We start from the raw sequence: 67,434 nt of genomic DNA, 5'->3' as shown, positions 1-67,434 counted from the left end.
CCAGCTGAACTTCATTCTTGACTTCCTGGATTTCTGCGTAGCAGAACTTGAACTTGCAGCAGCAGTAGCAGCTGCTCCAGCTTTAGGCCTCTTTTGAAACACACCATCAAAGTACTCTGAGGGTTGGAATGTTGGTCCAGTGATCGAAGGCTCAAGTGTTTCATGAGATTGGGCCACATTTTTCTGAGAGGATAAAACCTTAAAGATTAGATTTGGAAAAACAAGCTTAAAGGTTGGCTTTTTACCTCTTCGGAATGAAACAATTTGGTTCAAAATGTGAGAGGCCAAGTCAATTGAAGCTCCAGATGTGATGCGGTATAGGAATGAGGCCACATCTTGAGACACCACGGTCTTGTTGAAGTTTGGAACCCAATTGCTAAGAGCAAACCGTATAAGAGATGCATGAGCAAATGTGAGATGTGTAATTCGAAGACTCTCCCCTGATTTCAATTCAGATCGTGCACCCGTGAGTTCAGAGAGCATCAATTCACGATCCATAGACATGACTGCATTGGAGACATTCTTTGGAAGTTGCAAGGCTTGAGCAATGTCTTTTTCAAAAAATGAAAACCAATGTCCCCTAACATATACTCTCCGAAAAAGTCTAGAATTCTCATCAAGAAAATCATCAGTGAGATTAGCATAGAAATCCTTAACAATCTTTGCAATGTACCCATTGAAACCAGTGAGAGTGTTTTCCCATTGATGAAATTGAATAAACTTAACAATTCCATAGACGGAATGAGCATGTAAATCATAATTCCTCTCACTTTCAAACTTACGGGTAGCATACAAATTTTAGTCACGCTCGTTATCACGATAATAAAATCGAGGACAGTGAGAAAGAGTTGAAGGAACATTACCAGGAGAAGATTCTTTCATTGGCTGCTTGCCTTTGGCAACAGCAGAAGCCTTTGCTGCTGAAGAAGAACGAGCAGGAGTTGGAGCAGATTTTGTCAATTGAGGCTCTGGCTCGAGTTCAGTGTCCTCACTGTCTGAGGAAACTCCCATGTCCTCTGGAATTTCCTTCTCGGAGTCCAGAGACGCGGATTTGTCAGAGGAGACTTCTGTTGGTTCTTCTTCTTCTTCTGAAGATGAAACCGAAGGAGGATTGGCCTTAAGCTTCTTCTCGACATGAGTCACTGCCTTATCACGACTTCGAGATGCACAAAGTTCTTTCTCGACAGATGCTTGCTGGGCTCGGGTTCGAGTAGAAGGACCGGTTGGAGAGGTAGCAGGAACTGATGCAGCAGGAGGAGGGACTGCTAAAGGAGGAGGAGATTCCTTCGAAGATGAAGACGAAGAAGACCAGGTTCGATAAGGGCGCACAGATTTGCGAGCCACTTGCTTGGGGATGCGTTTTGGCTTCTCGGGTTGAGATTCACACTGGGGAAGCGATGAATCTCCTGATTTTGCAGCAGCAGGAGGCATGGATGAAGCAGTAGGGGGTGCATTGGAAAGGGTTGCATCGGTTTCCACCAACTTTTTGGTATGCCCTAGGTTCTTCGATCTCACCATTTTCGATCTGAAAGGGAAGATGAACAGTAACAACAAAAGAAACAAGAAACTAGGTTCGGGTAGGTGGTGAGATAAATGACAAAGATTGGGTTAAATAGATATGGAAGCTAGAAGAGAAAAGGAAACCAATTTTGAAAATTTGAAAAATAACCGCCAGCCCATGAACAAAAAGGAAACCGCCCACTCTCTTGCAACTCCTTTCCCTTTTTTTTTAAAAAAAAAATAAAATAAAAGGAAACTAGAATTACCAACAATATTTCCAAAAATAAGACAATCTTTCAAGATTAAAAATACATTACCAAATAAAAGATCAATCTTTAAATGGAAACATATCAAAATAAATCCAGGAAGAATAAATATTGATACTTACCAATTAAGCACAATTTTTTTTTTTAAAGAAACGAAAATAAAATAAAATATATACAATAAATATAAGAAATTCTAACCAAGCAATTTAATCAAATATCATTTAAAATGACAAAAAAATACTTGTTATGCTTTCAAAAGAGAATAAATAATTAGTATCTCAGGTACAAATCATACTTAATTGATATTGAGGAAAAAGATATGCATGTTACTAAAAATTGTGAACCAGGATTTTCAATTTAATTTAGTAGAGGAGACTTACAAATTTGAACACACTTGTCAGACATAAGTGTGTGCAGTGAAAATAGGATCATTGTCCTTGGCAAGATTTTTCATTTTCGCCTTTTTCAATTTGATCCCGCAACTGGATGCTATCACACCATACTGAAGGTAGCCCTTTTCTATGGTAGTGCATCCTCATCATAGTTGCTAATTACAATGTTCCAGCTTACTCAAAAGATGGCTTTCTCACCTCAGTATGGGTAGCTCTATTCCAGCAAGGGGCCTGACAAGCAACTGAACCAAAAATCGGTCAACTCTGTATAAGTACATTATTTAATCCCAGGCACAAAAAGAAAGTAACATGAACCTTTTAACACAACCTCACAAAGTTTGATAAGAATGAGATCCTAACTAATTATAATCCAAAAGCATAAACATGATTTGTCACATTAAAAATGAAAGAAGATTAAATGCTAGAAAAGAAAAACTTAACAATATTGTACAAAAATATGAACAAGAGAGATTTAGACAATGCAAACTCCCAAAGACTTTCTGAGGGAGTCAAAGCGACTTGAGTCTAGGGCCTTGGTGAAAATATCAGCTAATTGTTTTTCAGTATCAACATATTCTAATTGCAAAGATTTATTTTCAATAAGTTCCCTGATAAAGTGATGTCTTATATCAATGTGCTTTGTTCTAGAATGTTGAACAGGATTTTTGGAAATATTTATGGCACTAGTGTTATCACAAAAGATAGTTAAAACACCCAATTCAAATCCATAATCAATCAACATTTGTTTAACCATAACAGTTGAGTACAACAACTGCCAGCAACAATGTACTCAGCTTCGGCTGTGGACAACGAAATGAAATTTTGTTTCTTGCTATGCCAAGATACTAGATTATACCAAGAAAGAAACAACCTCCACTTGTGCTCTTTCGATCATCAGCATTGCCTGCCCAATCTGCATCACTAAAACAAGCAAGGTTAGAATTAGTATCTTTAGAATACCAAATTCCATAATCAAGTGTACTATTAACATATCGAATAATCTTTTTTACAGCTGATACATGAGATTTCATAGGATTACTTTGATATCTAGCACAAACACCCACACTGTAACAAATATCTGGACGACTAGCAGTTAAATACAATAGACTTCCAATCATACTACGATAAAGTGTAGTGTCTACCTTTACTCCATTCTCATCTTTTGTCAATTTCAATGTGGTGCTCATTGGAGTACTTACCTGCTTAACCGATTCAAGACCAAACTTCTTGACAAGGTTCTTAACATACTTACTTTGAGATACAAATGTACCTCCTTCCATTTGTCTAACTTGAAGACCCAAAAAGAAAGTAAGCTCACCAACCATGCCCATTTCAAATTCATTTTTCATTTGATCAACAAAAACCTGCACTTCATGGTTAGATGTAGAACCAAAAACTATATCATCAACATAAATTTGAGCAATGATAAAATCAAATTTTATATGCTTGATGAAAATCAGATTTTATATTCTTGACAAGGTTCTTAGCATACTTACTTTGAGATACAAATGTACCTCCTTCCATTTGTCTAACTTGAAGACCCAAAAAGAAAGTAAGCTCACCAACCATGCTCATTTCAAATTCATTTTTCATTTGATCAACAAAAACCTGCACTTCATGGTTAGATGTAGAACCAAAAACTATATCATCAACATAAATTTGAGCAATGATAAAATCAGATTTTATATGCTTGATGAAAAGAGTTTTATCCACACTACCTCTTTGATAATCATGAGAAAGTAAAATTTGAGTCAACCTTTCATACCAAGCTCGTGGAGCTTGTTTCAGACCATACAAAGTTTTTTCAAGCTTGTACACATGGTTTGGAAATTGAGGATCTTCAAATCTTTTTGGTTGCTCAACATAAACTTCCTCACTCAAAATACCATTTAGGAAGGCAGATTTTACATCCATTTGAAACAATTTAATATCCAGAATACAAGCAATGCACAAAAGTAAACGAATTGATTCTAATCTTGCAACAGGAGCAAAAGTTTCATCAAAATCAATACCTTCTACCTGTGTGTATCCTTATGCCACCAATCTGGCCTTGTTTCTCACAATTGTACCGAACTCATCACTTTTATTTTTAAAAATCCACTTTGTTCCAATTATATTGATACCTTTTGGTCTTCGCACCAAAATCCAAACCTTGTTGCGAACAAATTGGTTGAGTTCCTCTTGCATTGCATTGAGCCATTCTTCAAAAGTCATGGCTTCCTTCACATTTTTCGGTTCATATTGAGAAACAAAACAAAGAAAGCTAATCAAATTAACATACCTTCTTCGAGTTACCTTGCTTTCTTCAGGATTTCCAAGAATGAGATCTTTTGGATGATTCAATTTGACTCTGGTGCTTGGTTCCTTCTGGATAGAATCAGTGATGATGTTTGGATGAGTCAAGATAGACGGTTCTTGTAAAACCCTAACTACCATAGGCGTATTACGTGATTTTTAAACATACTGTGCAGCTCGTTGCTCATCAACGAGGTTTATGAAAATCGTAATTAATTAAAATTTTTGATTTTTAATTAAACTTATAAAATATTTTATACAAAAATACTCGGGATCCCGATTACAAAACACTTTACAAAAGTTTACTGTCTAATACAAATTATTTGTCGCCCAGCGACTAACTACAAAAGCGTTGCTGTCCCGAGGATCGTACGCTCCAGGCCTAACCGCCCCGACATGTACAATCTTCACCGGCTCGCTCTCACGGTTCCTCAGCCTTGGCGTTGCCCTTACCTACACATAAACATAGCACTGTGAGTCGACAGACTCAGTAAGAAAAGCATAAACATAATCATACATAAATCCCGAGTTATGATCAGACGCCCATACCCCTGACCATAACCCTAACTGTCGTGTCCCACACGATACTGAGTCCTGAACGTTCATAAGACGGTACTATTGACAAGTAACAGCCTATACTCAGTACACTGGTCATACTCCAGCCGCTAGTCATACTCTAGCCTGTACCGATGTATTACAGTATCAGCCTATACTCGATTAATCGGTCATACTCCGGTACTAGTCATAGTCTAGCACATGCGATGTGATACGTCAAATAGTACAGAACCTCTAACCCTAGTATCAGCCTATACTCGGTACACTGGTCATACTCCAGCTGCTCGTCATACTCTAGCCTGTACCGATGTGATACAGTGTCAGCCTATACTCGGTACACTGGTCATACTCCAGCTGCTAGTCATACTCTAGCCTGTACCGATGTGACACAGTCGGATGGTTCGAAGCCAACATACATATCTAATGTAATCTAACAGGCTTCCTACATGCACGCTAAACATGTAATACATATGCATACTGTTATACTAATCTTACCTGGATTCCGAATTCAGGTGTGCCAGTCAACCTGACTGGAACGAACTGCACGACGGTTTACAGGCTCCTAAACCATAACAATCACAACACTAATAAGTGATACGCTAAATCACTTTCCGGAGACTTAAACTAGAAACTAAAAGTTTCCCTATCGATAAAAAGCATGGCAATACCCCAAATAACATAAAAACGAGAAAATCTAGGGTTCTTGAAAATCTCCCAACCGGCAGACCGGTTGCACAACCGGAATTCCGGTTCTGGGAATTTCAGAACCCCATCCGGAATTTCGGATGCACAACCGTAATTCCAGTTCAACCAAAAATTCATAACTTGCTCAAAACAAAACCAATTCAAACAAAACCTTCCAGACCTGCTATTTAGACCCTAAGGAACATTTCTAAAGCATCAAAACCGAGCTTCAAGCAAACAATCCGAAATCACCATTAAAGCATCAAGCTTTGAGTTCCAAACTCAAACTTGATTAAACAACACTATCATGCATCAAACCTTGATTAAAATTACATATTCAAGCATATAGAAACTGCAGAAATCAACAGCAAGCATCAACAAAAACAACAGCAACAGATTCCTCATTCTTTCTTTGAAAACCACATTTTTGAGTAAAAACTTCCAAGCTTGAAACAAAGCAACTAGCATGCATTAAACTAGCTCTAATCTACTCAAAATAACAAGATTAAACCTCTGAAACAACAACAAAATCACAGCAACAACATTAACCTAAACTAAGCATGCGAACCATCAAATTCTTCCAAAAATTCCAAGAAACAAAGAAAGAGAGCTAGAACAAGGTTAACCTCTACTAGAATTACTTTGAACTTGCTGAAAATCACAAGAATAAAGCAAAGAAACCCAGCCCTAGCAGCTCTTAAGCTTGGCCGAAAGAAAGAGAGAGAGAGAGCTTTTGAAATTTCTAATTTTCTAAGTTTTCCAATTTGAATAAAATGAGAGAAATTGCATGTAATAAACATTTACTTCAGCCAAAAAATAACATAATAAACTAATTATTTTCACAACACTAAGTCCACTAGAGGAGAAAACATAAATGGGACAAAATGACCATTTTGCCCCTTCACACTAAAATAACATAAAGAACACTAAAGGGGGTATTTTGGAAAATTTTAAATTCCCGACCAATCCCGACATTCCCAATGTCTCATAAACTGTCCCCGAATACTAACATGCTAAGTTGTGATTTTACTGAGCCAAACACCGAGTTCCATGTTACCGGGCACCGGAAATGCAAAATTATGAAAATCACTAAATGACATAAAATGCATTTTAGAATTCAATAATAACAGCATAAATAATTATTTATATAGCTATAAATAATTTTCCATAATTAAACACAATTAACTGCTAATTTCCAAATTAAACTAAGCGGTCTTTACAGTTCTGGTTCTCCAGTCTCAATTGCAGCAGCAGATTCGTCATTTGCAGCATCAGAGTTGGGTTCTGCTACATCAAGATCTACTTTTGCTGCTTCTGGAGGAGTATCCATAAGACTATCTATCTTGGCTTCTGTGGAAAACTCTGAAAATTTTTTAAAATCATGAACAACCACATTAGCTGATTCCAAAACAGTTTGAGTTCTCATGTTATAAACACGATAAGCTCTACTGTTTAAGGAATATCCAATAAAAACACCAACATCACTTTTAGCATCAAATTTACCAATATGCTCACGATCTCTATAAACATAACACACATCCAAAAACATGAAAATGACTTACATTGGGGCGTTTACCTTTCCAGACTTCATAAGATGTTTTTGAGGTACCTGGACGAATAAACACTCTGTTTATTATATAGCAAGTTGTGTTGATAGCTTCAGCCCATAAACGCTTTGTCAACTTCTTGCTATTTAACATCACCCTTGCCATTTCCTGCAATGTTCGATTCTTCCTCTCAACAAATCCATTTTGTTGAGGAGTTTTGGGAGCTGAAAATTCATGAGTTATACCTGTAGACTTACAAAAATCATCATACACAGAATTTTCAAACTCCTTACCATGATCACTCCGAATTCGAACAATTTTCCCTATATTTCATCCTTTCTCAACTCTTAATCTCAAATTTTAAAGGCATCAAAAGTGTCAGACTTTTCTCTTAAAAAATCTACCCAAGTGAATCGAGAGAAATCATTAACACAAACAAAGATATATCGTTTACCATTCAAACTTTCAACTTGAATTGGACCCATAAGATCCATGTGAAGCAATTCCAATACTTTTGAGGTATTGATATCAGACACAGGTTTGTGAGTGATTTTTAATTGCTTCCCAAGTTGACATGGTTCACACTTACCAACACTTTCTTTACCAAGCTTGGGTAGACCTCGAACAATACCTGCATTTGACAATTTTTTCAGGTTTTTATAATTAATATGCCCAAGCTTGGCATGCCACAAATTCGTAGTGTTGTTGATAGCTGAATGACAAGTAAACACAGGGGTTAGAGTATAACAGTTATCATTGGATCGAAATCCCTGCAAAATACATTCATTATCATCATTAAGCACATAACAATGATCACTATCAAATGAGACAGTGTGCCTTTGGTCTCAAATTTGACTAATGCTAAGTAAATTAGCCCTTAGTCCTTCAACTAACATCACATTTTTCAGTCTAGGTAACCCTTCAAAATTTAGAGTTCCCATACTAACGACTTTTCCAGCTAAGCCATTACCAAAAGTGACTTCTCCACATTGCATAGGCCGAATGTTAGTCAAAAAATCCTTGTCACCTGTCATATGTCTAGAACAACCACTGTCAAAATACCACATTTGAGATGCAACACTTTTATTAGAAAAACCAGCTAGACAATTTTTCTTAACCCATATTTGTTTCAAACCTTTATGTTTCTTTTGAGATTTTTCCAAATTACCAAAATAATTTGTTTTAAACAAATTTTTCAACGTGAAACATTTAGGTCTGATATGTCCTTTTCTACCACAAAAATGACCAGTAGGAACAAATCTTTTTACCTGAGATCTTACTCTTTTTGTAAATCCTGGAGATTTTGCGACAACATAAACAGCTTCTGCTACAACAGGCTGTGAAACTGTTGCAGTAGACTTCACATTTGTGGCCTCAGGAAGATTCGTTGGAACACTAGATTTCACGAACTTTGTGATTCTAGAACTTCCCATCCCATTTGATCCAATGCCAGCAAAACCTCTTTGACCTGCATTCTGAGCTTTTTCAAAAATAGAAGATCCAGGGTTAAGCTTTTGAACATTTTTCTTAAAATTTTCAAGTTCCTTCTTTAAGAGAGTGATTTTTTCATCTTTAACACAAAAATCTGTCTCATACTCTTTTATTTTGAGTTCACACATTTCAATTTGATGAGACGATTTTTTATTCAATTTATTCAACTCTCTATTTTCAGAAGTAACCTGAATCCATTTTTCATACATGACTTTGTATGATTCAGCAAGAGACTCTTCACAGATCTCAGACTCATCTGAATCTGATTCCTCTTGTTTAGTGGTATTATTCAAACATACCAATCTAGCTTTCACCTGTGAATCACACAACACATTAGTCATAACAGAAGTTAGAGCAACATTCTCAGAATTATCTTCATCACTCTCGGTTTCATCATCACTCCAAGTGACATTGAAACTTTTCTTATTCTTTTTCAAAGTGTTTGCACACTCAGATTGAATATGCCCAAAACCTTCACATTCCCTGCACTGAATTCCCTTTTTGTTAGAAACAGATGGTTTAATAAGAGTATTACCCTTTGAAAATGTCGAGATATTCTTTTTATTTCCCATATTTTTCATATATTTCTGAAAATTCTTTGTTAATAAAGCAATCTCATCATCACATTCACTATCAGAATTTTCATTATCAGCAACTTTCAGAGCGATACTTTTACCTTTATCAGCAATGGATTTGGTTTTGTCCTTTTGTTTAATTTGTCGATTTAGTTCAAAAGTACGCAAGGAACCCATTAATTCTTCTACCTTCATTGTGCTAAAATCCTTAGTTTCCTCCATTGCGAAAAGCTTAGTATCGAACCTCTATGGAAGAACTCTAACAATTTTTCTCACAAGAACAGAATCATCAAGTTTTTCACCAAGAGCAAAATATTCGTTAGCAATATCAGATAATTTTTCATAGAATTTAGTTAAGGTTTCATTATCTGACATCCTAAGCTCATCAAATTTAGTTTGAAGCATAATGAATCTAGAGCGCTTAACATAAGAAGTTCCCTCAAACTGAGTTTGTAGGATCTCCCAAGCTTCCTTGGCAAAAACACAAGATGATATCAGTTTAATATAACCTTCATCTACACCATTAAATATAGCATGCAAAGCTTTGCTATTGTAGGTAAAAAGTTTATCATCTTCAATAGACCATTCCAGTTCAGATTTTATATTAGTATTACCTGAAGTATCTGTCTCAACTGGGAGAGACCAACTTGATAGAACCATCCTCCAAGCTCTCTCATCTTGAGATTTGATGAAAGCCCTCATTCTAACTTTCCAATAAGGATAATTAGAATCATTAAGCAACGGTGGTCTAGAACTTCCTTCTGCAAAAAATGACATTTTAACACAAAAACGTTATAGGACCACACTAAGAGTTTAGTGTCCCGCTCTGATACCAAATGAAAAACCGTGTTTTTGCAAATGTTAATTATATATAAGAAAATATAAAACTGTATGTGTCTTTAGAAACAGAAAGTAATTCTGTTACTGCAGAAACCCGTTTTGCAGTGACAAAACAGAACAGACAGAATATAAAATATTTGCAGAAAAATAAATAACTTGACACAAGAGATTTGTACGTGGTATCAGTGTTCTCCCGAACACTACTAGTCCACGGGGCCACGCCCAGAGAATGAAATCAATTAATAAAGTATCAAAATTACAAAGACAATTGACTTAAACAAGTTTAGACTCCCTCTAAAGTATTGCCGCAATCCTTTGTAATCCACTTTATGAATCTGACTTCTTGAAACACCTTCAAGCCCGAACTCCCTTCGTCTTTGAAGTGTGAGTGCTTACTTCCTCCCGAAGTAAGGCTTCAACAAGTCTTCTCCAGAAGACCAAGTGCTTACTTCCTCCCGAAGTAAGGCTTTATCAAGTCTTCTCCCGAAGACCAATCTCTTGTTCAGTCAAGTAGTTCTTCACAACAGAGTAAGAACAGAAATAGACAACTAGAACCTAGATGAACAACTAGGCTCTCACAAAAGAAAGAAAACTCTCTTCTCTCAAAAGATAAATGCAAAAAATGAATAATGGAAGAGATGATTCGAATGGCTGCTCTCTAGGCTCTATTTATAGAACATAAAAACCTTAGAGACAGTCACAAGATCGAATCTACAGCTGTACAAAAACTTTCCTAAGAAAACACGATCTGCAGTATCAGATTCGGATGCTGATGCAGCAGATCAGACCAGAAACGGGAAACTTGCTTTAATCGGGTCTGATCCTCTATCAATGCTTGATTCCTGCCAAAAACAGATTAGATATTCTGATTGTATCAAGAGACAATCGAAATCAATAAGGAAAAGGCAATAATCAAAGTTTCCTTAAAAAGACAACTTTCCAAAAGAGAATTGCTTCTCTTTTAAGAAGTTTCCAAACAAAGGAAAGTTCAGCTGAAAAGAGCAACTTTCCTAACAAGGAAAAGAGCAACTATAAACCGAATAAACAAGGTAAGAAATCGGTTATGAATGCACAAGAATCTTACCATAAAAGAAAAAAATATTTTGTCAACTAACTTGCCAAAAAAAAGACTTTACAAAGATGAATGGGAATACCGGCGACGATGATTACCTAAAGGGGGTGTTTTGTATGAGGTTGCTCAAAATAATTTGATTATAGGGAATATTATGAAGGAGAATATGATTATAGGGAAATGTGTAAACTGTGTTTGGCTGTGTAGGGTATATGTAATCATATTCCTGTTAATTAAATTACACTGTTTGTTTGCGTACAGGAATCTTATATATTATTTTAAAAAATTAAAATAAAAATATTTTTTATTATATCTATTTAATGTTAATTACATATAAAAATAAAATAATTATTTATTAAAGAAATATATTTATTAATTAGTAAACATTAAATTTTATTAAATTTTTTATTAATTAAAATGAACATTTCTATATATTTTATTATTATGTATTTTTGTTTTCATTTATGTATACCATCCGCATAAAATTTATGTATAATATATATATATATATGTTATTGCTAATAATATAAAATAACTCAGTTAAAAAAAACTGATCTCACGGACTAAATATATATATCGTAATATTTTATTTATAATAAATAATAATATTATTGGTATTTAAATTTAATTATTAATTCAAAAATATTATTCAAATTAATATAATTAAATGTAATAATTCAATCATACACTTTTTTAAGGTATGAACATTACCCTCCTCAAGGATAGTTATATTACTAGGGGAATAACATTCTAAGGCTAAACCCTCCAAACAAACAAGGTAATGTTTCACATTACCATTCCCTTACTAGCATTAACCTATTCCGAACTGCCCCAAAATGGGAATGAAATATTAATTAGTTTACTTACAGAAAATCTCTCAAGAACACGTTTAGGCATGGTAGTTTAGGACTCAGTTATTACCTAATTATTAATGTAAATAATAATATTAAAACTAAAACTAATACAATTCAGTTATATTTTTTAAATGTATAAAATTTAATCTAGTTGTAAATTTATTTTTAAAAATAATATATTTAACGAACTTTATTAAACAATAAGATAAGTAAATAATATATTTTCCAATGACAAAAGCTCACTATGGTTGGGAAGTAGTTTCTAATCATTGTGTATGTATTCTATTGATGAGGGTGGATGAGAATATAGGGAGGAAACCTTTTCGGTACTTTAATTTCTGGGCAGATCATCCAGAGTTTAAAAAAGTTGTGATAGAAGATTAGACTCGGCTAGTTCAAGCAGTTGGGATGAAAAGTCTTTTCTTGAAGCTCATGCAATTGAAACACAAGCTAAAAAAGTTCAATAAGGAGGTCATAGGAGATATTAGAAAGAAGATAGGTACATGGAAGCCAGAATGGACACCCAAGCTAGCCCGCATGATCAGTTGTTGCAAAAGAAGGAGAAAGAAGCGGCTGTCAAATTTAGTGAGCATGAGAAAATGTACCATAGCTTTTTGAGACAAAGAAGCAAGGTAGATTGGCTTTGTAAGGGGGATGAGAACAATGCTTTTTTTCATGCCTTTTTGAAAAAAAAGGAGAATGAAAAATAGCATAGTTGCTTATACAAATGAACAAGGGGAAGTCATTGACAAGTTTCCTGAAGTGGTCAACCACTTTGTTATCAATTTCGAAGCTACATGGGGACTAGTGAAAGGCTAACAATGACTCTCAGGCAAGACTGTTTGAATCAGGGGAATTGTCTCAACATAGAGCAATAAAAAAGAATGATAAAGCTGTTCACAAGCAAGGAGATAAAGAAGGCCTTCTTCAGCATTCTTGATTCAAAATCACCAGGCCCGGATGGATTTGGAGCAGGTTTTTTCAAGAAAATGTGGCCAGAATTGGGAGAAGAATTTACTAAAGCAGTGGAAAGCTTCTTCCAAACAGGAAGTATGCCAAGGGATCTTCATACCACAATGCTTACGCTTATCCCGAAGGTTGAATCCCCCTCAAAAGCTATAAACTACAGGTCGATTGCTTGTTGTTCAACAGTCTATAAGTGCATTTCGAAGCTTCTTTGTTCAAGATTAGCCCAAGTCCTTCCAACCTTAGTGAATGAAAATCAAGGAGCTTTCATTCAAGGGAGATCAATAGCTCACAACATTATGATTCTTCAAGACCTATTGAAGAATTACAACAGGAAAAACATCTCGCAAAGGTGCATCATCAAAGTTGACATTAGTAAAGCCTATGATACGGTGAATTGGGATTTTTTAGAGGCTTTTCTCAATGCTTTTAGGATGCCGGCCAGATTCATAAGCTGGATAATGACTTGTTTGAGAGCCACTTCTTATACTATTCTTATGAATGGAAGAGTGCAAGACAACTTCCAAGGCAAAAAGGGCCTAAGGCAAGGGTACCCCCTCTCTCCCCTCCTCTTTGTTTTGATAATGGAGTATCTAACAAGGAGACTATCCATGGCCGCCAGTAAGCCCGATTTCAGGTATCACCCCTTATGCAAAAGTCTCAAAATTATAAATCTCTGCTTTGCTCATGATTTGATATTGTTTAGTAAGGGTAATATACAGTCGATTCAGGTTCTCAAGGATATTTTGAATGAATTTCATGCCACATTGGGCCTAGCTACAACACTAATAAATCCCAAATTTATTTGGGAGGGGTTGAAAGTAAGGCCAAACATGAAATTCTGAGAGAGATAAACCTTCATGAAGGCAAATTTTCGTTAAAATATTTGGGAGTCCCGTTGAGACCAACAAAATAGAAAGTGGAAGATTGTAATGTGATCCTTAAGAAAATCAAGCAAAGGCTCCACAGTTGGGAAAGCAGACATCTGTCCTTTGCAGGAAGATCACAACTTATTCATTCTGTCTTACTTGGACTCTGTAATTACTGGATGAGCATCTTCATACTCCTTCAAAGTATAACAAAGGAGATTGAAAAACTTTGCAGAGGTTTTCTTTGGGGTTGGAATGGAAATAGGAGTAAGCTTCATGTCGCTAGTTGGGAAAAGGTTTGTCTTCCGAAGAACTTTGGTGGTTTGGGGTTCAAGGATGGTGCCCGTTGGAATCAAGCGGTTCTTGCAAAATATATTTGGGCCATTTCAAACAAAAGTGATTCTCTTTGGGTGAAATGGATCAACAATATATATCTAAAGAACTCATCTATATGGACCTATGATTTAAAGCTTGACTCGAGTTGGTATTGGTGGAAGCTTGCCATGTGAGAGACAAATTTGACAAGTTGGACATTCAAACTACAAGGGCTTCGGGTAAGTTCAAACCTCATCTCTTGTACAATAGTAAATTGTCTCAGGTTCCATTCATTTACAATAGGGGTGTGTGGAGTTCGATAAATGTTCCGAAGCATAGGTTTATCTTGTGGCAAGTTGTAAATGATCAGCTATTAACAAGGAACAAAATGCTATAATTTCGGGTCTTGCTGGACAATGTTGAGTGCCCGGTTCGTACTGAAGTTGCTGAATCAATTCAGCATCTTTTCTTTGAGTGTAATCTCTCCTATAAGGTTGCAGATCAGGTGCAAAAGTGACTGGGAGTTGGGGGCTGGCCGAAGGAGTTTCAGGCTTGGAAAAACTGGTTTGTAATCAGCAGCAAAAACAATAATAGCAAAATTTGTACTGCTGTCATGGCAGCCACGGTTTATAGGCTGTGGTTAAACAGAAATAATTGTATTTTTAATGGTTACTTGAGCACAATCACATGCATTGTACAGGATATTAAAAAAATCATGTATTATAGATTAACAATAGCTAAAAGAGGGAGCTTGAATAGACATGAGAGGAACTTCATAGAGAATTTATTTTGTAAAAATTAGTTGATTTTGCAGCTGGTTTTTTCCTCCTCAGTTGGGCTATGTTTGTAATTGCTTGTTGATTAATGAAGTTGTTCCTTCTTGATTAAAAAAAAAAAGTTTTAGATATTTTAAATAATATAACTAATAAACTTTTTATAAAGTATGATTGATTAATTGAATTAACGTCTAATTCAAATATAAATTAAGATTTTTTATATAAGAAAATATAATTATCTAATTTTATTGATACTTTTAAATTAAATGTAAATATTTAAAACTAATTTTTTTTTTTAAAAAAAAAAACAATTGATTGATTTAAATGTGTTAGTTTTGACTGTAAATTTTAATAGAAAAAAACTCTTAAATCAATAATATTTGTTAGATAACAACATTTAATACAAGAAAGAGATATATTGATGATTAGAGTTTTTTAAGTGTAAATGGTTTAGTTTGGGTATTTCTTTAAAAAATAGTGTTATTCACGTTGGTTAAGAATTAACGTTCATTGTTCATATAAAAAACAATAATTAACACTCTATTGCGTCTATTAAGTGTTATTTTTTTTTTGAGATAAAAAAACTATTATATTAAAATGAAATCATAATACAATAGTCATGAGAGGAGGTGGGAATTCCTCCAACCAAACACATTCTTTGTCCACCGAGAGAGCATACTTTGCTAAAGCATGAGCAAAGGTATTAGCAGATCGAAATACATGCAAGATCTCACTCCAGGGAAATTTGACATGAGAATAAAAATGTCATGTAAGACACTATGAAAATCAAAAACATTAAAATTCTTAGAATGCAATCCTTTGACCACTAATAGAGAATCCGTCTCAATGTAGTGTATATGTATGTTCATTTCTTGTATCCATTGCAAACTAGACCTGAGAGCCAATGCTTTCATTACTTCAGGCTTGAAACAACCAGGATATGGCCTTGACATTGCAGCCACCACGTGACCATTAGAGTCCCGTAAGATTGCTCCAAAACCTGAATTACGATTCATAGCATCCACAACTGCATCCGTATTTAGTTTCAGTCGACCAGAAGGGGGATTGAGCCACTTAGGTGTGACAGTAGGTACTGTGTTATTGAAAACCTCGTGGCTGAGATTGCTGGGAGGAGCTTTACGAGCAGCTTGGTACTCTCCTAAATATGTAAGAGCAGAACAAAGGAGAACTTTATGCGGCTTAGCCTTTGTAAAGCCCGCTTAGTTAATTTGGAAATTAGCAGTTGTTTATGATTAATTATGAAATTATTTATAGCTATTTAAATAATTTATTATGCTGTTATTATGGAATTCAGAAATGCATGGTTATGTTATTCAGTAGTTTTATTATGTTGCATTTCCGGTGCCCGGTATTTTGGAACTCGACGTTTGGCTCAGTAGAAATCACAACTTAGTATGTTAGTAGTTTGGGGACGGGTTTTAGACATTGGGAATGTCGGGAATGGCCGGGAATTTAGAATTTCCCAAAAATACCCCTTTAGTATGATTTATGTGGTTTTAAGGTGGAGGGGCAAAATGGTCTTTTTGCCCCATTAGTATTTTGTCTTTTGTGATTTTATGAAATGGAAAATAAATGTTTATTTGATTATTTGTTGGCTGAATTAAGTTGTTAAGTGGCTTCTATTTTCATTTCTCATTTTACAAAAAATATCACAAGTTAGAAAATTTGCAAAACTCTCTCTCTTTTCCTCTCTTTCTCTCTCGGCTGAAGGGTGGATTTAGGGCTGGGAAATTCTGATTTCAAGCTATTTTTCTTGCATTCTAAGTGTTCTTCAAATTCTTGGTAAAGTTCCTAAACCTTTCTTTTTGTAATTTTAGAAAAAATGATGAGAATATGTTGATGCATGCATGAGTTTGGTCGTTGTTGCTGCTGTATTTTGTGGTTATTTTCTGAGGTTAAAAGCATGATTTTTAGTTGGTAATTAAGCTACTTGTGAAGTATAATTCCTAGGTTGAGCATGCTAGAGTTTTATTATGCAAAAGTTTGGTTTTCAACATGAAAATTGTGTAATCTGTTTCTGTGATGTTGCTGTTGTTTTAAATAGTTTTCAGAGGTTATATTATGCTAGTTTAAGAGGATTTAAGCTAGTGGAATGCATGATTAGGTGGTTTTGCTCAAGTTTGAGTTTAGAACTCAAAGCTTGAGCTCCAATGGCATTTTTCGTGTTTGAGGTTTCTGGGGTGTTTTGATGCCTTGGATATGTTCTAGGGAAGGTATAGAGCAGGTCTGGAAAGTTTGAGGTGATTTGGGGTTGATTTGAGCAAGATATGAATATTTGATGTTGCTGTCTGCGAGGAACCGGAATTCCGGTTGTGCATCCGGAATTCCGGATGAGGGTCCTGAATTTCCAAAACCGGAATTCCGGTTGGGCAACCGGTCTACCGGTTGGGGATTTTTCAGAACCCGTGTTTTTCCTCGTTTTTATGTTTTAAGGAGTATTGCCATGCTTTTTATCGATAGGGAAACTTTTAGTTCCTAGTTTTAGTCCCCGGGAAGTGATTTAGCGTATCACTTATAGCGTTGTGATTTTTATGGTTTAGGAGCCGATGTAATCCGCTCAGCTTCAGTTCTAGTCAGGTTGACCGGCACACCTGAATTCGGAATCCAGGTAAGATTAGTATAACAGTATGCATATGTAGATTACATGTTTAGCGTGCATGTAGGAAGCCTATTAGATTACATTAGTTGTATGTTGGCTTCGAACCATCCAACCATGTCACGTCGGTACAGGCTGGAGTATGACCAGCAGCCGGAGTATGACCGGTTTGACCGATGAGGCTGACACTTGGTTGGTGGTTCCGTGCTATTGACGTATCCCGTCGGTACAGGCTGGAGTATGACCAGCAGCCGGAGTATGACCGGTTCGACCGATCAGGAGGATATAGTAACACGTCGGTACAGGCTGGAGTATGACCGACGGCGGAGTATGACCGGTTCGACCGATCAGGTTGTTACGTGTCAATAGTACCGTCCCTATGAACGTTCAGAACTCAGTACCATGTTGGACATGGCAGTAGTGGCTCAGTACCATGTTGGACATGGCAGTAGCGGGACCCAGTATCGTGTTGGACACGGCAGTTAGAGTTATGTATGAGTATTATTATGCTTTTCTTACTGAGTCTGTCGACTCACAGATCTACGTTTATGTGTAGGTAAAGGCAAGGCTTAAGCTGATGGACCGTGAGCGAGCTTGTGAGGATTGTACATGTTGGGGCGGTTAGGCCTGGAGCGTACGATCATCGGGACAGCGAGGCTGATTTTGTAACTGGTCGTTAGACGACATTTATTTTATGTATCAGTTAAACAGTTAAATCCTTTTGTAAATGATTTTATAATCGGGATCCCGAGTCTTTTGTAATATTGTTTTATAAGTTTAATTAAAAAGAAAATTTTTAATTAATCACGTTTTTCCATAAACCTCGTTGATTAGCAACGAGCTGCACAGTACGTTTAAAAATCACGTAATACACCTAAGATAGTTAGGGTGTTACAATTTGGCATCAGAGCCGCCAGGTTGTCTTCCGAAGATCGTCACGACATGTACAATCATCATCAGCAGTTAGCTCGTTTCACGGTTCAGTAAGCCTTTATTGCTTTAGTAGTTTATTTTATTCAGTTATGAAAATGAAAAGCCTGTTTGGAAGCATGTTAGTAGCCTGATAGTAGAATAGGCGCATGTTTCGTTTTTAATTTCCAAATTAAGCGGCATTAGTAAAGCTCTCGATGATCGTGACCTGAAGTGCCAACTCGGGATTTCGAGGCGGTTCAGACTAGATGGACGCCAGACGAAATATTAGGAGTCAGGGCATCTCAGTCGGGTCAGATCAAGGTCGAGGAGCTCAGTTCCCCTCAAGTGTTTTGGGCCGAGGTAGAGGTCCCAGGGGCAGAGTTCGCGGTTGGAGGATGTTAACTCGCCGCAGGCTGCCCAAGTCAATCAGGAAGCCCAGAATTGGGAAGTTAGGCTTGCTGAAATGCAAGCCCGGATTGAAGAGCAAGACCTCGAGATTCAGAGGTTGAGACAGCAGGGTGCTCCCGCAGTTCCTGTGCCCGTAGTTCCAGTGGCACCTGCCCCTGCTGCCCAGGCCGAGATAGTGGTGGCGGCCAGTAGATTGGAACCTTTGTACGAACGGTTCTGGAAGCAGGCACCTCCGGTTTTCTGGGAGGTCGGACGTGATGAAAGCCGAGCGATGGGCTGACGGTGATCACCAAGATTCTAAACTTTATGGGTGTCACCGGGAACGACAGAGTGGTGAGTGCCACTTTTCAGTTTTAAGAAGACGCTCTGGTCTGGTGGGACATGGTGTCTCAGATCCATGACGTCATCACTATGACCTGGGAAAGGTTTTAGGAACTCTTCAGCGTTAAATGTTATAACGAGGCGGTCAGAAGCGCCAAGAGGAAAGAGTTCGCCCACCTGACCCAGCGAGAGAATATGAGCATGACGGAATATATTACTCAGTTCAGCTGGTTGGCGAGGTTAGCCTCGGGATTTGCGCCAACCGATTTCAGTAAGAAAGAAAATATCTCGATGGACTTAATGTGAGGATCAAGTATGACCTTATGATCACTACCGACGATAAGACCATCTAAGCTGAGATGGCGAAGAAAGCATGGTGAGCTGAGGGCGCAGCTAGATGTATGTGGAATCAGTTAGGACTCCGGAATGTGGCGGGGCTCTTACCCCTTCTGCGTCAGGTTTCAGCAGGGGAGGTAGTGGTTCGGCCATGGACTGGAGGAGGAATCATCCACTGCATCCGGTGGCTCGAGGCAGAACAAGAGGTTCCGAGGGAACCAGAATTAAGGCGGTCGTCAGGGTAGTGTTGAGACCCGTTATTCCTACTGGAGTATCTCATTAGTAAGAGGCATCCTATGGATGAGTGTTTAGGTCAAGGATGTCTGGTGTGGCAGCCAGAGTCTTTAGAAAATTGGAAAGATCGTATGATAGGTATGAATCAGGGTTTGGAACCCTATTACCTGGCGGAGAATTGGTTATCTCCAATAGGTGGATTAGGTCTATGCCGATCAGGATAGATGGTAGAGAGTTAAGTGCTGATCTGATAGAGATGAGTTTAGTCGAATTCGATGTTATTTTAGGAATGGATTTCCTATCTAAATACTCGGCGGGCATTGATTGTAAAAAGAAGATGGTGATCTTCCAACCGGAAAGTTAAGAACCATTTGTGTTTGTTGGTTCAGTTCAGTGATTCCGGATCCCGGTGATTTCGGCCAAGTCAGCTAGAGAATTGTTGCACGGCAGTTGTTTAGGGTTTCTGGCCGTGGTGGTGGACACCACTCGGCCAGATACCATTCGGCCAGAGGACATCAGAGTGGTTCGGGAATTTTTGGATGTTTTTCCCGAAGAACTTCCAGGGTTACCACCTCAGCGGGAGATTGATTTCGTGATAGACTTGGCACCAGGGGTGGAACCGGTTTCCAAAGCCCCGTACTGAATGGCTCCAACTGAACTTAAGGAATTAAAAATTCAGCTCCAAGGGTTGCTTGACATAGGGTTCTTTCGGCCCAGTGTGTCACCCCGGGGAGCCCCGGTTTTGTTCGTCAAGAAGAAGGATGGATCTATGAGGATGTGCATCGACTGCAGGGAATTGAACAAGCTGACGGTGAAGAATAAATATCCCTTACCTAGGATCGATGATTTGTTCGATCAGCTTCGGGGGAAGACGGTCTTTTCTAAGATTGATCTCCGTTCAGGTTATCATCAGTTGAGAATCCGAGAGGAGGACATTCCGAAGACGGCTTCCCGCACTAGGTATGGACATTATGAATTTCTGGTTATGTCATTTGGACTAACCAATGCTCCTGCAGCATTCATGGACCTGATGAATAGAGTATTCAAGGATTTCCTCGATATCTGTGTGATTGTATTTATCGACGACATCCTCGTGTACTCTCAATCAGAAGAGGAGCATGAGTTACGTCTTCAGATGGTACTGCAACGGCTTCGGGAACATAAGCTTTATGCCAAGTTCAAGAAATGTGAGTTCTGGCTATCTCAGGTGTTCTTCCTAGGGTACATTGTGAGTAAAGATGGGATCAAGGTGGATCCTGGGAAGATTGAATCCGTCAGGGATTGGCCGAGACCGAAGACACTGACAGAGATCAGAAGCTTCTTGGGTTTAGCTGGGTACTACCGTAGGTTCGTCGAAGGGTTTTCTAAAATTTCAATGCCCCTAACCGAGCTTACAAAGAAGAATCAGCGATTTATTTGATCAGACAAGTGTGAAGCTAGTTTTCAGGAGCTGAAACAGAGGTTGATTACCGCTCCAGTACTAGCTTTACCTTCGGACAAGGAGAAGTTCGTAGTATATTGCGACGCATCCAAACAGGGTTTGGGGTGTGTACTGATGCAAGCCGATCGGGTTATCGCTTATGCCTCCCATCAGTTAAAGGATTATGAACAGCGATACCCGACTCATGATCTAGAGTTGGCCGTGGTGGTTTTTGCACTGAAGATTTGGCGGCATTACCTTTACGGGGAGAAGTGTGAGATCTATACCGACCATAAAAGTCTCAAGTATTTCTTTACTCAGAAGGAGTTGAATATGAGACAAAGGCGTTGGTTGGAATTAGTGAAGGATTACGATTGTGAGATCCTCTATCATCCCGGAAAAGCCAATGTAGTGGCCGATGCCCTGAGCAGAAAGGGTCCCGGGCAAGTAGCTAGTATGATTCAGATCTCACCTCAGCTAGCAGAGGATATGGTTAGATCCAGCATTGAGTTTGTGGTAGGTCAGCTACACAACTTAACGCTGCAATCTGATATGATAGAAAGAATAAAAGTCACTCAGATGACAGGTCCAGAGTTAGTAAAGGTCCGAGATGAGGTATTGGCTGGTCAAGCCAAGGACTATTCAGTGTCAGATAGTGGGATGCTTTTGTATAAAGCAAGGGTTTGTGTTCCGAGCAGCGTGGAACTTAGAAATGAGATCTTTGAGGAGGCTCATTCTATCCTATATTCTCTGCATCCCGGCACCACCAAGATGTACCAAGATTTGAAACCGTACTTCTGGTGGAACGGTATGAAGAAGAATTTGGTAGAATTCGTATCGAGATGCCTCAATTGTCAGCAGATTAAGGCTGAACATCAGAGACCAGCAGGGTTGTTGCAGCCTCTAACCCTACCAGAATGGAAATGGGAAGATATCACGATGGATTTTGTGGTCGGGTTACCTAGGACCACGGGTTTGTATGATTCCATCTGGGTAGTGGTGGACCGATTTACGAAATCTGCTCATTTTCTGCCGGTTAGAACAACATTTTCAATGGATCAGTTGGCAGAACTGTATATCAGAGAAATAGTAAGACTTCACGGGGTACTGAAGTCTATAGTTTCGGATAGGGATCCGAAGTTCACCTCCAAATTTTGGCAAAGTTTGCAACGGGCAATGGGTACGAGGCTGAAATTTAGTACAGCATTCCATCCTCAGACAGATGGTCAGTCCGAAAGGACAATTCAGATATTGAAGGACATATTGAGAGCCTGTGTTATGGACTTTGAAGGCTCATGGAATAAGTATCTACCGTTGATAGAATTTTCGTACAACAACAGTTATCAGAGTACGATAGGGATGGCTCCCTATGAACTGTTATACGGTAGGAAATGTAGAGCCCCTATCCACTGGGATGAGACAGGGGAGAGGAAATACCTAGGTCCTGAGTCAGTACAGCGGACCAATGAGGTGATAGAGAAGATAAAAGCTAGAATGCTTGCCTCACAGAGCAGACAGAAGAGTTACGCAGATCCGAAACGCAGAGATGTTGAGTTCCAAGTAGGGGACCACGTGTTTTTACGGGTATCTCCATTGAAGGGGATTAAACGTTTCGGGAAAAGAGGCAAGTTGTGCCCTAGATTTACAGGACCTTTTGAGATTCTCGAGAAGATAGGTCAAGTGGCATATCGGTTAGCATTGCCTCCAGTCTTATCAGCAGTTCACAACGTATTCCATGTCTCGATGTTGAGAAAATACGTTTCAGACCCCTCTCATATACTCAGTTATGAGAGCCTTCAGCTACAGCCAGACATGACTTATGAGGAACAGCCAGTGCAGATCCTGGATAGAAAGGATAAAGTCCTTCGGAATAAGACCATAGCATTGGTCAAGGTTCTTTGGAGAAACAGCAAGGTGGAGGAAGCCACCTGGGAGCTAGAGTCAGATATGAGAGCTCAATATCCAGAGTCATTCAGGTTAGATTTCGGGGACGAAATCCTTTTAAGGGGGGGATAGTTGTAAAGCCCGCTTAGTTAATTTGGAAATTAGCAGTTGTTTATGATTAATTATGAAATTATTTATAGCTATTTAAATAATTTATTATGCTGTTATTATGGAATTCAGAAATGCATGGTTATGTTATTCAGTAGTTTTATTATGTTGCATTTCCGGTGCCCGGTATTTTGGAACTCGACGTTTGGCTCAGTAGAAATCACAACTTAGTATGTTAGTAGTTTGGGGACGGGTTTTAGACATTGGGAATGTCGGGAATGGCCGGGAATTTAGAATTTCCCAAAAATACCCCTTTAGTATGATTTATGTGGTTTTAAGGTGGAGGGGCAAAATGGTCTTTTTGCCCCATTAGTATTTTGTCTTTTGTGATTTTATGAAATGGAAAATAAATGTTTATTTGATTATTTGTTGGCTGAATTAAGTTGTTAAGTGGCTTCTATTTTCATTTCTCATTTTACAAAAAATATCACAAGTTAGAAAATTTGCAAAACTCTCTCTCTTTTCCTCTCTTTCTCTCTCGGCTGAAGGGTGGATTTAGGGCTGGGAAATTCTGATTTCAAGCTATTTTTCTTGCATTCTAAGTGTTCTTCAAATTCTTGGTAAAGTTCCTAAACCTTTCTTTTTGTAATTTTAGAAAAAATGATGAGAATATGTTGATGCATGCATGAGTTTGGTTGTTGTTGCTGCTGTATTTTGTGGTTATTTTCTGAGGTTAAAAGCATGATTTTTAGTTGGTAATTAAGCTACTTGTGAAGTATAATTCCTAGGTTGAGCATGCTAGAGTTTTATTATGCAAAAGTTTGGTTTTCAACATGAAAATTGTGTAATCTGTTTCTGTGATGTTGCTGTTATTTTTAATAGTTTTCAGAGGTTATATTATGCTAGTTTAAGAGGATTTAAGCTAGTGGAATGCATGATTAGGTGGTTTTGCTCAAGTTTGAGTTTAGAACTCAAAGCTTGAGCTCCAATGGCATTTTTCGTGTTTGAGGTTTCTGGGGTGTTTTGATGCCTTGGATATGTTCGAGGGAAGGTATAGAGCAGGTCTGGAAAGTTTGAGGTGATTTGGGGTTGATTTGAGCAAGATATGAATATTTGATGTTGCTGTCTGCGAGGAACCGGAATTCCAGTTGTGCATCCGGAATTCCGGATGAGGGTCCTGAATTTCCAGAACCGGAATTCCGGTTGGGCAACCGGTCTACCGGTTGGGGATTTTTCAGAACCCGTGTTTTTCCTCGTTTTTATGTTTTAAGGGGTATTGCCATGCTTTTTATCGATAGGGAAACTTTGAGTTCCTAGTTTTAGTCCCCGGGAAGTGATTTAGCGTATCACTTATAGCGTTGTGATTTTTATGGTTTAGGAGCCAGTAATCCGCCGCTCAGCTTTAGTTCCAGCCAGGTTGACCGGCACACCTGAATTCGGAATCCAGGTAAGATTAGTATAACAGTATGCATATGTAGATTACATGTTTAGCGTGCATGTAAGAAGCCTATTAGATTACATTAGTTGTATGTTGGCTTCGAACCATCCAACCCTGTCACGTCGGTACAGGCTGGAGTATGACCAGCAGCCGGAGTATGACCGGTTTGACCGATCAGGCTGAAACTTGGTTGGTGGTTCCGTGCTATTGACGTATCCTGTTGGTACAGGCTGGAGTTGACCAGCAGCCGGAGTATGACCGGTTCGACCGATCAGGAGGATATAGTAACACGTCGGTACAGGCTGGAGTATGACCAGCAGCCGGAGTATGACCGGTTCGACCGATCAGGTTGTTACGTGTCAATAGTACCGTCCCTATGAACGTTCAGAACTCAGTACCATGTTGGACATGGCAGTAGTGGCTCAGTACCATGTTGGACATGGCAGTAGCGGGACCCAGTATCGTGTTGGACACGGCAGTTAGAGTTATGTATGAGTATTATTATGCTTTTCTTACTGAGTCTGTCGACTCACAGATCTACGTTTATGTGTAGGTAAAGGCAAGGCTTAAGCTAATGGACCGTGAGCGAGCTTGTGAGGATTGTACATGTCGGGGCGGTTAAGCCTGGAGCGTACGATCATCGGGACAGCGAGGCTGATTTTGTAACTGGTCGTTAGACGACATTTATTTTATGTATCAGTTAAACAGTTAAATCTTTTTGTAAATGATTTTATAATCGGGATTCCGAGTCTTTTGTAATATTGTTTTATAAGTTTAATTAAAAAGAAAATTTTTAATTAATCACGTTTTTCCATAAACCTCGTTGATTAGCAACGAGCTGCACAGTACGTTTAAAAATCACGTAATACGCCTAAGATAGTTAGGGTGTTACAGCCTTGGTTCCATGGTTTTCTTTATTCCTTTCAGTCCATATACACAATAGAATACATGCAAATTGTTCCAGATCGTGTTGCAACCAAGTCTCCGAAGCTTTAAAGAATAGATCCTTGAAATTTGAAGATTTAGCAAGCAATGTATCCATAGAAAAAGAGGATCCTCTCCATATTTTCTTAGCTCTTTTACAAAGGAAAAGAGCATGACAAATGGATTCATTGTTATCACGGCAGAGAGGACATGTTGAAGAACCTGCAATATGGCGCTTCCGCAAGATCGCAGCCACTGGAAGACATTCATGGACAGCTTTCCATAAGAAAATTCTTACCTTAGAAGGGAGGTTGAGCTTCCAAAATTGTTTCCATAAATGGGTAGTGTGAGAGGAACCAGAAGGAGTTTCTTGATCTGCAATGTCTGAAGCCAATTTATACCCTGTTTTGAGAGAATAAATCCTAGTTGATTCGTGGTGCCAAATGATCTTATCATCGTGAGGAAAAAGGACAAAGGAATATCAAGAATCTTCTCAATATCAATATCCAGAAAAAAAGACCTGAGTGCCGGTATATGCCATTGTCGATCGTTGTTAATAGGCTCACTGACTGTTAAATTGAAATCTGTCCCTTTAAAAAACAATGGCTAGAAGGTTGTATGACTAGGCAGCCACGGATCAGTAACACACTTGATCTGCAGACCATTACCAACTTTCCATCTAAGACCATGTTGAAGAAGCTCTTTACCCCATACTATTCCCCTCCATGTCATAGAAGGATAAGACCCAATTCTCGCATCTAGGAAAGATCCATTTTTGAAGTATCGGTGCTTCAATAATCGGCTAAGGAGTGAGGAAGGATTATCTAAGATGTGCCATGCTTGTTTCGCAAGCAGAGCTTGATTATAGTGCACAAAGCTTTAAAACCCATGCCACCTTCACCCTTGGATTTGCAAAGAGAATTCCATGTTTTCCAATGAATTCCCGATCCAGAAGCATTTGAACCCCACCAAAATTTATTCATCATCTTCTCTATTTGGTCAATTAATTTTTTGGAGAGCCGAAAACAACTCATGGCATATGTAGGAGTGGACTGAGCAACTGCTTTGAGTAGAACTTCTTTTCCTCCTATTGAGAATAATTTTTCTTGCCAAGTAGAAAGAAGCTTCCACAACTTATCTTTAATTTCACCAAAGAGTATGTTTTTGTCTCGACCCGAATAAGATGGTAAGCCTAAGTACCTTTCATGACATGGCTGTGTTTGCATATTCAGTTGTTGTTGGAATAAATCTTTAGCCGATTCCCTTGTGTTAGGAGAAAAAGAGAGGACTGATTTCTCTGTATTTAATCGTTGTCCCGAAGCTTAGCAGTATGTGTTAATCGAATTTTGAATTGATCTTGCTGAGGTGCTATTAGACCGACAGAGAATGAGGCTATCATCTGCAAAAAAAAAAACAAGTGTGAGACTGATGGACCATTGCGTGAAAGCTTGAAGCCATGTAAAGAACCATTGCGCTCTTTATTTTGTAGTAATCTTGAGAATCCTTCAGCACAAATAATGAAGAGATATCGAGATAATGGATCTCCTTGTCTTAGTCCTCGTTGTGGTACAATATTTCTTTGGACAGATCCATTAAGTTGAAATGAGTATGAAACTGTGGAGATGCACCTGATTATAAGATTGACCAGCAGAGGAGTAAAACCCATAGTGAGCATCATAGTTTGAATAAAGTGCCATTCCATTCTATCAAAAGCTTTACTCATATCAAGCTTAATTGCAGCAAATCCTTGCTTGCCTCTCTTAAGGTGTTTGAGAGAGTGAATGAGTTCAAAAGCAACAAGAGTATTATCCGTAATTAACCGAGATGGCAAAAAAGCACTTTGAGATTCAAATATGACTGAGTTGAGGTGAGGCTTCATTCTTAGAACAATGGTTTTGGACACAAGCTTGTATAACACATTGCACAAGCTAATAGGCCGAAGATGAGACATGTTCAGTGGCTTCTTTACATTGGGGATTAAGGTGATGAGTGTAGTGTTGAAAGAGGAAGGATCACCACCGTCATTGAGAACTTTCAGCACTGTTTTGGTAACACTTTCACCGACAATGTGCCAATAATTAGTATAGAACATGACTGACATGCCATCCAAACCCAGGCTGCCATCTTCGCTCATAGATTTCAGAGCGAGAAAGACTTCTTCAGCAGTGTAAGGCACGGAGAGAGCTTCATTAATTTCATCAGAAACAAGGCAGGGAACTATTGCAAGAACAGTTTGTGTTGCAGCTGAATTAATTCCTTCACTGGAATAAATGTTGCAGAAATACTCCTGAATAATATTAGCAATGCGTGGTTGAGAAGAATGCACAATTCCATTTGAATCGGTCAGCTTAGTTATCTTGTTAATAGCTTTTCTTGAACTTGCTTTTTGATGAAAATACTTGGTGTTTGAATCACCAGATTTAAGCCATGAAGAACGAGAGCGTTGATGCCAATAATCCTCTTCTTGTGCTAAGAGTTCGTCCAAGATTTTCTGACTTTCAAGGAGCTGGGAAAAATGATCTTGGTCTGTATTATTCGAGTTTTGAAGTGCTTCAACTTTTTCATGAGATAGCTTAATCTTCTTAGGTAAATCTCCAAATTTACTTCGATGCCATGATTGTAAATGGATGGCACAAGTAGAGATGTTTTCCAGAGTTTGAGCAGTAGGATCACTTGTTGGCGTACTATTCTAGTACTTGTCAATGAGTTGTAAACAATCTTCTTCCTTCAGCCACAATTTCTCGAACCTAAAACGTGATCTAAATGGTCGGACTTGCTGCTGGTGGGATTGAGAAATTTCTGCCATCAAGACTCTATGATCAGAGGCATAGAAATCCAAATGTTTTAGAACTGGGATTGTCATAACTTCAGTCCATTTTCCATTAATGAAACCATAATCAAGACGTTCTGTAACATTTACACATCTCGAATTATTATTATGCCACGTGAATCTCTCCCCTTCGAACTCTAATTCTGTAAAGTGACAATGATCAATGGTTTCTCGAAAAGCATCAATTTGAGATTCATTACGAATTGCACCACCAAGTTTGTCATCATGGGAGATAATTTCATTGAAATCTCCCATTATAAGCCAAGGCATAAGTGGAGCTGAATCTTTTAATTTTTTCAAAAGTTCCCAAGTGAAAGCTCTTTGTGATACATTTGGAGCGCCATAGAATTCAGAGAAATGCCAATTGAAACCATCAGCAATAGAGATATAGCAGTCAATGAAGTTTATTCCATAATTAATAATAGATACATCAACATCATCTTTCCAAAGAAACAACAGACCACCCCCCAAACCCACTCGAGGCACTTCAATGCCATTTGGAAAGTGAAAAGCATTCTTAAATCTAGAAATAGAACCTATACTTAATTTAGTTTCCATAATAAACATTACATCTGTTTTTTTTTTTTTTGTGAAATGAGCAAACTAAGTTGACGGAACGCTCTCGGGTTGCTCAAGCCCCGAGCATTCCAACTGAGCAGAATCATGGTGATTGGCGAGGCTGAGTAACAGCCTTCGCCAAAGAGTCTCCTTTTGTTTGAAGAAACAGAGTTAGAGTCAAGGTTTGGAGATGATACAACGATGTTGGTAACATCAGTAAAGGGGGCATTTCTTGTGCGACAACGCTTGAGCACTTGGCGGACATTGCCACTTGAAGAAACAAATTGTCTTTTGGAGAAAAGAGATGCCATTCTATTTTCTGCAGCAGGTGCAACTTCAGTTTGGTGGATTATTCTTGCTGGATCTGGAATTGTAGTGGTTGTTGAAGAAGCAAATGTGTTGGAAGCAGAAGGTATTGGCATAGTCATCATTGTGGAACCAGATATGTGATGATCACTTAAATGGAAGTAGGCTGGAGGGGTAGCAGTAGATAAAACCACCGTCAGAGGGTGAGTTATAGCAGCCGTGGATGAGATTTTTGTGGGAGTAAGGTCAGTTGCTGTACTAGAGAAACGTTTAACACCAGATGATTCAGGCATAGAATTCATTTGTGAACACTGTGGCAGAGAAACCTTCTTCACAGAGGACGAACTAGGAGTAGATGTTGTGATACATTTCTCAGTTAGAAGTGAAGCATTGTGTGAATTCCCAGCAGTAGGAATATTGTTTAGGCCACAAGAGAGTGCTGCAAAAGAGGGAGTTAAAGAAGAGTACTCCGAAGCTGTCGACTTTGGTAACATGACTGCTTTTCCTTTTTTGCAATCCGTAACATTGGGAGGGAGTGCAGGAGGCTGCCTTGATTGCTTGATGATAGGAGTTATTGTGTTTCTAACAAGACGAGTAACAAAAGGCCAAGGACCTGCCTTTGAGAAGTCTTGCCGATAACGATCATAAGGTGATTTGGGTAGAGAAGAACCTTCCATCCAAGGTCCATAAGGAAGATCGGGTTCTTTACTGTCGTCAAATTTCTCCAAGTACACTTGACATTTGTTAAAAACATGACCAATTATACCACACTCATAACAGAAATCAGGTAATCGTTCATAACGGAACTCTAGCCATAATTCATCTTTGATCCAAGGAAATGCTACCATTTGACCACGAAGAAGCGGTTTTGAGACATCGACCCCAACTCGAATCCTTAAGAATGGACCCCATCCCTCATTAAGTGAATCCTCATGAACATCAATATAATTACCAATCAATCCACCAATATTTTGAGTAAGATTTTTCGATTTACTTAGAAAAGGTAATCGGTAAACCTGAACCCAAAAGGGAGTAATAGTGAAAGACTCTAAAGAGGCATTTTGTAGAATACTTGGAGGGCAAAGAGCTAGGTGTTGGTTCTAAAAATGCCAGGGCTCTTTGGAGAGGACCCTGAGAAGATCGCCTGGCAGCCAAAAGTAACCATATAAACATCAGAATCATAAGTAGAAGTTTCCACAGGAAATCTTCCTGTCCAATTCCTGGTGACAAAGTTGAGAAATTGCTTCGGGTTATGGCCCCTTTTGGAGTAAATTTTGCAGAAGACTTTGTTACATTGGGTTCGAGGAAGTGGAGCAGAGATGTTGGAAAAGTTGACGACTTCTCTTTCCTTATCAGTGAGCGCTTGAGAGATATCATTATGGAAAGAATCCATTGGTTTCAGGTAGAGGGTACAGAGAAGGATTTGAGAAATGGATATCACTGGAAATACAATGTAGATGAATCTGAATTCATGGATAGGGAACGGTTTGAAGAGAAGAGTGCAGAAAAAATTGAATAAAAGAAGTTAAAAAGAAAAAAACTACCACAACTACCACAAAGCAAATTTACATATTTGTGTTGGTTTTTAAAACGGTAAATTGCGGCATAAATACCTAATGTTTCAGATTCTTTACACTTAAATACCTAATGTTTATTTTTAGAGGCAAAAATATCTAATGTTACAATTCTCTTACACTTTTACTACCACTTCCGTTAATTCATAAATATAGACACGTGGAGAGTTCAAATACATTACATTTATTTTTTATTTTATTTTAAAACTTAATATTTTTAATATCAGAATGTTCTCATAACAATTTTCACATGATATTGGCACTTCAATTCGATAATCATGTTCTATATACTACACTTGTTCACTCAGCTATGGTAATTTAGTATTGCATTTCTCTTATTTTTTTTTAAAAAAAAACAAGTGGTATTTAATTTTTGATATTAATAATATTAAATTTTAAAATAAAATAAATAAATGTAATGCATTTTGGCCCTCCACGTGTCCATATTTATGAGTTAATAAGGGAAGTGCTAGTAACGGTGTAAGAGAATTATAACATTAGGTATTTTTGCCTCCAAAAATAAACATTAGGTATTTAAGTGTATAAAATCTGAAACATTAGGTATTTATGCCGCAATTTACCCGTTTTTAAAATCCAACTTTTTTAGTAGTGTATTTTACATTTACAATAATAATCATAGTGAATAAATTAATTAAGTCTAAGCACAATACATTTTTCTTTAAAATAATTTTTTCTAATAGTTTTCCTTTTAGAATTGTTAGTTTGAAAGAAAAAAAAAAGAAAAAACGGATGTGGGGGGCTAGTATGACTTTCTCCCTCAGATGAAGATATTACTATATGTATTTGTAAAAGAAAAAACTAACTGTTAATTAATTAGAAATAAATAATAATTATGATAAGTTTATCCATAAATTAATCTGAATTATTAGGAAAAGAATCATGAACATGCATGATCACGAGAAAGGAATATAAGTGATGAAAAAGAAAAAGAACTGTTATAACATCAGCGTTTTGCGTGAAAGGAAGGATCTCATGCACTGTCAAAACTCAAAACAGTCTTTAACATAATTAATATATATTTTTTTAATAAAAAAAACTTTACAGAATTAATTAATTTATAATAGTAAAAAAATTGAAAATAAAAAAAAAGTGCATGCAGATGTAAAGTAGTGAAGGATGGTTTACTTTTACCCGTGGGATATAATAATAAATAAAAATGTCTTGTCTTGTGTTGTGTTAGTTGTGTTATGAGCATTGCTATTGCTATTAATCATTAGTGGTGCTTCCTACCTTCTCGACATGTCACGTTGCGATTTGCTAGCGATAATTCTTAAAAATTATTATGTTAAATTATGTAGAACCTAATATTTAATTGGATCAATAGCGATACTAACACATAGGATTCTAAACACAATCTTTAATGTTTAGCATTTCTCTTGTGTTATATATGTATGTTGTAGTAGTACGTAGACTACTACTACTAGACTAGCAGTACTTTAATATATCTTTATATATATTAATATATTTATATATTATAATGAATGGGAACCGTTGGATGATGATATGGGGTTCCTCGAAATTGATGTTCAAAGCAAAGCAGGTGATATATAATAAGAGTGTATATATATATATATATGTGGGGACACACGATTTTGTATTTTTACGGAATGTATTCTGTGATATACGACAATTGTTAGATGGGAGATTTATTTGATTTGAGGGTTGGAATTGATCTAGAAATAATTAAAGTTAAAAAATTATAATGTATTCTAAAACTCATCTAATTTACTCTAAAACCTATCTAATTTATTACGGAATAGATTTTGTGAAGTGTAAGAGTAAGTATGAGTGATGGCGGCCCCAGCCCGCTTAAACACTAATTAATGGGTTGGAGCCAGTTGGTGTAGGCTTACTATAGGAAAGTGACGTACATTTTTCCTTACATGCCAAACCCACCCAACCCCACCCCACTCCTACCCTCCATATTCTCATTTTTTTTGCATTATTATTATGTTCTACTTTATTACTATATCTATATACACATAAATTTTAGTGGGGCCTCACTTTTGTCTAGGCGTTGGTATTTTTATTTTTGATAATAACTTAAAATTATAACTAATTTAGGGACACAATTTTGTTACGGAATGTATTTCGTAGTACATTAGATGGGTCTTAGGCTACATTAGATGAGTGTCAGGGTACGTTACTATTTTTTAACTCTAATTACTCATAGATTAATCTCAGCCCTCAGATCAAATTACTCTCTCATCTTACGGCTGCCGTACATCACGGAATACACTTCGTAAAAGTACAATCACAGGACAAAATCATGTCTCAACTAATTTATGTGTTTTATTTTCTTTATAATATAATGTATACTATTCAGAGTCGTCTCAATTTTTAATAAAGCCTTAGGCAAAGCTTAAATACAGTTTTAGAAGAAAATTAAATTAAGCTTTTTTTAGTAAAATTATTAATTATATAAAAATTTATTGAGTTATTTTTTTTTTTAAAAAAAACCTATTAATTAATTAATTAAATTATATCATTAAGATTTTTATTTTTTTTTATAGTAATTTCATATTAATCTTCATATGTTTTATTAATAATCATCACGTTGTGTTTTTTTTTTCTTCATGAATGAATTTCAATTTATTTATAAAAAAGTTTCATTAAAAAAACAACAATTATTAAAATAATCACAATAAAATAAATATAATTTTAAAAAAATATATATTATGATATATAGAGGCTATTTATATATAAATTTTCAATAAAGAATCAATAATTATTAATTATTAGATTAACCTGAAATGTAATTGTTGATATTTAGTAGTAAATATTAATGTTTAAATTTATTGAATTGAAAATATATTATTCATATTATTAAAAGAAATGAATATTACACTTAAAATGTAGTTCTTAAATTTTGTGAAGCTTTAGACAATTGTCTTATAGTTAATTAGACTCTCATACTATTGTTATATTAAATATTTTAATAATTTTTTTTAAAAATTCTAAATAGGTTTTTTCATATATATCAAAATTTACACTATAAAAAAATTTATTTTTAATCACAACAAAACTTGTAACAAATTATAAATTATTATTCCTATGCTGTGACTAAAAGGTTCGTAACAAAAAGTATTAGTTATTAGTTTCTTTATCACTCATAAAATATGCAATAACAATATTCAATTTCATAGATAAACATATTACATATAATTATAAGTGTATAACCATAGATCTAAAGAATGTCTTCATTGATTCAAAGAGAAGAAGCCAAATAGCGAAAGCGTAATTTAATCCATAGATAGTGATGATCTTAATCCATCTTGTAGAGATAATCTTTGTGGTGATTTTAGGTAATGATTTTCCAAGAAAACAAGACTTAGGATTTTCTAATTTTCTCTCTTGATGAAGGAAGATGAGAATAGAAATTGGCTCTTGTTTCTTCGGGACCACTACCAATTTACAACCTCATAGCTAGGTTATTAATTTTAAGTATTTCTAATTTAGCTCTAGAAATATCGATACCCTACACATTTAGCCCATGATACTTTAATACCCAATGACCCACAATTACTAAAATGATCACTTTATTTTGGGCCAAACTTCAAATAGCAATACACTAATATACATATGAGCTCATATTGAGGATTTTAATCCAACAATCTCCCACTTGGGCTACATATATTTTCTGATAGTGTATAACTTAATTTATAAGCACTGTACTTTTGTTGTCATAATTATAGGTATTTCAAAACAATCTCGTCCATTGATTGTACTAACATAGGATCAAACGGCTTTCGCGACATTTAACGTAGCTAAACCCATCAATGGTCATGTACATCAATATAATCAAATGATATAGATCAATCATGGATGCGTAGCATAGAAATTACATGCAAATGTGATCTTAGCACGCCTATTTCCAACATGTCCTCCTTAATTGAGATCAATTCTTTATTAATTCTTTCTAACCTTAATAGAAAAAAAAAATATTCAGAGAACTCAAAACTTAAGTCCATACTTTATCTGCAGAATTAAACCATAAATATGTGTCAGCTTGATAGAACATCTCAAATACAAACTCCCAATAAACCAACACAATCTTAAATAATACCACATCCATATATGAGCAATAAGCTCTTGAAAAGCCTTAAGTGGTATATTCTTAATGATCCGGATCACACAAAATATGGAGTTTATTCTTAGTATGTTCTATAGACACCTTATTACTCTGAACTTCATTTTAACAACAATTAGCTCAAAGTGAATGTGCCTTTTGACCTTATAAAGTTCATGTTGTTACTAAAATGCAACCTGATTAATTTATTGTCACAACATATATCTTTAATAGCTTCTAATACCATTTTTAATTTTGCAGCTAAAAACTTTATAAGATCAGAATAAAAAATCTTAATGATCTCCAAAATTTTCTATTTTCTAATTTCTAATAAAGTGAACATATAGTATTTTGTTCTCCTTAAATTTCTTATAGCTTATTTTGGCTGTATACCAAAAATTCCTTATATAGTTACTTAAATATCTATCCAATATTCTTAATATGTATATTAACTATAAATACATACATGCTTGAGCATATATTGAATTCCAATATAAATTAAGAATCTTCTATATTTCTTGAATTCTAAGGTTGCTTTTAAGACAATGACTTAGACAACTTATTTTCTTTAGCTACAAGCCTTTCGCCTGGCATAGTATCTTTCATGCCAAAAGTTTTGAATACTTTATTGATATACCTCTTTTGTTATAATTCAAGAGCATATCTTGAATTTCTAATACAAAATGGGTATATCATCAGTGGCAAATAATTTTTTTTACCAATATAATATCAAGATCATATTCTTACTCCCACTGAACCTGTGATACATACACAATCATCAAAAGCTTTTATCTCAAAAAACTAAATGAGAATACTTAATGAAAATTATGTAATCATTGACGAGAAGCCTACTTGAATTTATACATGAATTTTTCTAATTTGTAAACTATATTCTTTGGATCTTTGGACACAAAGTTTTCTTGTTGCACACATAACTTTTGTCATCAATATCACTATTGATAAATGACACATTAGTTATCCATTTGATATAACTCAAGACCATAATGAGCAGTCAGTTTCATGCTTGTCCTGAAATAGTCTTTCAATTAAACCAAAAGAAAGTCTATTCAAAATAAATATATGCTTTATGAGTAATTCCTTACATACAAGACATAATGTGCATCTCTTCGCATTGCAATTTGCATCCCTCTTGAGTATAAATATTTATTTATAACCAATTAGTTTTAAACCTTATATCAAAAGGAAAAATACCAAAATTTTATTGTCTCACATCAATTTGTACTCTTTATCTATGATATCAATCCAGTTTCGAGAGTTGGAACCTTCATGGCATTATAAAGTTGATTGGACCATCGTTTATCATTCTATTATTTCCTTATGTCCTTTCTCTCATGGATTTCTTTAATGACACTGATCTTTGAGGTTGTTGAGTTTGATTATCTGAAACATTTACCATATTTTGAATGGGAAGTTGTTTGTTATTGTCTTATCAAGGTTCTAGATTCACTTATTGATCAATGAAAGTCATAGAAACCTAAACATTGTCAAAAGTGATAGTTGGAATTGAGTTTAACGTCAATTCCTTCTCAAGAGCAATATCTATAATAATCTTATTTCTCCTCCAAACTCAACATCCTCAAAATTATTAAAGTGTCTCGTCTTAAAATTGAACCATAGTGTGGGATCACAAAACTTGTAGCTTTTTAATTACTAGAGTATACAGTAAACTATTTTAGAGTCCATATTCCTTTTATAAGGCTTATAAGACCTCATCTTAATCGAACATCTACAAATAGAATATATCTATATGTTAGACTATTAGTCTAACCACAACCTTAGTTTATAAAGAGTTTTAACTTACACTTTACTTAATACACAGTTCAGAATTTATGTTGCATTCTTAAGTGTTTCTCTCCAAAACGAGTTTTATGGAGAAGAATGAATAATCACACTTCTCGTCATGTCGTTAGATAAATGTTAATTACATCTCTCAAATACCCTTCATGTTAGGTTTGCCTAACATTTTGTATTGGAAGACGAAAGTACATTTCTTTAGTATTTGTGCAAAATAATCTTAGACGTTACTCAAACTATTTGTCATACCTCACATGGTAGTGATAACCATCATAGTTAGTTTCAACGGCTTTAATTTTCTTGCCTAGTTTATTTGTCAACTATGGCTTAAAAATTTAAAAGAAACAACATCTAAAGATTAATGCCTTATGAACAAAATAAGTTTCATTAGTCTAAGACAAGATACTATAATTGATCATTCCATAAAATCATGAGGAAAGATCCACCAAAATATAGCATAAATTCTTAGATAATGAAACTTTATTTTGTCACTTGATTTCTTATTTGTTACCCCTTTACAAAATCTAAATTTATTAAATCAAGGGGTCAAGAATTCTAAATAAGTCTTTCTATTCTCCTTTTGGGAGATATAATCTTAATACCTATACAAAAGTATAATAGAATTCTCATGATTCAATTTAAGTTTTGTACCAGAAGAAAAATTATAAGGTTTCTTTATATGAGGTAAATTTCAATAAATTTATAAATTAAAGAAATAGTAGAACCAATATTTTTTTTTTTTTGATAAAAGAAATAGTAGAACCAATATTGAAATATTGAAAAAGACTAATTTTTCAAATTCTAAATTAACAAGAATGATTTAATTATTCAAAATAGAATTCAAAACTAAAACTCATCTAGGTGATGATACTGTATAAGTCTTTTCTAAATTCCAAATAACTAGTCTTTAATCATAGTTGAAAATCCTTATAGCCTCATCTGTAGATTTTTCACTTTTGCCCCTAAAGATGAATCTTTCATCATCACTTGGTTATTAGTTTCATAGATAACCTTCTATAGTTATACTGACATAAGAAATTTCATAAAAATTTACTTATTAAGTATAGTTAGGTACAATAAATTAAATCATTTATAAAACAAACCATAGTGAAAAACTTATTTTCATTAGATATGCCTAATGACATACTTGGAACACTTTAACCTTATTTTAATTCATTTTGTAAAAGTCATAGATAATTCCATATCTAATATTTTTTGTACTTTCTATAACAGTGTTCCATATGCAACATACTGAATTTTATCTTTATCCTTATTGTTAACGCAGATTTTCCTTAACAAAATTTGAGCCTAACCGTGATAATCTCACACAGAAAAAATAAAAGTTATAAAATAAAAAGTTTGAACACACAAGGTTTTTACGTTGTTTTGCAGTTAAATTTCTGCATAGTCCACGAGTCAATCTTATTCAAATTTTTGATTGTTTGCTCAGGGCCTCTTTCGTATGAGTTTTTTCGTCCCCTTTTTTGATCTTGTTCGCCACTATTTATAATTACATAATGGGCAGTTAATTACAAAGTTGACTGTAATCTGGATACAACAATCATCCCCTTAAATAATAGGGTTTGATTACATATCACGAAATGTAAATGCGGTTATTATTTGAAAATCATATAGCTATTATTTTCCCGCTTTTACCAGGTCAAAATAATCATGTATTTAAACATGTATTTAATTGTTGTCAATGGGGATGTCTCGACAGAAGCTTGGTTCTAGTGATCTCAATAGCGAGCTAGTGCCATTTTCCTTTCCGAGATCGACGATGCATGTCTTGTGACGATTGCGGTTCTTATTTATAAAGAGTTCTTCAAAGCTCGTTTGAATGTTAGCTTCCGACTCATCAGGATTATAAGCCTCACTGAAGTTAACTGGATGAAGTTACAGGAAGCCTTCCCCTAGCGAGATGGGCACCTCGCTTACTTGGTCTCGAGACAACCCGATTATTATACTTAGTTTATACATTATACACTAAAGGCTTTCGTAGTTGATATGTGTCGCTGTTACGAAAAATATGAATAATACGCAAGTGCACACAATCAAGTAGTAAACTCACGCAAGTGAGGTCGAACCACAGGGAATTGGATTAATTACCACTAAATTATACTTATGATTCTATTTGGAAAATCGATAATTTTTAAGATTTAAACAAAATAAAAGTAATTCAAGAAACTTAAAGAAGCAAGTGAATATTGATCAAGATGAGAAAATAGGGAGAAGAATCATGTTGTTTGTTTATCCAAATGTTAATGTCTAATTGCTATCCTTTTCTTGATGTGAATGACAGATTATAAATTAACCTAACTCTTTTCAGATCTTTTAGGTTCTAAACCACATGTTCTCTAATTAATCTCTTAATTAAACTAACAAGTAATCAGCATTAAGTAATAATCAAAGTGTCACATAGGTCATGCAAAAACTCTCGTTTCACATAGAACCTCGATTATCCAATTTTAGCATTCTCAATTCTCACTTTTCAGATTTTGAATTGAGATCATAGAACATGTAGAAGGTGATCAAGCTTACACATGGAATTAAACACAAATATAGATAATTTCACAAATCAAGATTGAAGGAATGGCAATTATTCATTAACTAGACAAAACTTAAAACAACATTCATCATCCTCCCTAAATAGGAGTTTAGTTCATAACATCCACAATCAAATCCATAATTAAAATTGAAACAGAAAATAGCATAGAAAAATTAAAGAGAAGAGAAAGAACTAGTTGAAGCAATTGATCCGGGTCGCCACAAGTCGCTCTTCTAGCCTCCTCCTTTGTTTTCAGGGCTCCAAATCTGAATGAATCTCAATTTTCACGAACTCCCTCTATTTAAACCAAGTCTCATCTTTAAAATTCGTGAAATTACAAAATTATCCAAAAATCCCGTCACTGGAGCTTCGTCGCGACGAAGGATTTGCCCGTCGCGACGAAGGCTTAAACAAAACTTTCCAAAACTTTCTGCCAATCCCCGACGCGACGAAGGTTTTTCCCCGTCGCGACAAAGGTTTTTCCCCGTCGCGACGGGATTAGGCAGCAAAATGTCTTGTTTGTTTTTCTTCTCAATTCTTTCACCACTTGTCCTCAATTCTTGTAAATACTTTCTTTAAACACCCGAGGACCTGAAACAAAAGAATCAAGCGTAAAATAGCCCTAAAACTACAAACAAAGAGTGAAAACTAACCGAAAATACGACCCGAAACTTAGACTAATTTTAGCCTAACAAATTCCCCCAAACTAGATCTTTACTTGCCCTCGAGTAAAACTAAAAACTAAGACAAAGCAACAGAACACGACAGATAACTGAGCCTCCAAATAATTAAACTACCACTGCCACCTATGCAACTTCAATCAATTGACCAACCAGAATTTCAATTCAACTACTCTAGGAATTAACTTGGATGCACAAGTTAGAGAAAATTATGTCTAGATGCAAAACACTTCAATTGGAAAAACATATCACACTCATTCTACTCTTACCAACGTTTCGCCAACCGATGTTCAATATGCTTGCATGACCTACCTCTCGGTTGAAATATCATGGCTTAGGTGAAAGGTAGATAAAAGGTCATTTAGGCTCTATTATACCATAAGCAAAAACATACCAAACAAACACCCATAATTTTCCATAGTTTTATCCCAAAGAAATTTGTAAAAGATTGAGAACTTCACTTTATGTGCCTACCATCAAGTTTTTTTTTCTTTTCTATAAGTTGATGTTTTTTTTCTTCTTTTCTTTTCTTTTTGGTATATTCTTTTTTTTTTCAATGATGAGTAAGACACTTTCACATTACATAACTTCCTCAATCTCCCATTTCTAAAATAATACCCCCCATAACACTTAACTCTCTCAAACTTATTTAAAAGCTTATGGCATAATAAGGTACATTGGGAATTAAAATAAATAATGGGAACAAATTAGGCTCAATGAAATGGTTAAAATTTTGAAACAGACTAAGGCTCAACTTTGGTTATACTAAGGATAAAAATTTTACAGGTAAGCTTGAAAGGCTCAATCGGTCCAAAGAAAATTGCCTAAATCATTTTCCAAGCAACAATCATCAAGGATTTCGGTTCAAGAGAGTAAGTCACACAAGTTCTATTCCATGTCAAGCAAACATTCCACAAACCCAAGTAGAACAAAAGTGATAGTATTTCAAAAATCAATAATTTACATCTATAGAACAAATTTTTTTTCACAAGGCATCCAATTCAATCCAAAGAGTTTATGAATTAAGCACACAGTTTAAATTTCAATCCATTGCACAAATAAACAACAACAGTTCAATCAATATACCGGCTCAATTATCAACACATGAAAATTAAAAAAAACTATACTAATTAATTAACTAAAAACAAAGACAGTAAAAACATAAAAAATTTTAAATCCCTCCCCCCAAACTAAAGATTCACATTGTCCCCAATGTGATATAATATTCAAGTTGAGAAGGACTTACCTGAACCCCCATCTGAAGGGGTTTGGCCTCAATACTGCTTTAAATTGGATCAAGTCCACCTCTTGCACCAAATAGCGTCCTTGTACCAAATGAAGAAAATTGACCTCCAATGTTGCTAATTTTAGAGTTTTGCACAAGAGTAAGTTCTCTTTCAGAATTACAACACATCAATCTTGTCCAACGACGCCGAATCGTTCGAAGTCGTTCTTTAGGCTTTGCTTTCTTCTTATCAGCTTTAACAAAAGATCCCTTCACCATCTCAATCTTGCAACAGGTAGGAATGTCGGTTGGGGAAAAAACATTAAAATTGACCTCTTCATCTTGCAATCATAGCTTTGGCTTCCCCTTTTGAACATCTATTAATGCTCGGCCCATGGCTAAGAATGGTCTTCCCAAAATAATGGGAATAGTTGAATCTTCCTCCATATCAAGAATTAGGAAATCCGCAGGGAAGATAAACTTACCAACCTTCACCAGTACCTCTTCAATTATCCCATGAGGATGAGTCAAAGAACGATCCGCCAGTTGTAAAGTCACTGTTGTAGGCTTTGCTTTTCCCAATCCTAGCCTTTTGAAGACAGACAATGACATTAGATTAATGCTTGCTCCCAGATCACATAGAGCTTTAGTTTCCACCGAACCCCCTATAGAGCATGGAATATTGAAACTACCCAGATCTTTAAGCTTGGGCGGTAGTTTCTTCTGCAAAATTGCACTGCAGTCCTCAGTGAGTTCCGTTGTCTCGAATTCTTCCAACTTTCTTTTCTTAGCTAAAATTTCTTTCATGAACTTTAGGTAAGGTTGCATTTGCTCGAAGGCTTCTGCAAATAGAATGTTAATGTGCAACTTCCGAAATATTTCAAGAAATTTTGAAAACTGCTTGTTGCAGTTGTTCTTACGGAGTCTTTGAGGGTAATGAATTTTAATATGGTGATCTATGCTGATCGGAGGTGAAGCTTCTTTCGGTGCAAGACCCTCAGTAGTCTTCTTTTCCTTTGGTGCCTGTGTCTGTGCCAGTTGATCCTGAACCCAATCTTCAACTGGTTCCTTGCCACTAGGTCCTCCATAACTCTTTCAACTCCTCAAGGAAATTGCTTGACATTGCTCTTTTTCCTTTGCCTCACTAGTGCTGGGTGAATTTCCTTGAACTTGTTTTGCCACTTGAGTAGCCAATTGTTCCATCTGAGTTTCTAGAGTTTTAATAGAGGCTCTAGTCTCCATCATGAATTGGAGCAATAAGTCAGCTTGGATATTTAAGCCTCCACTAGGATTTTGTTGTTGCGGCTATTGTTGGTTTTGTTGGGGCTGATTTCTCTGCAGGTAGAACCCCTGTTGCTTGTGCCCATAATTATTATTTTGAGAATAGTTCCCAATGGATTTTTCTTGATCCATTGGCAAACTATTCAAATCCACCAGGCATTGGTCATAGGTGTGAGGACAACCATATAGCTCACAAGCAACTTGAGCCTGTTTCACCTGAGCAGTCATCAACTTCGTCAAGGCCTCCACTTGGGCTGTCAACTTGGTGATGGCGTCTACCTCGTGCATACCAACAACCTTCTCTGTTTGACTTCTTTCAGTTGGCCATTGTTGGTTATTCATAGCCATTTCTTCGAGCAGATCATATGCCTCATTTGCACTTTTTCTCATAAATGCCCCACCAGCTGCGGGATCTATGATCGTTCTGATATTACCAATCAGCCCGTTGTAGAAGTTGTGGACCAGCATCCACTTCTCAATACCATGATGCGGACACTTTCTGATGAGATCCTTGAACCTCTCCTAGGACTCATTGAGAGATTCATTATCTAGTTGAATAAAGTTATTAATCTCTCCTCGCAGCTTAGCAAACTTTGCTAGAGGAAAGAACTTGGACAAAAACGTTGTTGCCAAGTCGGTCCATGTTGCTATATAATTTGGTGGCAAGGAGATCAACCAACTCTTGGCTCGCTCTCTCAGCGAGAATGGAAAAAGTCTTAAACGAATGGCATCATCACTAACTCCGTTGACTTTGAAAGTCTGACATAACTCCATGAAATTTGACAAGTGCAGATTGGGGTCTTCAAAAGGGAGTCCACCAAACTGGACTGAAGACTGCACCATTTGTAGTATTGCAGGCTTAATCTTGAAGTTGTTGGCATCTACGGCGGGCGGCATGATGCATGATTGAAATCCCGTATGTGTTGGGAGAATGTAGTCTCTCAGACTACGGCCATTTGCTTGATCTTCAACGGCACCTCCATTATCACCGTTGTTACCTGTATTATTACCGCCATTAGCATTATCAGCCATGACTTCTTCTGTTTCAGCGCTTGCTGAAATTCTTTCTTGCCTTTTGTTTCTTCTATTTGTTCTACGGGTCTTTTCAATTTCAGGATCAACGGGTAATATGACTCCTTGTCCTTGATGGCGCATACATTTAAAATCCTTGAAATAGATAGAGACAATATTACAAGAAACAGATTAAAAATTTAGCAAGAGAAATAAACCAAAGTATGAGTTAGTATAATTTTATGTAATATTAATCCTTATACAATTCCCCAGCAACGACGCCAAAAACTAGTTACGAAAAATATGAACAATACGCAAGTGCACGCAATCAAGTAGTAAACTCACGCAAGTGAGGTCGAACCACAGGGAACATGATTAATTACCACTAAATTATACTTATGATTCTATTTGGAAAATCGATAATTTTCAAGATTTAAACAAAATAAAAGTAATTCAAGAAACTTAAAGAAGCAAGTGAATATTGATCAAGATGAGAAAATACGGAGAAGAATCCTGTTGTTTGTTTACCAAATTGTTAATGCCTAATTGCTATCCTTTTCTTAATGTGAATGACAGATTATAAATTAACCTAACTCTTTTCAGATCTTTTAGGTTCTAAACAACATGTTCTCCAATTAATCTCTTAATTAAACTAACATGTAATCAACATTAAATAATAATCTAAGTGTGTCACATAGGTCATGCAAATACTCTCGTTTCACATAGAACCTCGATTATCCAATTTTAGCATTCTCAATTCTCACTTTTCAGATTTTGAATTGAGATCATAGAACATGTAGAAGGTGATCAAGCTTACACATGGAATTAAACACAAATATAGATAATTTCACAAATCAAGATTGAAGGAATGACAATTATTCATTAACTAGGCAAAACTTAAAACAACATTCATCATCCTCCCTAAATAGGAGTTTAGTTCATAACATCCATAATCAAATCCATAATTAAAATTGAAACAGAAAATAGCATAGAAATATTAAAGAGAAGAGAAAGAACTAGCTGAAGCAATTGATCCGGGTCGCCACAAGCCGCTCTTCTAGCCTCCTCCTTTGTTTTCAGGGCTCCAAATCTGAATGAATCTCAATTTTCACGAACTCCCTCTATTTAAACCAAGTCTCATCTTTAAAATTCGTGAAATTAAAAAATTAACCGAAAATCTCGTCACTGGAGCTACGTCGTGACAAAGGCTTAAACAAAATTTTCCAAAACTTTCTGCCAATCCCTGTCGCGATGAAGGTTTTTCCCCGTCGCGACGGGATTAGGCAGCAAAATATCTTGTTCATTTTTCTTCTCAATTCTTTCACCACTTGCCCTCACTTCTTGTAAATACTTTCTTTAAACACCCGAGGACCTGAAACAAAAGAATCAAGCGTGAAATATTCCTAAAACTAGAAATAAAGAGTCAAAACTAACCGAAAATACGACCCGAAACTTAGACTAATTTTAGCCTTACAGTCGCTTTCGTTTCCCTAGGTGTAATGTCCTTGATGCCTCGCTATTCACATTCAACGACATATGGTTTCTCGCTAATATACTAAGCACCAGTTTGTATATTGATTCCTCGCATAAGACCTTACAGTCAGCGAGTTACAAATATAGTCTGATACTTACGTAATTAATAAGTTATTCTATAAAAAGCAATTGAATCGATCCATATTCCCTTTATCTTAACACGTGTCCTCCACTGAGATGGCAACCGAATTTCAAGTATAACAATTGCCCCTTAAAAAGCTGTTTTTTTAGTAAAAAGTTCTTTTTAATAATTACAGAGGGCATTTTTGTCAAAATCCCTTTTTGGAAAAATGCGTCCTTTGATTCTGGCGGTTGTATGGTTTCAAGGGTCATTATGAATCGTCTCTTCATATTCTGCCCTACTCCCAACCGTTAGATTTCCCAATCTTTAGCTTTCTTGTCATTGGACTTTGTGTATAAAAGGGCAGCTCAAGCTTGTCATTTCTTACAAACTTCTCGATTTTTGATGAGATCTATATTGAGTATGGATCATCTCTTTCTTGCAAGAATGTCCTATCTGAGCTCAGAAGTTCACCCCCAAAATTCATAACTCCAGGATGCACCAACCATTTTTCTTCTCCATCCGTTCCCAAGGACTCCAAATCTCAATTGGAACCAAAAACGACAGATTCCAAGGCTGAGGAGCTTCCGACCAATCCAAACCAAGGGAACCCTGTTGATCATTACGGGCAATTATTATAAGTGATTCTTTAGTGTGAGTATTATCCCTTGTAAATGGTGATCTGAGTTGGATCATACATATTATTAATTTTATACATTTTTTGTTTCTCCATTGACCCTTTTTCTTTGTCTCCACAGGAATAGACATAAATCTTGTGAGCGATCTTAGAGGTCCTCCTCAGGCTGACAAGGAATCCCGGAAGAAAGTTGGCATGATTTTGGATGGATCCGGGAGGGAAGTTGGCGTGGTTTCTATCAGAGAATACAGCCAACTCAAGACCCAAACCTGCACCAGAAGACTTTTGCGCCAACCTCTTTCTGGTATCGAGGAATTCCTTAAGGCTGGGAATAAGGTCTCACCTGCAGGAAATGGGATCTTCTGATGAGGGGAATGAGGTCTGTGTAGAGGCCAAGGCTCTCTAAATGTAGACGGTATTTCTCGAGCTACGTGTAGCCGGACTTTCTCCAAGCTATATGATGAGTACCGAGTGTAGATACGGGCTCACCTGATTAGGTGATGTGATTTTCCTGGCAACATACTAGGTGTAAGTACGGGCGTCAATGACATATGATAAGTACCGGGAGTAGGTATGAGCTCGTCTAATTAGACAATGTTATATATTGGTGCTAAATTGTGGCACGGGCTCACTTGATTACGTGATGCAATTATATGATATATGGGTGCAAGTTTTTGGCATAGGCTCACCTGATTAGGTGATGCAGTTATGCGACATATGGGTGCCAGGCTATGGCATGGGCTTGCCTGATTAGGCGATGCAATAGAAGATTATCAAATTAAAGCATCGACTTGCCTGATTAGGCAACGTGATGTTATGAAGATGGTTGCTTTATGAGGTAACATACATATTATTTATATGATTAAATGAATATGAATTCCATTATTGGTATAATAGTTTTGTATTACTAAATATCTTTATACTGATGTTTATTCGTGGTAGATGCCAGTAGTGATTTGGATTTCATCTTATGAACAATGTGTGATGGTTTGATTCTTATTGTGTATGAATGACAATATTCAAATAATAAACTATATGATTGTTATTATTACTTTTCTTGTTGAGTCCTTGTGACTCACGGGTGCTATGTGGTGCAGGTAAAGGCAAAGAAAAGCTAGATCAACCATGAGGTGGCAGTCTTCTCTAGCAATGTACATATTGACCTCACTGGCCTGCGTGCCAAGTTGTCAGGAGTTGTTCTGGACTGGCTTTTTATTTGTGTATTTTTATTTTATGTTTAAATGGTTGTCGTATATATTTCTTTAGCAAAACGTTTTATAACAGGAATTCCCGGAACACACTTTTTATGTCGTTATAATGTTCGTTTTTAGTGTTTTATTTTGGTGAAGTTTTTAAATTATCACGGTTTTTAATAATTAATTATTCTACTAGTATTAAACTAGTTTATAAAATCACACACATGACGTCCCTATAGATTAGGGCGTTACACCATGAATCTAATTAATCTCCATAAAATGACAAATCATAATTAATATTCTAGTTTCATAATTAAACCCTAATTATCTGCTAATACCCATATTAAAATTAAGCGGTCTTGACAATTATCCACCCGTTAAAAGGATTTTGTTCTCAAAATCTAATCTAAACAACTCTGGATACTAAGTCCTCTTGTTGGACTCTAACTCCCAGGTGGGTTCCTCCACCTTACTATTTCTCTAGATTACCTTGATTAAAGCTACGATCTTATTACGAATGACATTATCTTATCTATGAAAGATCTGAACTGGTTGTTCTTTGTACAATAAATCATACTGTAGTTCAAGGTTCTTATAACTTAGCACATAAGTAGGATCTTAAACGTATTTCCATAATATAAGAACTTGAAACACGTTGTGATCTACTAAAAGCGCTAGAGGTAAGGCCAAACGATATGCTACAAGTTTGACCTTCTTGAGAATCTTGAAAGACCATGTAAACCTAGGGCATAACTTGCCCTTTTTTTTCTTCTGAAATGTCTGATCCCCTCCATCGGAGACACCCGTAGAAACAAATGATCCCCTACCTAAGATTCTACATTTCTGCACTTTGGATCTGCATAAATCTTTTGCCTACTCTGAGAGGCACGCATTCAGGCTTTAATCTTTTCTACGGCTTCATTAGTCCATTGCACTGATTCCGGACCTAGGTATTTTCATTTAATCTATTTCATCCCAATGAATAGGAGATCTTCACTTCCTGCCATACAACATCCCGTAGAGGGCCATCCCTATAGTACTCTGATAGCTAATGTTATACGAAAAATTCTATCAGTGGCAGGTACTTGCTCCAAGAGCCTTTGAAATCCATCACACAAGTTCGCAACACGTCTTCCAGTATCTGAATTGTCCTTTTAAACTGTCCATCACTCTGAGGATGGAAAGTTGTACTAAATTTCAGTTTGGTACCCATAGCTTATTGAAGATTCTGTCATAATTTTAAGGTGAACTTCGGATCTATCCGATATAATAGACTTTAGAGTACCATGTAACCTCACTATCTCTTTCATGTATAACTCTACATACAGATCCACCGTAAAGGTTGTTTTTACCGGTAGAAAATGTGCAGACTTCGTAAATCAATCTACTACAACCCAAATTGAATCGTACATTCTCGTGGTTTTAGGTAATTCAATCACAAAGTTTATAATGACAACCTCCCACTTCCACTCCAGAAGTGTCAGTGGCTGCAATAAGTCAGCCGGTTTTGGATGTTCAACCTTGATTTGTGGACAAGTTAAGCACCGAAATACAAATTCCACCATATCTTTCTTCATTCGGCACCACCAACAGTGGGGTCTTAGATCTTGGTACATCTTGGTAGTGCCAAAATGCAGTGAATATGGAGTGGTATGAGCTTCCTCAAGAATCTCATTTCTAGTTCCGCACTACCTGGAGCACAAACCCCAGTCGTGTACAACAGAATCCCATTATCTGACACCGTAAAATTTTTAGCTTGACCAGTAAAAACCTTTTCTCAAATCTTCACTAATTCAAGATCATTTAACTGAGGAGCTTTAATTCGTTCCAACAGATCAGATTACAATGTAAAATTATGAAGTTTTCCTACAATTAACTCAATTCCTAATCTGACCATGTCATTTGCTAGCTGAGGTGAAATTTTAATCATACTAGTTACCTGCTTGGGACCCTCATGCTCAGGGCATTAGCCACTACATTGGCCTTCTCAGGATGGTAAAGGATTGCACAGTCGTAATCCTTAACCAACTCCAACCAATGCCTCTGTCCCATATGTAACACCCTAACTATCATAGGCGTATTACGTGAGTTTTAAACATGTTGTGCAGCTCGTTGCTAATCAACGAGGTTTATGGAAAACGTGATTAATTAAAATTTTTGCTTTTTAATTAAACTTGTAAAATATTTATACAAAATACTCGGGATCTCGATTACAAAATCATTTATAAAAGTTTACTGTCTATATAAAATACTTGTCGCCTAGCAACTAATTACAAAAATAGCCTCGCTATCCCGATGATCGTACGCTCCAGGCCTAACCGCCCCGACATGTACAATCTTCATAGGCTTGTTCACGGTCCATCAGCTCTAGCCTTTCCCTTACCTACACATAAACATAGCACTGTGAGTCGACAGACTCAGTAAGAATAGCATAATAATACTCACACATAAATCCCGGTCATGATCAGACGCCCATACCCCTGACCATAACCCTAACTGCCGTGTCCAACACGGTACTGAGTCCCCCTAACTGCCGTGTCCAACACGGTACTGAGTCCTCGTAACTGCCGTGTCCAACACGGTACTGAGTTCTGAACGTTCATAGGGACGGTACTATTGACAAGTAACAACCTAATCGGTCGAACCGGTCATACTCCGGCTGCTGGTCATACTCCAGCCTATACCGACGTGTTATAGTATCAGCCTAATCGGTCGAACTGGTCATACTCCAGCTACTGGTCATACTCCAGCCTGTACCGACGTGATACGTCAAATAGTACGGAACCACCAACCTAAGTATCAGCCTGATCGGTCGAACCGGTCATACTCCGGCTGCTGGTCATACTCCAGCCTATACCAACGTGATACAGTGTCAGCCTAATCGGTCGAACTGGTCATACTCCAGCTGCTGGTCATACTCCAGCCTGTACCGACGTGACACAGTCGGATGGTTCGAAGCCAACATACATATCTAATGTAATCTAACAGGCATCCTACATGCACGCTAAACATGTAATCTACATATGCATACTGTTATACTAATCTTACCTCAATTCCGAATTCAAGTGTGCCGGTCAACCTGACTGGAACTATCTGCGCGGCGAATTACAGGCTCCTAAACCATAAAAATCACAACACTATAAGTGATACGCTAAATCACTTCCCGGGGACTTAAACTAGGAACTAAAAGTTTCCCTATCGATAAAAAGCATGGCAATACCCCAAATAACATAAAAACGAGGAGAACTAGGGTTTCTGAAATTTACCCAACCGGTAGACCGGTTGCCCAACCGGAATTCCGGTTCTGGGAATTTTCAGAACCCCATCCGGAATTTCGGATGCACAACCGGAATTCCGGTTCCTCGCAGAAATCACTCAAAAATTCACACATTGCACAAATCCAATCCAAACAATACCAAAACTTCCAGACCTGCTATTTAGACCCTAAGGAACAATTCCAAAGCATAAAAACCAAGCTTCATGCAACCAATCCAAAACCACCATTAAAGCATCAAGCTTTGAGTTCTAAACTCAAACTTAATCAAACCCCACTAACATGCATTCAATTCAGCCCAAATCAACTTAATCATGCATAAAATAACCTCTGAAAATAATAGCAACCATCTACAGCAAGCAATTAACAGATTGAACACATTTCTTTGAAAATCATATTTTTGAGCTAACAACTTCAAATCTTGAATCAAAGCACATACCAAGCATTAACTAGCTCTAACCTACTTAAAATATCAAGACTAATCCTCTGAAAATAACAACAAATCACAGCAGCAAGAACATAACAAAAATCAAGCATGCATCATCATCTTTTTAAACATTTTCTAAAAATTACAAAAGGGGAAGGTTTAGAAACTTTTATTAAAGCTTGAAGAACACTTAGGTTGAAGGAAAATAGCTTGAAAAATCAAAGGAACCCAGCCCTAGAACACCATGCAGCCGAGAGAGAGAGAGAGAGAGGAAAAGAGAGCTTTGATTTTCTAATTTTTTCTAACTTTTGAATTTTTTGAATAAATGAGAAAACATGCAAAGTCATACCCTTTACTTCAGCCAACACTTAATAAAATAAACATATAATTCAACTAAATAAAGTCCACTAAAGGGCAAAATATCATTGGGGCGAAAAGACCATTTTGCCCCTCCACACTAAAATAACATAAATAACACTAAAGGGGTATTTTTAGGAAAATCTAAATTCCCGGCCATTCCCGACATTTCCAATGTCTAATAAACCGTCCCAAACTACTAACATACTAAGTTGTGATTTTACTGAGCCAAACACCGAGTTCCATGTTACTGGGCACCGGAAATGCAAAATTATGAAAACTACTAAATGACATAAAATGCATCTCAGAATTCAATAATAACAGTATAATAATTATTTAAATAACTATAAATAATTTCATAATTAAATATGATTAACTGCTAATTTCCAAATTAAACTAAGCGGTCTTTACACCATATTTAAATCTTCCTGGGTAAAGAAGTATCTAAGGTTCTTGGTTGGTGTAAATCTCACATTTTTCTCCGTAGAGATAATGCCTCCAAATCTTCAAAGAAAACACTACCGCTACAAGTTCTAAATCGTGAGTTGGGTATCAGTTCATAATCCTTTAACTAACGGGAGGCATAAGCGATGACCCGATCAACTTACACTAGCAAATACACCTCAAACCCTATCTCGATGCATCGTAGTAAACTACGAACTTCTCTTTATCAGATGGTAGGGAAAATACCAAAGCTGTAATCAATCTCTGTTTTAACTCCCGAAAACTCACTACTACAAATATAAGAATTTGGGACGGTCCTAAAAACAATTTTTTTCGGGGACTGTTGCTAAAAAAAATTAAGTAACTATTTAAATCTGTCGGAAAAAATTTAGTATTCCCGACGGTTTAAAATCGTAGTAAACAAAATAGGAGACGTTTTTTAAATCCGTCGCCTATACTATAAGCGACAGTTTTAAAACGTCACCTATAAGGGTCCATTAAAAAATCGTCACCTACTTCTCGCCACATTTCCCACGTGCCCCCTACTTTTTTTCTATTTCCCACATGCCCACTTATTTATTGTCACCTATTTATTCTCCATTTCCCACACCCTAAAATGAAAATCTTAACTCTCCGAAACCCCACCCACGCATCCGTACCATCGCCCTCCTCTCTCGCCATCTTCCTCCCTTTCTCGATCTCCCTTTCTTCTCATCTCTCTCGTCCATCGATCTCCACCCACCCCTCCTCCCGTCGGTCTCCCTCTACTCTCCATCGCATACGTCGGACCACCACCACCTCTCTTCGGTGTCCCTCTCATCTCCGTCTCATACGTCGCACCACCACCACCTCCCGTTTGTCCCTCTCTCTCTCTTTCTCTCTCTCAAAGCTCGGTATAAATACATTTATTTATTTATAAACTTTTTTATTTATTATATATATTTATTTTGTTATTGTATAAATTTAATGTTTTTTAAAGTTAGTTGTTATCGTAACAAAATTAATTACTTGTTTTATTTTAATTTAGGTAAAATTATAAAGCTAATGCAAGAAAAAAAAATAGGGGAAAATACAGATTTTTTTGCCATTAATGGTAAAAAAATTGGTATTTTTTCTCTTTTTTTTACATTCTCGATGGTTTAAAATTATCGCCTATAGTATAAAGCACGGTTTAAAATCGTCGCTTATACCCTGTTATAAGCGACGGTTTTTAAACCATCGGAAAGTCCAAATTGGCGACGGTTTTATGAGGGTCGTATAGGCGACGGTTATAGAAATTGACGAGAATACTTTAAACGACTGTTTAAAAATGTCAAAAAAAACTATTTTGTAGTAGTGACTTGCTTCACACATATCTGTCCATAGAAACTGCTGAATCTTTTTGATGAGTTCGGTTAAGGGTGTTGAGATGTTAGAAAATCCCTCAACAAACTGACGGTAATAACTAGCCAGACCCAGGAAACTTCTAACTTCTGTATTTGTCTTCGGTCTTGGTCGTTCCCTGACGGATTCAATTTTCCCTGGATCAACCTTGATTCTATCTTTACTGACAATGTGTCCGAGAAAAGACACCTGAGATAGCCAAAACTCACATTTCCTAAATTTGACATATAGTTTATATTCTCGTAGCCGCTGTAGAACCATCTGAAGCTACTCTTGCTCCTCTTCAGATTGAGAGTACACAAGAATGTCGTCGATAAAAACAATAACACTAATATCGAGGAAATCCTTGAATATTCATCAGATCCCTAAAAGCTGCAAGAGCGTTGGTTAGTCCAAAGGACATAACAGAGAATTCATAGTGCCCATACCTTCTGCGGAAAGCAGTCTTTGGAATGTCCTCCTCTCGGATTCTCAACTGATGATTGCCCGATCGGAGATCAATCTTTGATAAGAACATCTTCCCCTGAAGTTGATCAAAAGATCATAGATTCTAAATAAGGATACTTATTCCTGATAGTCAGTTTATTTAGTTCTCGGTAGTCAATACACATGCGTAAGAATCCGTCTTTCTTCTTAACAAATAATACGGGATCCCCAGGGTGACACACTAGGTTGGGAAAACCCTAGGTCAAGCATCCCCTGAAATTGAATCTTCAATTCTTTAAGCTTTGCCGGAGCCATTTTGTAAGGGCCTTAGAAACTAATTCTGCTCTAGGTGCTAAATAAATAACAAAATTTATCTCTCTTTGCAATGGTAAACCCAAAAGTTCATCAGATAAAAAAATCTAGAAATTCCTAAACCACCCTGATGTCTTCTGGCTGACTTGTTTCAGGCCATATGGTGTCCAATACCACTGCTATAAATCTTAGACATCCATCTTGTAATAATTCTCTTGCTTTCAATATAGAGATTACTGGAATCCAGAATCTCTGAACTGATCCCACAAATACAAACGGTTCCACGCCCTCGGGTTGGAATATCACCATCATCCATTAACAGTCAACACTAACTGAGTACTTTAGACAAGAAATCCATTTTCAAGTATAATATCAAAATTTCCTAAACCCGATTCTATCAAATCAGCACTCAACTCCCTATCCTCAATTCTGATTGGCATAGACCTAGCCTTCCTTTTAGAGATAAATAATTCTCCGCCAGGCAGTAGTGTTCCAAACCCTTTAAAAAACTATCATACGGTCTATCCAATTTTAATAAAAATCTTAGCCGCCACATAAGAATGTGTATTTTTAGAATTAAATAACATAGAGAAATAAGAGTTGATAACCGAGAGCTGACTTGTAACCATTGAGGGGCTAGCTTCAGCATAAGCCTGAGGTAAAATAAACACCCTTGTTGGAGCGAGTTTTGCAATTGTCTTCTGTTCCTCTTTCTTAAGTTGCGGGTAATCTCTCTTATAATGCTCAGGCAAATGACACTGGAAACATCCCCGCCCTCTACACGCACCTAAATGGTACTTTTTACAATTGGGACATTCTGGGTAAGTATATCGGGTCTCAGAACCACCCTAATAGTTGCCTCGACCCTGGTTCCCTCAAAACCACTTGTTCAGGTTTGAGCCACTAGGTGCAGATGGTGTCTTTCTCTTCTGGTCAGTGGTTGAGTCACTACCACCCTACCATAACCAGAGGTAGGAGAAATAGTGGCTCCACCAACAACCTGAGTCCCTCGGGGCTCATGAACAAACTCAAAAGCGTACGTAGCTGGAGAAGTATTCATCTCGTCTAAGTTTGTTAGAATAATTGAATGCCCTTGCATCACATAATTCCCATCGGATAGTTCCATTCAGTTACTAGCTACTCTCTGTTGTACTGAGAATATCAGAATAAAAGAAATTGGACTTGGAGATAAAGGTACGATACAGGACCTTTGTTGTCTCAATCTCTTAATTTCCTCCTCTTCTCGTTGAATCCTAGCTTCCATTTCAACGAACTTTTTGCTCCAAATCTGATGGAATCTGCAGTGGATTTTCATGACCACCTCCAAAAGTCTCTTAACAACCTTGAGTAATAGGGGGATCCCAATCTTTCCATTTGTCACCAGTATCACTCACATTAGCCCAACTACATGATTCTTGCCAGGCGTCCATTCTATAGGACAACCCTGTACATTCACGAGTCAGCTAGGTCAGGTAGCAATGAAAGTCGAAATCTAACTACTGCTTACATGGGATTTTAATATACTCCTATTCAGCTATCAGGCTACTAACATGCTTCCTATCAGGCTTGTCTTATAATAGACAAATAAGATGAACTACTAAAACAATAAAGGCTTACTGAACTGTGAGTCAAGCTTATTGTTGATGATGATTGTACATGTCGTGACGATCTTCTGAAGACAACCTGGCGGCTTTGATACCAAATTATAACACCCTACTAGTTTAGCCGTGTTAACATGACTTTTAACTTAACTGTGCAGCTCGTTGCTAATCAATGAGTTTATTGAAAATCGTGAATAATTAAAACTTTATTTATACATAGCAAATATGCATATTTATATAGAACTAGGATCCCGTTTGAAAAAATATTTACAAACGTTTCGTAGTGGATAGAACAAAAGTTGTTGCCTAGCGACTAAACAAAATACGCTAAACTATCACAAAGACCGTACGCTCCAGGCCTAACTGCCCCAACATGTACAATCTTCATTTGCTCGCCCTCATGGCTGCTTAGCCCAAGCCTTGCCCGTACCTACACATGCAAGCAATAACTGTGAGTCGATAGACTCAGTAAGAAAAGCATAATCATAAACGTAAACATATATTCAGGCCGCAACCAGGCGTCCATACACCTAATCACAATCTACTAACTGAGTCAGGAACGTTCTCGACAAAGTATGACTAACTGCAAATCCAGCCTATACTAAGTACTCTAGTCGTATTGATGTGGTAGCAGTAATTCATACTATCTGGAGGCCTATCATATGGTATTTTTGTGCAACTCTATGTACACTTCAGTGATACCCTGATATGCTAATCGGATGGCCACTAACATGCGCACTAACATGTATACATATATGCAAATCATTATACTAATCTTACCTCATTTCTGAATTCAGGTATGTCAGCCAACCTGAGTGGAACAGCTGCTCGACGAATTACAGGCCCTTAAATCACATTATTCTCAAAATTGATATGTGACACGCTAAATCACTTTTCGAGGACTTAAACTTGAAACTAAAAGTTTCCCTATCGATGGATAACATGGTAATACCCTAAATATTACAAAAATGAGAAAAGTAGGGTTCCCTAAAGTGCCCCAACTGGTAGACCAGTTCCCCAACCAGAATTTCAGTTCTGTGGGGTTTCGTGGGGACCAACCGGTCGACCGGTTCCTATAGGTCCCTCTGAACTCATCGATCGGTTCAGTGCAGGAAAAACTAAAACCTTCTACACACCTCAAATCGATTCCAAACCACACAATAACTTCCAGATGACCTATATACACCATAATAAATATAATTCGTACAATAAAATCTGCCAACAACATCTCTATCAAAATTCACCATTAGAGAGCAAAGCTTGAGTTCTTAAACTCAAACACAATGTCAAGACTCCAAACAACACTAAAGCAGCTCAACTACCACCAATATAACTTCAGAATATCCGAACAAAAACAAAACATAACTACAGCAACCCAAAGTCCAAAATCAAACACAAAACCTAGCTTAGAACTTAGGAAAATCAAAGAGAATGGTTCTAAGGGGTTACCTTGAGTTGATACACTAAAAATTCAGCTAACAATCTCTGGATTAAAGCTGAAAGAGACCAAACTTCTTGTTGCCTTCAAGAGAGAGAGAGAGAGAGAGAGAGAGAGAGAGAGAGAGAGAGAGAGAGAGAGAGAGAGAGAGAGAGAGAGAGAGAGAGAGAGAGAGAGAGAGAGAGAGAGAGAGAGAGAGAGAGAGAGAGAGAGAGAGAGCCAAGGATAGAGAAGGTGAGTTATGTGATTTCTAATTTTTTTTTTTTGGATAAATGAGATATCAACTTAATATTATCTAACTAAATGAAATTTAAAATCAGAATATGACTTAAACTATTTCACTAAAGGACAAAAATAAGAAAGGCCAAAAAGACCATTTTGCCCTTACTCATACCAACAAGCACACTTATCACTTAGGAGCATTTTGATCATTTCTAAAACCTCAACTATTTTTGATATTCCCAATATCTAACTATATTACCCCGCTACTAGTAAATACTAAAATGTGATTGTATATGTCATATATAATACACTCTGGATTTAAATAAATCTCCATAAAATGACAAATCATAATTAATATTCTAGTTTATAATTAAATCCTAATTATCCGCTAATTCTCACATTAAAATTAAACGGTCTTTACACTATCTCTCCTTTGCTTTTTGTTCTTATAATGGAATACCTAACGAGAAGTCTTCTTTTGGCTGCAGATAACTCTCCATTTAGATACCACCCAATGTGCAAGAATCTAAGATTATTAATCTTTGTTTTGCTGATGATCTCATCTTATTCAGCAATGGTATAAGAGTTTCGATAATGGTGATCAAACATACTCTGGATGAGTTTGGCATGACTTCAGGTTTGTTCTTAAATACCAATAAATCTCATGTGTATTTTGGTGGGGTGAATACTGAGGATAAACAGGCTGTTTTAAAAGACTTTCATTTAGTTGAAGGTTTTTTTTCCTCTCAAATACCTTGGTGTCCCTTTAAGACCAACTAAATGGAGAGCGGAGGATAGTGGTATCATTCTTAAGAAGATAAAGCGAAGATTGCACACCTGGTCAAGTAGGCATCTGTCTTTTACAGGTAAGGTGCAACTGATCCATTCTATTTTACTTGGACTTCGTAACTATTGGATGAACATTTTTGTTCTTCCCCATAGTATCAAAAAAGAGATTGAAAAGATGTGCAAAGGTTTTCTTTGGGGAATGAACGGTCACAGAAGTAAGATTCACATAGCGTTCTGGGAGAAGGTGTGTCTCCCGAAGGCTTATGGAGGCCTCGGTTTCAAAGACGGGATTAAATGGAATCAGGCTATCCTTGCTAAGTATGTCTGGGCAATATCCACTAAGCAATACCTTCTTTGGGTTAAATGGGTGGATAATATCTACTTAAAATCCAAAAGCTTCTAGGAGTATGATCTCAAACTTGACGTCAGTTGGTATTGGCGGAAACTATGTCACTTAAGGAGGAAATTTAAAAAGAGGGAAATCCTTAAAGCTGGTACAGCCTCTCGGTTCAAAACCACAAGCTTGTACAACAGCAAGTTATCTCAAGATCCAGTCAACTATCATAAGGTAGTTTGGATTTCGCTTAATGTTTCTAAACACAAGTTTATCCTCTAGCAAGTCTTAAACTCTCATCTTCTCACTAAAGACAATTTACTCCGATTTCATATTGAATTGGAGTTAATGAACTGTCCTATGTGCGAAGAAGTTGTTGAGACTCATGAACACATTTTCTTCTCTTGTGTTGTGTCTAGAAAAATTATTGATGAGACGTTTTCTTGGATGAATTTCAAAGGCTAGCTGAGTGACTTTAAAGGCTGGTATAGTTAGATCAACTTGAGAGGTCACTCTTAGATTCAAAGGATTAACATCTCCATCTTGGCTGCTGTTATTTACAACATTTGGCTTAACAGGAACATATGTATTTTTAATGGCTATTCAAGAGCAATTAAAGATATTGTAATGATATAAAGAGTACCTTAAAGTATAGATGGCAAATTATAAGTAAAAGAAAAATGTCTACACAGGAAAAAAGATGTAAAGCCCGCTTAGTTAATTTGGAAATTAGCAGGTGTTTATGTTTAATTATGAAATTATTTATAGCTATTTAAATAATTTATTACTGTTATTTATGGAATTCAGAAATGCATGATTATGTCATCAGTAGTTTTTATATTTCGCATTTCCGGTGTCCGGTATTTTGGAACTCGGCGTTTGGCTCAGTAGAAATCACAACTTAGTATGTTGGTAATTTGGGGACGGGTTTTAGACATTGGGAATGTCGGGAATGGCCGGGAATTTAGAATTTCCCAAAAATACCCCTTTAGTATGATTTATGTGATTTTATGGTGGAGGGGCAAAATGGTCTTTTTGCCCCATTAGTGTTTTGTCTTTTGTGGCTTTATGAAATGGAAAAATAAATGTTTATTTTATTATTACATGGCTGAAATAAAATGAGTAATGTGATTTATATTCTCCTTTTCTTAAAATTCAACACTTAGTCAATTTTAAAAGGAATTTTCAAAACACTCAAGCTCTCTCTCTCTCCCTCTTTTCGGCCAAGGCTTGGCTGTGCAAGGGCTGGGTTTTGCTTGGTGATTTCAAGTGGTTTAGCTAGATCAAAGTGAATTTTCATTGAGGTATTTCTTGGCTTTAAATTCTTACTTTGTTCTTCTTGAAATTTATGATGAAAATGGGTGTTGCATGCTTGAATCTTTGATGTTGTTGCTGCTGATTATTATTGTTGTTGTTCTTTGTTTAAATGTTGAAATAATTAGGTTTAATGAGATTGTATAGCATGCTTGAATCCTTGTTCTAGTTGGTTAAATGCTTATGTGAAAAAGTTATGAATTTTTGAAAGAAATGGTTCATTTTGTTTCTGTGAAGTTGGTGGATGTTCTTGTGTGTTTTCAGAAGCTTATTCTTGCTTAGTTAAGTAGAATTAACTAGGTTTGGGTGCATGTTAGTGGATTTAACCAAGTTTGAGTTTTGGAACTCAAAGCTTGGTCTTTAATGGTGATTTTTGTATATGTGTTTTCTGGGTGGTTTTGATGCTTTGGATTTGTTCTAGGGATAGTTTAGAACAGGTCTGGAAAGTTTGGGACCAATTGGGGTTGAATTGGTCGAGTTATGAGATTTTTAGTTGCTGCCTGCGAGGAACCGGAATTCCGGTTGTACATCCGAATTCGGATGAGGGTTCGATAATTCCCGTAACCGGAATTCGGTTGGGCAACCTATTGCGGTTGGGGAATTTTTCCGAACCCTAGTTTTCCTCGTTTTTAGGTTTTTAGGGGTATTGCCATGCTTTTTATCGATAGGGAAACTTTTAGTTCCAAGTTTTAGTCCCCGGGAGGTGATTTAGCGTGTCACTTATAGCGTTGTGATTTTTATGGTTTAGGAGCCAGTAATCCGCCGCTCAGCTTCGGGCCCAACAAGTTGACCGGCACACCTGAAATCGGAATCCAGGTAAGATTAGTATAACAGTATGCATATGTAGATTACATGTTTAGCGTGCATGTAGGAAGCCTGCTAGATTACATTAGTTATGTATTTAGGCTTCGAACCATCCGACCCTGTCACGTCGGTACAGGTTGGAGTATGACCAAGAATGAGTATGACCGGTTCGACCGATCAGGCTGACACTTGGGTGGTGGTTCAGTGCTCTTGACCTATCCCGTCGGTACAGCCGGAGTATGACCGACGGCGGAGTATGACCGGTTCGACCGATCAGGAGGATACTTGTCAATAGTACCGTCCCCTGAACGTTCAAAACTCAGTACCATGTTGGACATGGCAGTAGTGGCTCAGTACCATGTTGGACATGGCAGTAGCGGGACTCAGTATCGTGTTGGACACGGCAGTTAGTATTATGTATGATATTATTATGCTTTTCTTACTGAGTCTGTCGACTCACAGTTTATGTTCATGTGTAGGTAAAGGCAAGGCTATAGCTGATGGACCGTGAGCGAGCTTATGAGATTGTACATGTCGGGGCGGTTAGGCCTGGAGCGTACGATCCTCGGGACAGCAAGGCTGAATTTTTGTAACTGTCGTTAGACGACTTTTAATTTTATGTAATAGTTAAACAGTTAAAACTTTTGTAAATGATTTTATAAATCGGGATCCCGAGTCTTTTGTAATATGGTTTATAAGTTTAATTAAAAAGCAAAATTTTAATTAATCACGTTTTTCCATAAACCTCGTTGATTAGCAACGAGCTGCACAGTACGTTTAAAAATCACGTAATACGCCTAAGGTAGTTAGGGTGTTACAATTTGGTATCGTAGCCGCTGTGTTGTCTTCCGAAGATCGTCACGACATGTACAATCATCATCAGCAGTTAGCTCGGTTCACGGTTCAGTAAGCCTTTATTGCTTTAGTAGTTTATTTTATTCAGTTATAAAAAAGAAAAGCCTGTTAGGAAGCATGTTAGTAGCCTGATAGTAGAATAGGCGCATGTTTCGTTTCTAAATTTCCAAATTAAGCGGCATTAGTAAGCTCGCCTTGAATACGACCTGATATGCCAACTCTTGGTTTCGCAGGCGGTTCTAATTAGATGGACGCCAGGCGGACTACCAGGAGTTAGGGCAACTCCATAGGGTCGAATCAGGGACAGGGAGCTCAGTTTCCCCCACCTGCTAGGGGCCGAGGCAGAGGTCCCCGAGGCAGGGCTCGTGGCCGGGGTGATGAGAACCCGCCACAGCCGCCTGTGCTCCCCCAGCCGATCAGGGAGCCCCGAATTGGGAGTTGCGGTTTGCGGAGATGCAAGCCCGGATCGAAGAACAAGACCTCGAGATTCAGAGGTTGAGACAGCAGGGTGCTCCTGCAGTTCCTGTGCCCATAGTTCCAGTGGCACCTGCCCCTGCTTCCCCGGCCGAGATAGTGGTGGCGGCCCATAGATTGGAACCATTGTATGAGCGGTTCGGAAGGTGCACCTCCGGTATTCCTGGGAGGTCCGGATGTAATGAAAGCCGAGCAGTGGCTGACGGTGATTACCAGAATCCTGAATTTCATGGGTGTCACCGGTAACGACAGAGTGGTGTGCGCCACGTTTCAGTTCCAGGAGGACGCGCTGGTATGGTGGGACATGGTGTCTCAGATTCATGATGTCACCACCATGACCTGGGAAAGGTTCCAGGAACTCTTTAACGCAAAGTATTACAACGAGGCGGTTAGAAGCGCCAAGAGGAAAGAGTTCGTTCACCTGACCCAGCGGGAGAACATGAGCGTCACTGAGTATACTACTCAGTTTGATCGGTTGGCGAGGTTAGCCTCGGGAATTGTGCCGACCGACTTCAGCAAGAAGGAGAAATATTTGGATGGGTTGAATCCCAAGATCAGGCATGACCTGATGATCACCACCGACGACAGCACCACCTATGCTCAGATGGTGGAGAAGGCACTGCGAGCTGAGGGCGCAGTGGGGTGCATGTCAGAATCAGCCAGTACTCCGGTGAGTGGCGGAGCTCCTACCCCTCCTGCATCAGGCTATAGCAGGGGGAGTAGTGGTTCGGCCATTGATCAGAGGAAGAGGGCACCCACTGCTTCCGGCGGCTCGAGTCAGAACAAGAGGTTCCGGGGAACCGAACGAGAGGGAGTCGTCCTGGTGGTACTGAGACCCGATTCTCCTATCCCGAGTGCCCTAGCTGCAAGAGGCACCATCGGGGAGAGTGCAAAGGTCAGGGATGCTTTCATTGTGGCATGCCCGGACACTTCAAGAGGGAATGTCCCCAGCTCCGACCTGAGGCACCGAGAGCTCCAGCGATACCCACTCCAGCCAGGGTGTTCGCTATCACGCAGCCGATGCGGATGCCACCCATCGGTTGTTACAGTCGGCCTTTTTATTAACAACTCACTATATTCGTCTTTGTTTGATTACGGGGCTACACATTCTTATGTGGCGGCCGAGTCTTTAGTAAGTTGGGTAGACCCTTTGATAGATATGAATCGGGGTTTGGAACCCCGTTACACAGCGGAGAATTGGTTATCTCCAATAGGTGGATTAGGTCTATGCCGATCAGGATAGATGGTAGAGAGTTAAGCGCTGATCTGATAGAGATGAGCTTAGTCGAATTTGATATTATTTTAGGAATGGATTTCCTATCTAAATATTCGGCGAGCATTGACTGTAAAAGGAAGATGGTGGTCTTCCAACCGGAAAGTGAAGAACCGTTTGTATTTGTGGGTTCGGTTCGGGGATCTCGGATCCGGTGATCTCGGCTATGTCGGCGAGAGAATTATTGCATGGTGGGTGCTTAGGGTTTCGGCCGTGGTGGTGGACACCACTCGGCCGTACACCATTCGGCCGAGAGGACATCGAGTGGTTCGGGAATTTTTGGACGTTTTTCCCGAAGAACTTCCGTGGTTACCACCTCGGCGGGAGATTGATTTCGTGATTGACTTGGCACCGGGGGTGGATCCGGTTTCCAAAGCCCCGTATAGGATGGCTCCAAATGAACTTAAGGAATTAAAGATTCGGCTCCAAGGGTTGCTTGACATAGGGTTCATTCGGCCCGGTGTGTCACCCCGGGGAGCCCGGTTTTGTTTGTCAAGAAGAAGGATGGATCTATGAGGATGTGCATCGACTACGAGAGAGTTAAACAAGCCGACGGTGAAGAATAAATATCCATTACCTAGGATCGATGACTTGTTCGATCGGCTTCGGGGAAGACGGTCTTTTCTAAGATTGATCTCCGTTCGGGTTATCATCAGATTGAGAATCCGAGAGGAGGACATTCCAAAGACGGCTTTCCGCACTAGGTATGGACACTACGAGTTTACGGTTATGTCATTCGGACTAACCAATGCTCTCTGCATTCATGGACACGATGAATAGAGTATTCAAGGATTTCCTCGATATTTGTGTGATTGTGTTTATCGACGACATCCTTGTGTACTCTCAATCAGAAGAGGAGCATGAGTTACATCTTCAGATGGTACTGCAACGACTTCGAGAACATAAGCTCTACGCCAAGTTCAAGAAATGTGAGTTCTGGTTGTCTCGTGTGTCCTTCCTAGGGCACATTGTAAGTAAAGATGGGATCAAGGTGGATCCCGGGAAGATTGAATCCGTCAGGGATTGGCCGATACCGAAGACAAGTGATGAGATCGAAGCTTCTTGGGATTAGCCGGGTACTACCGTAGGTTCGTGGAGGGGTTCTCCAAAATTTCAATGCCCCTAACCGAGCTTACAAAGAAGAATCAGGCGATTTATCCGGTCGGATAAATGCGAAGCTAGTTTTCGTGAGCCGAAACGAGAGGTTGATTACGCTCCGTACTAGCTTTGCCTTCGGACAAGGAGAAGCTCGTAGTTCATCGTGACGCATCCAACAGGGTTTGGGGTGCGTATTGATGCAAGCTGATCGGGTTATCGCTTATGCCTCCCGTCAGTTAAAGGATTATGAACAGCGATACCCGACTCATGATTTAGAATTAGCCGCAGTGGTTTTTGCACTGAAGATTTGGCGGCATTACCTGTATGGAGAGAAGTGTGAGATCTATACCGACCATAAGAGTCTCAAGTATTTCTTTACTCAGAAAGATTTGAACATGAGACAAAGGCGTTGGTTGGAATTAGTGAAGGACTACGATTGCGAGATCCTCTATCATCCCGGAAAAGCCAATGTAGTGGCCGATGCCCCGAGCGTAAAGTGGTCCCGGGCAAGTAGCTAGCATGGTTCGGATCTCACCTCGCCTAGCGAGAGGATATGGTTAGATCCAGCATTGAGTTTGTGGTAGGTCAGCTTCACAACTTAACGCTGCAATCTGATCTGTTAGAAAGAATAAAAGTCGCTCAGATGACAGATCCGGAGTTAGTGAAGATCCGAGATGAGGTATTGGCTGGTCAAGCCAAAGACTTTTCAGTGTCAGACAGTGTGATGCTTTTGTATAAAGCCAGGGTTTGTGTTCCGAACAGTGCGGAACTTAGAAATGAGATCTTTGAGGAGGCTCATTCTACTCCATATTCTCTGCATCCCAGCACCACCAAGATGTACCAAGATCTGAAACCGTACTTCTGGTGGAACGGTATGAAGAAGAATTTGGTAGAATTCATATCGAGATGCCTCACTTGTCAGCAGATCAAGGCTGAACATCAGAGACCAGCAGGGTTGTTGCAGCCTCTAACCCTACCAGAATGGAAATGGGAGGATATTACGATGGATTTTGTGGTCGGGTTACCTAGGACCACGGGTATGCATGATTCCATCTGGGTAGTGGTGGACCGATTTACGAAATCTGCTCATTTTCTGCCGGTTAGAACAACGTTCACAGTGGATCAGTTGGCAGAGTTATATGTCAGGGAGATAGTGAGACTTCACGGGGTACCGAAGTCTATAGTTTCGGACAGGGATCCGAAATTCACCTCCAAATTTTGGCAAAGTTTGCAACGGGCAATGGGTACGAAGCTGAAATTCAGTACAGCATTCCATCCTCAGACAGATGGTCAGTCCGAAAGGACAATTCAGATATTGGAGGATATGTTGAGAGCCTGTGTTATGGACTTTGAGGGTTCATGGAGTAAATATCTACCGTTGATAGAATTTTCGTACAACAACAGTTATCAGAGTACGATAGGGATGGCTCCCTATGAACTGTTGTACGGTAGGAAATGTAGATCCCCTATCCACTGGGATGAGACAGGGGAGAGGAAATACCTAGGTCCAGAGTCAGTTCAGCGGACCAATGAGGCAATAGAAAAGATAAAAGCTAGAATGCTTGCCTCACAGAGCAGACAGAAGAGTTACGCAGATCCGAAACGCAGAGATATTGAGTTCCAAGTAGGGGAACATGTATTTTTACGGGTATCTCCGATGAAGGGGATTAAACGTTTCGGGAAAAGAGGCAAGTTATGCCCTAGATTTACAGGACCTTTCGAGATTCTCGAGAAGATAGGTCAAGTGGCATATCGGTTAGCATTGCCTCCAGCCTTATCAGCAGTGCACAACGTATTCCATGTCTCAATGTTGAGAAAATACGTTTCAGACCCCTCTCATATACTCGGTTATGAGAGTCTTCGGCTCGGCCGGACATGTCATATGAGGAACAGCCAGTGCAGATCCTGGATAGAAAGGATAAAGTCCTTCGGAATAAGACCATAGCATTGGTCAAGGTTCTCTGGAGAAACAGTAAGGTGGAAGAAGCCACCTGGGAGCTAGAGTCAGATGTGAGAGCTCAATATCCAGAGTTATTCAGGTTAGATTTCAGGGACGAAATCCTTTTAAGGGGGGAATAGTTGTAAAGCCCGCTTAGTTAATTTGGAAATTAGCAGGTGTTTATGTTTAATTATGAAATTATTTATAGCTATTTAAATAATTTATTACTGTTATTTATGGAATTCAGAAATGCATGATTATGTCATCAGTAGTTTTTATATTTCGCATTTCCGGTGTCCGGTATTTTGGAACTCGGCGTTTGGCTCAGTAGAAATCACAACTTAGTATGTTGGTAATTTGGGGACGGGTTTTAGACATTGGGAATGTCGGGAATGGCCGGGAATTTAGAATTTCCCAAAAATACCCCTTTAGTATGATTTATGTGATTTTATGGTGGAGGGGCAAAATGGTCTTTTTGCCCCATTAGTGTTTTGTCTTTTGTGGCTTTATGAAATGGAAAAATAAATGTTTATTTTATTATTACATGGCTGAAATAAAATGAGTAATGTGATTTATATTCTCCTTTTCTTAAAATTCAACACTTAGTCAATTTTAAAAGGAATTTTCAAAACACTCAAGCTCTCTCTCTCTCCCTCTTTTCGGCCAAGGCTTGGCTGTGCAAGGGCTGGGTTTTGCTTGGTGATTTCAAGTGGTTTAGCTAGATCAAAGTGAATTTTCATTGAGGTATTTCTTGGCTTTAAATTCTTACTTTGTTCTTCTTGAAATTTATGATGAAAATGGGTGTTGCATGCTTGAATCTTTGATGTTGTTGCTGCTGATTATTATTGTTGTTGTTCTTTGTTTAAATGTTGAAATAATTAGGTTTAATGAGATTGTATAGCATGCTTGAATCCTTGTTCTAGTTGGTTAAATGCTTATGTGAAAAAGTTATGAATTTTTGAAAGAAATGGTTCATTTTGTTTCTGTGAAGTTGCTGGATGTTCTTGTGTGTTTTCAGAAGCTTATTCTTGCTTAGTTAAGTAGAATTAACTAGGTTTGGGTGCATGTTAGTGGATTTAACCAAGTTTGAGTTTTGAAACTCAAAGCTTGGTCTTTAATGGTGATTTTTGTATATGTGTTTTCTGGGTGGTTTTGATGCTTTGCATTTGTTCTAGGGATAGTTTAGAACAGGTGTGGAAAGTTTGGGACCAATTGGGGTTGAATTGGTCGAGTTATGAGAATTTTAGTTGGCTGCCTGCGAGGAACCGGAATTCCGGTTGTGCATCCGGATTCGGATGAGGGTTCATAATTCGAACCGGAATTCCGGTTGGGCAACCGGTCTGCCGGTTGGGGAATTTTTCCGAACCCTAGTTTTCCTCGTTTTTAGGTTTTTAGGGGTATTGCCATGCTTTTTATCGATAGGGAAACTTTTAGTTCCAAGTTTTAGTCCCCGGGAGGTGATTTAGCGTGTCACTTATAGCGTTGTGATTTTTATGGTTTAGGAGCCGATGTCCGTAGCTCGGCTTCGATTCGGTCGGAGTTGGCCAAGCACACCTGAAATCGGAATCCAGGTAAGATTAGTATAACAGTATGCATATGTAGATTACATGTTTAGCGTGCATGTAGGAAGCCTGCTAGATTACATTAGTTATGTATTTAGGCTTCGAACCATCCGACCCTGTCACGTCGGTACAGGTTGGAGTATGACCAGCAGCCGGAGTATGAC

At 37.6% G+C, this 67,434-nt stretch overlaps 1 non-coding gene across 1 annotated transcript; it reads left to right on the top strand.

Moving 5' to 3' along the window:
* Positions 1–42,984: 42,984 nt before the first annotated feature.
* LOC115698397 (small nucleolar RNA R71) lies at positions 42,985–43,091 on the top strand. Its single transcript, XR_004008146.1, has one exon. It is a non-coding gene; the product is annotated as a small nucleolar RNA R71 (small nucleolar RNA).
* The last annotated feature ends 24,343 nt before the right edge of the window (positions 43,092–67,434 follow it).

This window comes from Cannabis sativa, chromosome 7 (genome assembly GCF_029168945.1).
Source record: "Cannabis sativa cultivar Pink pepper isolate KNU-18-1 chromosome 7, ASM2916894v1, whole genome shotgun sequence".
NCBI classification, from domain to species: domain Eukaryota; kingdom Viridiplantae; phylum Streptophyta; class Magnoliopsida; order Rosales; family Cannabaceae; genus Cannabis; species Cannabis sativa.
The sequence above is the reverse complement of the archived record's forward strand: the minus strand, read 5'-3'. Positions and strand labels throughout refer to the sequence as shown.